Source organism: Primulina eburnea, chromosome 12, assembly GCF_022965805.1.
Source record: "Primulina eburnea isolate SZY01 chromosome 12, ASM2296580v1, whole genome shotgun sequence".
NCBI classification, from domain to species: domain Eukaryota; kingdom Viridiplantae; phylum Streptophyta; class Magnoliopsida; order Lamiales; family Gesneriaceae; genus Primulina; species Primulina eburnea.
Window position 1 is genome coordinate 36,539,235 of NC_133112.1, and position 72,089 is coordinate 36,611,323.

Below are 72,089 nucleotides of genomic sequence, written 5' to 3' on the forward strand. Positions count from 1 at the left end.
CTTGGACTTCAGGTGCTTCGGGATCATCGAGAAGTTTGCCTTTGAAAGCGATTAATTTAGATGATGTGGCTTTGGTAGATGAAGGCAAGGGATCAATGTCCAGGTGGTCATCCGCGATACTTTCAATAAATCTATCAATGTCGTCAGGTGCTATAATCGATGCTGACCCAGTGAGCTTGGATTCCTCTGGTTTGTTAGTTTGATCATCGGCAGAAGAAGATTTGGAGGAGATGTTTATCTCTGCTTTTGGAATCTCTGACGAAGACGCTGAAGGCTGCGTGTGAAGTTCCAGTGGAGCAACAACCGGAATAGGATCTAGTGAAGATACAATAGAGTCCTGATACGGTTGAGCAGCATCAAAGTCAGAGAGAAATTGTTCCGCCTCATCGACTGAAAGACCTGCTGCTGGGATGGATTCAACAGAGTGCTGAGGGTGAATGATGCCAGTATCAGATTGTGGTGACAAAGAAAGTGGGACATCAGATGTTGTAGGAACCGTGTCTTCATGAGTTGCTGGATTTGGTTGAACAATGGCCTGGGGTGATGCCATGATAACATGTGTATCAGGTAACACATCCTGACAAATAGGAGAGGCTGGGTGTTGTTCTGACTGTGTGGTGTTTGGAATAATACTTGGCTCCAGCTGAGCTGTTGTCGGAATGTCTGGTGCAGTAAATTGGGGAGTAGTGCAAGGTTGTGACGAAGAAGCCTTCTGAGATACATTTAGTGGAACTGGTTCTGTACTTAAGTCATCATGAACATCCATTAAAGAGTCAAACTGATTCTGATTTGTACTAGCTGGAAGATTGAGCGTAATACGCATGAAAGCGACTGATGCAGCAAGAGACCGAGCATCCATTTCAAGTTGAGATATGACTGCAGAGTCATCGTGAGCTGTAGGACTGTTTGGATCAAAATTTTTCCTTTTTAACTGGATTATGACTCTGAGAGTGCTCTCTTTCATCTGAAGTTCTATGAATTCACGTCTTTGAAGAGCGGTTGGAATGTCTGTTGTTTCTGCCCATTCCAAAATAGACCGTTCAAGCTTTGCTGCAGTCTTTATTTTCCCGGTTTCGATGAGTGAATCAAAAGAGACAGTAGTACGATATTTTACCCATTTATCAAACTTCTTGATTTTTGACTCAACAGCTTCACAAACACGCTGACTTGTGAGAACGATGGCTGTATGAACTACATGGTTTTGCGGAGGATTGATACTCATGACCTGTTTGCCTTTGTCTGATGACAGAATGATAGGAACTCCTGAGTAAGATGATTGGATATCCCGTTTTGTGATCTGAATACCTTTCAATTGTGAAATCGAGGCCGATGGGATAGGTGCAGGAATAAGTGGTGCAGAGATGTGCTTGATCAGCTTAATCTTCGTTGCTTTGACAGGAGCGGTTCGTTTCTTTTTGAACACCTGGGAAACCGGAATGTCATCCTTAGTTTCTTCATCAGAACTCGATTTCAGAACCAGCTTTCTTTTTGTTTCCTTGGGAGTGGAAGCAATTGCTTTCTTTTGTTTCACAAATTCAATCCCAGATTCTGTTTTGACTTGAACGAATTCTTCATCTGTCGGTTTGTTTTTCGAAATAAATTTGTCAACCGATACCCATGTGAACAGCTTGGTTTTACCAACTTCAATCATCTCAACTGGTTGAGCACCGGCAGAAATTAACATGTGGCAAATTGGAACCGCAAATCCTTGAGATTGATTATCTTTCTTGATCATGGCCACCAGAATGTTGAAGAGGATGTCAGACCAGTTGACTCCTAGTTGAGAAGAGATGGTTGCCATAACAAGAAATTTTTCCAGAGTAATTTTATCATAAGCACCAGCTTTAGCAAGAATTCCTTTAGCCACAATATCAGCCAACAGTCGATATTCAATCTTTAGGTCTCGCTTTTGGCAAGTTGGATGAGAGATAGGAGAGGCAGTAAGGGAGAAAGTTTGACGCCAAATGTCAATATTACCATCTAGTAGTGTAGAGAAGTCAGTGACACCAGCCGTAGGTAACTTAAACAAATCAGCAAACACCTTCTGGGTGAAAGTAAAATGTTTGTTCTGAACAGAGCATAGAATTTCTCCATTCTTCATGTGAGCAGTTTCAAAGAACTCTTTCAGCAGTATTTCAGAGTATGAGTATCGACAACCCAGAAAAGTTCGAAGCCCAGATTCTTCAATTGTACGGAACATGGCCTTCATTGGTTTGTTAGGCATAGAAGAAACAGATGGAAAGTTGATAGCCACTGTATTCTGAGAGATGGATGCAGCCATTTGAGGATACTTGAAAGGATTTTTGGAAATTGGTTCCTGTAATGTAGGCTGCAATGAAGTGGTAAGAGAAACGATAAAGTAAGTAAGAGTATGTATGTCCGGTTCAAGGATGTACGAACATGTCCATATGGAGGACTGTTGGTATAGTATTTTCAAAAATATTTTAAAAATTTTTTTGGACGGCGGCAAAATGAGTGTTTTTAAAATTTCAAGGAGATAACCGTCACATCATATAGGAGCAGTCGAAAACAGTCTAGAGTGTGATTTAATAGAATGACGTGGATTAACTCTGTCCACATAATATGAACCGGATCATTAATATTATTAGGTGGAACCGGTTACAGACAATGATTATCATTCTTAACCATGTTCTCCCTAAACACGTGCATGAATGGGAGAAAACCGTCGGTTGCGTATGATAAAAACTCTTCACATTTCCCACCAGAGTCATGATGACATAAGCCCTTAAAGCTTGATCTCCATCTATAAGTATCAGCAAAGATGTTAACATTATACTTCAAGTTTAAACAAAATGGATAGAGATAGCAGTCCCGATTTAGCAGAGGAGTTTATGAGGGATGTCTTGGCTTCCCGAAAGAAGACCATAATGGACAGAGTGCATGAAAAGCCTCTGGCCATTTGGGAGTGGGTTCACACAATACAGGCCATCCTTGAGAGCGAAGAGGCTCTCTCTCCCAGAAATAAAGCGGCATTGAAAAGATATCGACGACGGCTTCGTGTCGCGGATAACGCTGGAGTCTTTTCTGACGACGGTGTTTATCTTCTCATGCTGCTGAAGGAGAAGAGAGCTCTGAAGAAGGTGGCCATCTCAGAGGAGTTCTCACGTATTTCCTTAGGAGGGTTGGCTGGATGGTTAACCCTTTGGAGGTTGTACGTAGATAAAGAGATTGAGAGGGTTCGCCTCTGCCTCTGATGATGTACAAAACCCCCTTCCCCTTTTTTTAATGAAATATTATTTTGCTTTGCTTCCAGATGTTTGTTTTGTTCTTTCTGTTTTCTGCAAACTTAACTTGAACATACTCAATAAATAAACACATTATGACAAATCAGTTAAGCCAAGCATATTCCGAAAATGAGAGAACTTAGCCTCGGGTAATGGTTTTGTAAAAATATCAGCCGTTTGTTGATCAGTATGAACATATTCAAGCCGTATATCTTTCTTCATCACATGCTCTCGGATGAAGTGATGTCGAATATCAATATGTTTTGTCCGAGAGTGCATGAAAGGATTGTATGTTATAGCTATTGCACTTGTATTGTCGCAAAATATAGGAGATTCAGCCGCTTGAATTCCATAGTCTTTTAACTGTTGCTGAATCCATAACATTTGAGCACAACAGCTTCCAGCTGCTAAATATTCTGCTTCAGCGGTTGATGTAGCGATAGATGTTTGCTTTTTGCTGGCCCATGAAATAAGTCTTTCCCCTAAAAATTGGCATGAACCGCTTGTGCTTTTTCGATCAATTTTGCATCCTGCATAATATGCATCTGAATAACAGTAGAGATCCAATTAGTCCCCTATACATTTTTGTATCCACCGAAATTCCCCCTTCGTCTTTATCCAATTTGATTGATGAACTCATTGGAGTGCTAGCCGGAGAGCAATTTTCCATTCCGAATTTCTTTAACATTGTTAGGATCAGTTATTGGCTAATTAGTGTTTAGAAGGGGGGGTTGAATAAACACTAATAGGATTTTAAATGTTTTTCGAAAAGGATAGTTCAGTCTAGTTACAAACTGAACTAAGTATCCTGTCAGTCAATATCAACCAGTTTAACTGAATAATCAGTTGCGGAAAATAAACTGTTTGATAGATAGCATATCTAACTGAAATGAAAAGCTGAAGTAAAGATAACACGATATGTTTATGGATGTTCGGAGAATTGAATAACTCCTACGTCACCCCTTCTATCTCAAAGATAGGATATTTACTAAAAGACTTTGATCGAGTACAACGCTTGTACAGACCCACTTCAGTTAGGACTTATCTATTGCCTCAACTGAAACTCTTAGTATAATACAATGATCTCTGTAAGTAACTGAACTTAGCACTTAATCGAATTTTCAATATTTCACAGTGCTAATTTCCTCAATGTGTAGCCTTGATTGCTACGAATAGATCGGATATGAGTGAGCAGAGATTTTGACAGAGTAATGATAGGTTTAAGATTGATCAACAATAGCGTCACTTGTCAACTGCTCTTTAGTCATATTTATAGACTTTTCTTCCAACGGTAATTTTGAATTCTCGTATCCGTTGATTGCCACTTTAATATCTCTTGGACAATGTTCTTGATTGCCGCTTCATCATTTATTGTAGGACGGCGTATAAATCTTGATAGCCGAAACACATTGTTCTATGCAGTGTGGCTTTCCACATTCAGTTGCTGTCTGATGATCTTTCCCGAGGTCTCTTCAGTCGAGAATCTTTAATATATTCGGCTGAATGTTCAGTTCTCAACTGATCAATTTGTGTCAACTGATTTTAGTTGAATATTCAGCTACCGAATATGCTTTCATGTATTAGTTGGTTTAGTCGATTGGTTTATGTTTTGTCAAACTCCAGAATTCAGTTTCCAACAATTTCCCCCTTTATGGTGTTTGACAAAACCAAGAGATTTAACTCAGCTTTTTGTTGATAACAGAATTCCTTGTAGATAATATAAATTCTGAGAGAATAACATCAGTTGGAGAAAATAACATCAGTTGATAATAATCTGATTCATTCAGATAATACTTTAGCTGTTTTCCCCCTTTTTGTCAAATACCTCCATCTTCTCCGTTAGATTTTGAACGTGAAGAGAGAGAATTTTGACATCTGCTGTGATGCTTGAAGCAATAGTGTTGAAAGAAATCTGTTGCAACTCCATTTGCTTTGAAACAAAGGCTTCCAGTCGCTGAAATCTTTGACTGTTTATATTTTGATCTGTAGATAAGGAATCGAGTAACCCCTGCTTTGTTTGATCCATAGTTGTAACAAGAGAGTCCATTTTGACTCTAAGAGCATTCAATTTCTCTAAGTTGGACTCTTTCAGATGATCCAATTTGAGAGTTTGAGATAGTTGCGTGTTCTGTATTTTAGAGATGGCAGAGATCATTTGCTCCATATTATTGTGTAAATGCTGAACTTCTTCCAGAATAAGATCAATATCTGAAGCATTTTGAGGAGGAGATTGATAGGATGATCCCGTTTCTTTGGTGATGTGTTCAGAAACGACTAATGTGTGATCAGTTGAGACTGGATCAACATTTTGAATTGTAGCATCAGTTTCAATTATTTTTCCTTGAACTGTAAGTGGAGGAGATGAAGTCTGTTCAGCAGAATGACTGGTTTGAAGAATATCAAATGGTGGAGAATTTGACACCGGTTCTTGTAGCGGAGGATCTTGACAAGCATGAGGGTTTTCCGTTGAAGGATGCATGTCAGCAGATGAAACTTGCTGAATTTGTTCTTTTGCAGAGATAGGAACCTCTTCATCAGTTTGTTTATCTGGATGATCAATGTTGTCATTTGTAGATTTACTCAAGTGAATATCCTGAACGATTACTGAGATGATCTCATCGATGGGAGCAAAAGAAAGCTCAGCTTCGGTGTATAGTTGTTGTTCAGTTGGAGGTGACTGAGGCTTTTCTATAACTGGTACATCAGTTGTAACAAGGACCAGTTCAGATGATGGCTTTTGCTGTTCAGTGAGTGATTCGTTATCTTCATTTTCATTATCAGTGTCTGAGTTTCCTTGATGAAGAACTAATTCTTGATCCATTTCCCAAAATTTAATTTGAGATAGCAATCCAACCAGATCAGAGTCCAGTTGAGTGATCACTGCTTGATCAACATAGGCAGTTGGATTTGTGGGAATGTAGTTGTTCTTTAATTTGCTGATAATTTGAGCCAACTTCTTCGCTCGCACTTGATCAAACAAATAGTTTTTCCTTTCCATAGCCAGAGTGATTGAGGCTGCTTTCACTGTCTTCAGAACATAATCTTCTAGTTTAATAAATTTATTCAGTTGAGATTTGTTTTTCAGTTTCTTGGCAAGAATTTCAGTTCGGTAGGCCTTCCAATCATCATAGATTTGAATTTTTGAAGCCGCAAAATCATTAACATTTGCCCAAACAAGGTCAATGTGGGTCTGAATCGGATTTGTTGGTCGGGATTTCTCAATCATCTTCCCTTTTCCTTTGTCAGAACTCATGAGATGTGGAATTTCTAATCCAGTTCGAGTTGAATCTACCACTTCTACAAACTTGATGCCTTTCGGGCGTGCGGGTGCGACACCAACTGGTAGAGATATCTGAGTTAAGGGAGCTTTGGCCTTAACTGATGCCCTTTTTGTGCTAGCTGAATCATCAGGTGGAATTATGTTCAAGGGAACAGCTTCTATCGGTTGCTGACTCTCTGTAGTTATTGTCTGATCAGAAGCAATGGTGACTTCAGCAACTGACCTCACTCTTTGAGTTCTTGTTTTCTTGACAATCTGAGGTGATGGGGTTCTCTCTGAATCAGTTGTACTCAGAATCAATTTTCTTTTAGTAATCTTCCGTGGAGGTAGATTTTTGACTTTCTTTTCTGATTTTGTAGTTGCCTGATCATTTCCAATCTCCTTCTTAATCTTGACGAATTTGGCAGGAGAAATGTCCATGGTGATTTTCGGTGGCATGGTATTCTTGGCATTGAACACCTTGAATTTTGATAATCTTTCAGAATCAGCATCCACTAAACCTCTTGTTTTCAAAAGATAGCTGATTTGTACTGCAAAACCCTTGGATTGTTTTGATGACAAAAACATATTCTTCAGTACGTTGAAGATGATCCATTTCCAGTTGAATTGTTGATCAGTCATAATAGCAGTGATAGCTTGAAACTTTTCCAATGTAAGGGCAGCAAATGATCCTGCTTTTGCTAAGAGCCCTTTAGCAATTATATCAGCAAGTAACTGAATTTCATGTTTCAGTTCCTTTTTGGGATCGGAAACTTTAATTTTTCGTCCATCAGCAGATAAAAGAATTTGCATTTCATCAATATCGGATGCTTTTACATCCGAAAGTTGTGCTAATCCATCGCAAGGTAAAGAAAATAATTCCCCAAAAGAATCTTCAGATATAGTCAGCGACTGATTATTGACAGTAGAATTTATGATACCTTCTGAGTCAACCTTGCCAGAGAAATAGAAATCTTGAAGTTCTTTTGGATATATATCCTGCGATGATTGTCCCAGAAATTTTCTCAAACCAGTATTTTCGAGTTTTTGAAACACCTTTTTGACCTCTTCATCTCCGAAGGATAGAATGGATCCAAAATTGATTGCCATAGCATTAAGCATGTAAGCGGGAATCTGAGTCGTCATTTCGTACTGGGTAATTTGCTGAAAGAGAAATATAGAGAAGATATGTGTTCTTTCTTTCGGCAATTTGTGAATAATCAGAGAGTAGAACTGAAATGAGGCGGGAAATTGCGTATATGTTTGTGACTATTCAAATTTTTGGACACGTGTCAGTCCGAAGTAATTTGTGTTTTTCAAAATAGTGTACGCGTGCCATGTGTGTGCAATTTTGAGCGGTGAGAAACGGGTACACGTTGTTAACTGAAAATTCATCATGATTTTGCAGATAGTCACATCATATGATTTGGAATATAATATGTTTAATTTATTAACTTTGATGAGAAGATTAGTAGAATTGTCGACTGAATGATCAGTTAGGGAGAACTGAGTCCTTTCAGTTAAGAATTCACTAACAACTGTCTTCTCAGTTAATCTCTTAAACCATCATTCCCCCTTAATAAATGCATTAAATAAAAATGACGGCAATAGTCAGTAATGAGTATGTTTCTTGATATATCCGATGTCACAGAGATAAGTGTCCTTTCGTCTTCCTTGTCCTGGCCTATAAATAAGACTGAAAGGTTAGTCACAAGTATCAGCAGAAATTTTTAAGAAGAAATGGCAGGAGCAAGTAGTTCAAGGGTCATTCCAGTTTCTCTTGAGGCACAGAAAGCTGCAATAGAAGACGAGGTCTTCTATGCTAGTCTTCCCTACTGGGAAGAGTTACAGGAGCTGGAGCTCCTGTACAACTCAGGAAGGGTCACCTCCTTTAGGCGGATGGCCCAGTTAAGAGAAGTGCGAAAGCACTTAAAAATTTCTGCAGAGGTGGATGCTTTCAAGGAAGGCCACCTCTATGAATTGATGCTGCGTAAGGAGTTGGAGACTCTTAACAGCATCGCATCTTCTCATAGTTTCTGCAAGACTTCATCCTCAACACTAGCTGTTTGGATGAGAATGTGGATTGATAGTGTGCAGGAAACTTATGATCATGTAATCTTGTTCAATATTTATGGATAAATAAAATATTTATTTTGGTTAATGTATCATTTTATTTTGTTTTTGTGCGCAATGATTTGGTATGAGATATAAACACTTAAACGCTAACTGATATCAGTTGTGATAAACTGATAAAGAATTAATTTTAATAACAATGATAAAGTTCAAACTAATGCGAGTTATTAATTATTAACTAATAACTTAAATTCATTGGTAAATATGAAAGACATATTTAATGATTTAAAACGCTTTGGCTTCTTCATTTTCCTATAAATAGTGATCTCAATATGATATATTATCAGTACATCTTTCAATATGTCTGATTCTGATACGGGCAGTAGCACTCATGTTCATGTGACTGATCAGTCAGCCCATCGTTTAGCTGAGATTAAAATAAAAATGGAGAAATATGTTTTTCACAAGGTGTTGACAACTTGGGAGAAGATTCAAGATTTGAAGAATGTGAGTGACAGTGGTGTCATTCCTACTTATTCTCAAGAAAGGAGAGCACTAAAGTTTCTTGCACATTTTGAGGTTAGCCATGTTAGAGAGTTGGTAGAAGATAAGTGTCTTTTAGAGGCTCTGCTGTGGAAGGAGTGGCATGTTGTTGATAAGATTTCGAAGTCTAGGGCATTTGCCAGAGTTCGAATCTATGAGTTGAATGATTGGGTTAGAGAGTGGCTAGATACAGTTGGATCTATGATTTCTGCTGTAAATTGGGAACGTTGGTATTCTTAATAAAGTATTATCTTTAATTTGTTGTGTTCTTATTTTCTGTATTTAAGTCTGTTATAGAAGATATATCAATTAAACCAAGAATATTTCGAAAATAAGAAAACTTAGCCTCTGGTAGCGGTTTTGTGAAGATGTCTGCTGCTTGTTGTTACGTTGAAAAATACTCCAATTTGATGTTCTTCTTCAGTGCATGATCCCTGATGAAGTGATGTCTGACATCTATGTGTTTGGTTCTGAAATGAAGAACTGGGTTATATGTTATAGCAATTGTACTTGTGTTGTCACAAAATATCGGTGACTCCTTTGCATCGACACCATAATCTTTCAGTTGTTGCTGAATCCAAAGCAGTTGTGCGCAGCAGCTTCCAGCAGCAAGATATTCTGCTTCAGTTGTGGAAATTGCTATGGATGTTTGCTTCTTACTGAACCAAGAGATCAGTCTGTCTCCTAGAAACTGACATGATCCACTTGTGCTTTTCCGATCAAGCTTGCATCCTGCATAATCTGCATCTGAATAGCTAACTAAGTTGAAAGATGAGTCTTTTGAGTACCATAAACCAACATTTTCTGTGCCTTTAAGATATCTCAAAATACGTTTGGCCGCAGAAAAATGTGATTGTTTGGGGTTAGCTTGAAATCTTGCACATAAACATACAGCAAACATAATATCAGGGCGACTAGCTGTTAGGTACAATAAAGAACCTATTAATCCTCTGTATAGTGTCGTCTCAACTGATATTCCTCCTTGATCAGTGTCTAATTTAATTGATGAACTCATTGGGGTGCTTGCTGCTGAACAAGATTCCATGCCAAACTTTCTTAGCAATTCCTTAGTATATTTGGTTTGACTAATAAATGTTCCTGAATCCGGTTGCTTCACTTGCAAGCCAAGAAAGAATGTTAACTCACCCATCATGCTCATTTCGAACTTTTCTTGCATCAACTTTGCAAATTTCTTGCATAATTTGGGGTTTGTTGACCCAAATATAATATCATCAACATAAATTTGAACAAGTAAGATATGATCATTTTTCGAGAATTTAAACAAAGTCTTATCAACTGACCCAACAGTAAAATCATGATCAGTTAGAAATTTTGAGAGGGTGTCATACCAAGCCCGTGGAGCTTGTTTGAGACCGTATAATGCTTTGTTCAAATGATAAACGTGATTAGGAAAATTATGATTGATAAAACCTGGGGGTTGCTCAACATAAACTTCTTCTTGCAATTGGCCATTTAGGAATGCACTTTTCACATCCATTTGATAGACTTTAAAGTTTTGGAAAGATGCATAAGCAAGAAATATTCTTATTGCCTCCAGTCTTGCAACTGGTGCAAATGTCTCATCATAGTCGATCCCTTCTTCTTTTCTATAGCCTTGTGCTACGAGCCTGGCTTTGTTGCGCACAACTGAACCATCTTCGTTCAGTTTGTTCCTGTATACCCACTTTGTACCTATAACAGTTTTAGAAATTGGTCTTGGAACTAAGTTCCAGACATTGTTATGTACGAACTGATTTAGCTCTTCTTGCATTGCATTAATCCAATTAGGATCAGCAAGAGCTTCGTCAGTTTTCTTTGGTTCTAATTGAGATACAAAAGCTGAATGAATAAATAGGTTGAGCATCTGATTTCTGGTTCTTACTGGATCAGATGGGTTACCTATTACCAGTTCTGGAGGGTGTGATTTCTTCCATCTATATTCAGCATTTGTTGCTTCACAGCCAGCAATTTCTTCGTTGGATAACTGAATGTTCTCAGTTTCATTTGGAACTGATTCAGCTGATAATTGATTTCCATTAGTTTGCTCCATGAGCTGATTGTCAAGATTTGCTTCCAATTCAGCTGATTGATCCAATATCTCAGGTTCAGGTGTATTAAAGATATTCTGATTATTACGATTTTCGTCTGAGTCATCATCTTCCAGACTGATATCTATAAAACTATCAGCTAGCTCAACTTGATCAGTTGGCTTATCAATTAATGCAGTTTCATCAAAATTAACATGTGCAGATTCTTCAACATTCAAAGTTTTCTTATTGAATACTCTGTAAGCTATGCTAACTGATGAATATCCAAGGAATATTCCTTCTGCTGATTTGATATCGAATGCTTTTAGATAATTTTTACCATTGTTGTGAATAAAACATCTACAGCCAAATATTTTGAAATAGCTGATTATGCTTTTTCTTCCATGCCAGATCTCATATGGTGTTTTCATGTGATTTTTGTTAATCATCGATCTGTTCTGAGTGTAGCATGCAGTGTTTACTGCTTCTGCCCAAAATCTTTGAGAAATACCTGAATCAGCAAGCATTGTTCTAGCAGCTTCCTTAAGAGTACGATTTCTTCTCTCAGCTACACCGTTTTGCTGAGGTGTTCTTGCTGCTGAGAGCTCATGCTTGATTCCAGTATTTTCTAAAAAGTTTGAAAGTGTTTGATTGATGAATTCAGTTCCTCGATCAGATCTGATTCGATCAATCCCAACTGATTTTTCATTTAAAAGTCTTTTGAAAAGTTTAATCAGTTGTGCAGCAGTATGGTCTTTGGATTTGAGAAATATAACCCAAGTAAATCTTGAAAAATCATCTACGACTACTAAGGTGTATTTCATTCCCCCTAAGCTCATGACTGGTATTGGACCAAAGAGATCCATGTGCAATAGTTCTAAGCATCGGGATGAAGATTTACAGCCTTTGTTTTTGAAAGAGGATCGAACTTGTTTTCCATACTGACATGCTGAACAAAGTTTTTCTTTTGAAAAGTTCATTTTGGGCAAACCAGTTACAAGTTCATGCTTACTCAGATAGGCAAGAGATTTAAAATTTAAATGATTTAATCGTTTATGCCATAACCAGTTTTGAGATGATTTAGATGCAATAAAGCATACTGGTGTATAAGGTTGATCATTCCAACTGACTTTGTAAGTTTTTCCACACCTTTTGCCAGTTAGAATAATCTCTTCAGTTGAGTTTTTGACTGAACAAGAATGTTTGTCAAACTGAACTGAGAATCCATTATCGCATAACTGACTAATAATTATCAGATTATACTTAAGATTCTCGACTAATAAAATGTCATTAATGGTGAAATTACCATGGATAAGCTTACCCTTACCCACGGTTTTACCTTTGGAGTTATCCCCAAAACTGATGTTTGGACCATTGTATTTGACCAGTTGGGACAATAAGTTTGAATTTCCTGTCATGTGTCGAGAACATCCACTGTCCAGGTACCATATTGATCCAATGCTTGTTCCTATTGTCTGCAGTTAAACACAAAATAAGATTTTGGTACCCTTTTCTATTTGGGTCCATAGTTGATTAGTCCTTTTGGAATCCAGACTTGAATTAGTCTAACTGACTGTCCTGTTGCTGTATTCCATATGGTTTTTCCCTGTCTGTGTGTGCTTGGTGTATATTGGGTGGATGATATGACATGTATTTTGTTCTTTTTCAACTGGTTGTTCAGCCGATATCTTTTCTGAACAGGATTGCTGTTGTGGTAGTTTGAATAACCATATGAATATTTTCTGCTGAGATTTCTTGGTTGCTGATTCCATGAATCAGTCTTACCCTTTGGAGTATATCCAATTCCACATCTCATGCCTTTATTTATATTCTGAGATGGCTGTTCACTCGGTTTGCTTGACTCTTCTTGATTTTGTACCATAACTGATTTTACAAAGCGAATATATTTCCCTTTGTTCGTATTCAGTTTTGGTTGAGTATCTCGGGAAGACAAATCATCGTTACTACAGAATCCTAAACCTGTTTTATCATCAGCTGATTTCTGAGAATTCTGTATATTAATTATAGCTTTTGATGATTTGTTCCAAGCTTGAATGAGCTCATTGAGCTTTGTATTTTCAAGCGACAATTTTTGAATCATTGATTGATTCCTGCTTCTTTCATCAGTTAGTTCAGCAATCTCCCTACTCAGACTCAACATTTCAACTGATTCATCAGTTTTTGTGTTATCGTCTTTGAGATCATCTTGCTTTGCTTTGAGTTTTTCAAATAATGAAGCAAGCTTTTGATACTCATTTACCATGTCATGAAGAGTTAAAATAAGTTCTTCTCGTGTAAAATCATTAGAGCTAAAATCAAATACCTGCTCGCAACTTGATTGATATTCTATGTTATCTGCCATTAAGCATGTTACTTCTTCCTCATCACTTGAACTGCAAGAGCTTTCTGGATCTGATTCTTCACTGTCAGTTTCTGCCCATTTGGCTTTGCTGTCTTCAGCAAGGAGTACTTCATGTCTCTTTTTGTAAGGCTTCTTTTCGTCCTTAGATTTTCTTTTGTGCTCATATATCTTTTTCTTTCTTTCAGTTGAGATTTGATTGTCCATTTTAGGCTTTGGACAATTTGCAATAAAGTGACCGGATTTGCCACAGTTGAAACATACACTAGATTCTTCTCTGGAGTTGTTTCTCTGATAATTCTTCTGAAAATTCCCTTGATTTTTCCTCATGAATCTTCCAAATTTTTTAATGAATAGAGACATGGCATCATTGCTCAGTTGATCAGCAGTTTTCTCAACTGAACCAGTTGATTCATTTCTAACAGCAGTCAAGGCAGTAGTTGCTGCTGGAGTGGATGGTTCACCTTCTCGAGTTTGAAGTTCAAACTCATATGCTTTTAGATCTGCAAATAAATCATGAAGTTCAACTTTGTTAAGATCTTTGGATACCCTCATTGCCATAGTTTTGACATCCCATTCTTTGGGAAGTCCTCTGATTACTTTCAACGCTACTTCTTTATTTGTATACATTTTTCCAAGTGCATTTAGTTCGTTGATAATACAGCTTGTTCTTTCATCATACTCATCCATTGTTTCACCCATCTTCATTCTGATGTTGTCAAACTTCTGCACAGCAACTGAAAGTTTGTTTTCTTTAGTTTGATCATTTCCTTCGCAAAGTTGAATTAACTTTTCCCAAATTTCTTTGGCGGTTTTGCACATTTTGATCTTACTAAACGTTACTTTGTCCAGTGTCTTATACAGTATGTCTTTTGCAACGTTGTCTAGATTTGCCTTTCTCTTGTCCTCTGTAGTCCATTCATCTCGAGGCTTTTCAATTCGATGAGGTGCACCTTCAGTAATAGCAACAGCTGTGTTGGCTTTCAAAATTTTCATGGGTCCATCAGTTATGACGTACCACATGTCATCGTCTTGTGCAGATAGATGAGCCTGCATTCTGATTTTCCAGTCATCAAAATCCTCCCTGGAGAACATTGGAATCTTATTGAATGAAGACATAATGATTAGATTGAGAAAAGATAATCTCTGACAGGATATGCCTTGCTCTGATACCACTTGTTAGGATCGGTTATTGGCTAATTAGTGTTTAGAAGGGGGGGGGGGGGTTGAATAAACACTAATAGGATTTTAAATGTTTTTCGAAAAGGATAGTTCAGTCTAGTTACAAACTGAACTAAGTATCCTGTCAGTCAATATCAACCAGTTTAACTGAATAATCAGTTGCGGAAAATAAACTGTTTGATAGATAGAATATCTAACTGAAAATGAAAAGCTGAAGTAAAGATAACACGATATGTTTATGGATGTTCGGAGAATTGAATAACTCCTACGTCACCCCTTCTATCTCAAAGATAGGATATTTACTAAAAGACTTTGATCGAGTACAACGCTTGTACAGACCCACTTCAGTTAGGACTTATCTATTGCCTCAACTGAAACTCTTAGTATAATACAATGATCTCTGTAAGTAACTGAACTTAGCCCTTAATCGAATTTTCAATATTTCACAGTGCTAATTTGCTCAATGTGTAGCCTTGATTGCTACGAATAGATCTGATATGAGTGAGCAGAGATTTTGACAGAGTAATGATAGGTTTAAGATTGATCAACAATAGCGTCACTTGTCAACTGCTCTTTAGTCATATTTATAGACTTTTCTTCCAACGGTAATTTTGAATTCTCGTATCCGTTTATTGCCACTTTAATATCTCTTGGACAATGTTCTTGATTGCCGCTTCATCATTTATTGTAGGACGGCGTATAAATCTTGATAGCCGAAACACATTGTTCTATGCAGTGTGGCTTTCCACATTCAGTTGATGTCTGATGATCTTTCCCGAGGTCTCTTCAGTCGAGAATCTTTAATATATTCGGCTGAATGTTCAGTTCTCAACTGATCAGTTTGTGTCAACTGATTTTAGTTGAATATTCAGCTACCGAATATGCTTTCATGTATTAGTTGGTTTAGTCGATTGGTTTATGTTTTGTCAAACTCCAGAATTCAGTTTCCAACAAACATATCTCGAGTATATTTGGCTTGATTAATGAAGATGCCATTTTCAGACTGCTTGACTTGCAGTCCTAAGAAATAATTTAATTCGCCCATCATACTCATTTCAAATTGTTCCTGCATCATCTTTGAAAATCTTTCACACAGCTTGGTATTAGTTGACCCAAAAATAATATCATCTACATATATTTGAACAAACAATAAATGATCATTTTTGGAGAATGTAAATAAGGTCTTATCGATTGTACCAATAGAAAATCCATGATCAAGCAGAAATTTGGTTAGTGTATCATACCATGCTCTTGAGGCTTGTTTCAGTCCGTACAGCGCTTTATCCAATTTGTAAACATAATCAGGAAATATATGATTAACAAAACCGGGTGGTTGTTCTACATAAACTTCCTCATTTAACATACCATTTAGAAAGGCAGATTTAACATCCATTTGATATACTTTGAAGTTTTTAAATGCTGCAAATGCTAGAAATATTCTAATGGCTTCTAATCGAGCAACCGGGGCAAAAGATTCATCAAAGTCTATTCCTTCCTCCTGTCTATATCCTTGAGCCACTAGACGAGCCTTATTTCTTATGATTAAACCACTTTCATTCATTTTGTTTCTATAAACCCATCTAGTTCCAATTATATTAGCATCATTAGGTCGAGATACTAAGTGCCATACTCTGTTTCTTTCAAACTGATTAAGTTCTTCTTGCATGGCTTCTATCTAGTTTGTATCTAGAAGAGCATCATCAATTTTCTTGGGTTCAATTTGAGAAACGAAAGCAGCCTGCAAAAATTCACTTATCATTTGATTTCTAGTTCTAAGAGGAGCAGTAGGGTTACCAATGACCAGTTCGAGTGGATGATCCTTTTTCCACCGAAGACATGGTCCATATTGATCTTCCTCGGTTGGTGGAATGATGTCATTTTCTTGTTCTGTTGCCTCTTCTGCCAGTGGTGTAATCTGCGGTTGATGGTTGTTCTCTTGATCATTTGTTTGTTGACAATTTTCCTGACCGGTTGGATTTTCTTTGAAGATTGTTTCACCTGTTCTTCGTATGTCTATTTCATCCTCATCATTGCTAGCTTCAAGATTAGCAGCTTCAAAATTATTTATTAGATCATGCATGTTGCTATTGCTATTGTCATGACATATGGATGATTCATCGAATACAACATGTATGGATTCTTCGACAGTGAGAGATTTTTGATTATATACTCTATATGCTTTACTTACTGCTGAGTATCCCAGTAAGATGCCATTTTCAGCCTTTACATCAAATGCAGTGAGATGTATTTTGCCATTTATGTGAATAAAGCACTTACAGCCAAAGATGCGAAAATACCCCACTTCTGGCACTTTGTCGGTCCATATTTCATATGGAGTCTTTTCATGATTTTTATTAATCAATAATCGATTCTGAGTAAAACAAGCTGTGTTAATGGCTTCAGCCCAAAATCTTTGCGAGACACCGGATTCAGCCAGCATGGTTCTAGCTGCTTCTTTCAATGTGCGGTTTCTTCTTTCTGCTACTCCATTTTGTTGGGGCGATCTTGCAGCTGATAGCTCGTGTTTAATCCCATGATCTTCAAGATAGGATGATAGATATTTGTTCAGAAATTCAGTTCCTCTATCACTTCTGATTCTGTCGATGTTTTCCCTCTTTTCATTGTGAAGTCTCTTGAGCAGCTTGATTAGATGATCAGCAGTTTGATCTTTGGAGCCAAGAAATATTACCCATGTAAATCTAGAATAATCATCAATGACAACGAGAGTGTATTTCTTTCCCCCTAAGCTCATTACCAGGATTGGTCCAAATAGATCCATGTGAAGAAGATCTAGACATCTATTTGAAGAATGTCTACCTTTGCTTTTAAAGGTTGTTCGAACCTGTTTTCCAAGCTGACAAGCATTGCATACTTTATCTTTGGCAAAATCAACGTTAGGCAGTCCAGATACTAGCTTAAGCTTACTAATGGTAGCGATGGATTTGAAATTTAGATGATTTAGTCTTTTATGCCATAGCCAATTTTTATTTCCATTTAAAGCAACGAAACAGGTAGACGCATTTAAATTTTGATCATTCCATTCTACCCTATAAGTATTTTGACTTCGATAACCAGTCAACACTGTGTAACCTGCATTGGTTTTAACCATGCATTTTTCTTTATGAAATTCAACCGTGTACCCATTGTCACAAAGTTGACTTATACTGATCAGATTGTAGCATAAGTTTTCTACTAACAGAACATCTTTGATGATAATTTTGCCATGAGTAATCTTACCCTTACCCATAGCTTTACCTTTAGAGTTGTCTCCGAAAGTGATTGTTGGTCCTTTGAGATCTACAATTTCTGATAAGAGATCTTTATTTCCAGTCATATGTCTTGAGCATCCACTGTCTAGAAACCATGATGACTTTTCTATGTTCTTCTTCTTTAGTTCCTGACAATGAAAGATTGGTACCCCTTTTATTTGGGTCCAGGGTTAATTAGACCCTTAGGAATCCACACTTGAATTATCCTTGCGGATTTTTTGTGATATGTTCCAGGGTAATCATGATCAAAAGCGGACTCTGGTGAATGTAGTACATGTTGTTTGGGCCTTTGATTATCATCATTCAATCTATACCTCTTTTGAACTGGTCGGCAATTGTAGTAATTGTAAGGTCTGATTTTTGAGTGATATCTGGTTGACCCTTCGTATCCAGTTGGATTTGGCCTGGGTTTGCGCCAAAATTGTTTGGATTTATCACTCTGAACATAACCCAAACCACATCGCCTTCCATTGTTCTTAAGATTTATGTTTTGAATGCCTTGAACCATAAGCTCATCATGTTCATATACCGAGCTAGATCTGACAAATTTAATTGATCTTAAACTGTCTTTTTCTAGCAACGGTTGAGTTGAAGCTTCTGAGGTATTACAATCATTTATGCCGTAACCGAGCCCAGTTCTATCTCCGGCTGGTTTCTGCATTTCATGTATCTTATCAAGAGAAGCAGAGGACTTGTTCCACATGTTGATGGTGCTTAATAAACGTTTGTTTTCTTTTAAAGTATCATGGAACAATTTTCGTAAATCATCATTCTCAGCTGCTATCAGACTTAGCTTGACTTTTAAACTTTCAACCTCTTTGTGCTGCGAACAGCTGGAGAGAGTTAGTTTATTTTTCAAGTCTTTCTTTTCTGCATCAGCTTCATTGAATTTCATATATAGTCCTTTGAACTCATTTACCATGTCGTTAAGTGCTGTAACAAGATCTTCACGTGTAAATTCTTCAGAATTAAAATCAAATACCATTTCATCAGTAGCTTCTTGATCTTCCTTGGCCATAAGACATTCGACTCTTTCGTCTTCACTTTCACTCGAAGATTCTTCAGAAGAAGACTTTTCTGATTCTGTTTCAGCCCATTTGCCTTTGTCTTCTTCTGCAACCAAAACTTTCTGATTCCTTTTCTTGATGAATTTCTTGTCGTTTTTGAATCGTCTTCTATTTTCCGGCTTCTTTTCATCCTTCTTTGGCTTATTGCATTCTGCAATAAAATGTTCCTTCTTTCCACAGTTAAAACACCCTTGACCATCCTCAGTATGGTCCTTTTTAAAAAAGGTTTATTCATTTGAGATTGATTTTTGCGCATAAATTTACCAAATTTTTTAACAAATAAAGACATGGCTTCATTGCTTAGTTGCTCAGCCGATTTCTTACTTGTGGACTCTTCGACCGGAAGAGTCACTGTAGCTGCTGCCAAGGCTTTTGTTTGTTAGGTTGTGGACGGCTCTTCTTCAGTTCGTATCCCTAGCTCAAATTCATATACCTTGAGATCAGCAAATCAATCATGTAGTTCCAGTTTGTTTAGATCTTTGGATTCTAGCATAGCTATTGTTTTCACATCCCACTCTCTGGGAAGAGCTCTCATGACCTTTAAAGCAATTTCTCTGTTGGAGTACTCTTTTCCAAGAGAGGTGAGTTCGATGATAATGCTGCTGAATCGCTCATCAAATTCTGCAAGAGTTTCTCCTGGCTTCATCTTTGCATTGTCGAATTTTTGAATAGCCACTGTCAGTTTGTTTTCTTTGGTCTGATCATTTCCTTCGCACAGTTGAGTGAGTTTTTCCCATATTTCTTTTGCAGTGGTGCAAGTCTTGATTTTGGCGAACATGTTCTTATCCAGGGTCTTATAGAGAATGTCTTTTGCTACGTTGTCTAAGTTTGCTTTCTTTTTATCTTCAGCGGTCCATTCAGATCTGTGCTTCTCTATCATTTGAGGAGCACCTTCAGTTACACCAACAGCTGTGTTTGCTTTCATTATCTTCATTGGTCCATCAGTAATTACAAACCACATATCGTCATCCTGTGCTGCTAGATGTGCCTGCATGCGAATTTTCCAATCATCATAGTCTTCTTTGGAGAACATAGGAATTTTATTAAAAGATGCCATATTGCTCAAGAAATATCAATGTTTGAGAAGAACCCGCTCTGATACCAATTGTTAGGATCGAGAAAGAGTTAAGAGGGGGGGGGGGATGAATGAACTCTTTCACATTTTCTTCTGTAAAATATATTTTCAACCGTTTTTAGGCGGTTCGAAATATTTCTTTCTCAAACGGTCGAAAGAGGTGAACCATAGAAATGTGCGGAAGATGGTTCACTTCCTTTTGATAGATATTTCTCAAATATTTAATAATCTAAACAACAAGGATATCAATAACAGATTGCATAAGATAAAAGACACAGTATTTTATGGATGTTCGGAGATTGAATACTCCTACGTCACCCCTTCTTCCTTGGTAGGAAGGAATCCACTAAAAGACTTTGACTTTACAAAACGTTTGTAACAGCCCAATCCAATCAGGACTTATCCTATTGCCTGTTTTGGAACTCCTAGTGATCACTTTACACTACTGGATATTTAAGAACCCTTAGTTCACCAGACTTCCAAACTTCAATCAAGTAACCATAGGTTATTGATAAAACAGTAGTTTGTTTTGGTAGCACGAAAAGATCCTTGAAAGATCAAATATGTGACTGTAGAGCTGCGTGCAAAAGAGCGATAAAGAAAATGTAAGCTGTGAATGCGCTCAAAGATCTCTGTGAAGGCAAGCCAAAAGATTTCTTTCAATCAGAGTTAGAGTTGTGTAGCTTGCCCACCCATAACTTGCATTCCTCTCAGATAATATAGCTAGAAGATCCAACGGTCAGAAAGTACTTGTAAACGTAAACCTGAGATCCTGAAGCAGATAAGTCGTTTTCATATTTATGAGTAATAAATGTCTGCATTTAAATCTTCCTTTTGCTTATCATAAATTTGAGGCTCTTTACTTGAGGTTTACTACTTTAGGCAACTGCACATATGCGAAGACTGTCTCTGAGCGTCCTTTCAAGGAAAGAGATATTAATGCACATCTTCCTTGGAACTGATGTGAGATCGTTGATTTCGAGAATTTGAATGCTTTCAACCGGTTAGGGAATGTTGGAAAACAATAAGTAGATCTCTTAAATGAAACGGCTGAACCATAAAGAATAGGCGGTTGAAAACTTAGAGGTTGAGAATTTCTAACCGCGGTTGATTTCTAATTTATCATACACCAAAATTCCTGAGATTTCATTTCTTAACAATAACTATTAGAGAAAATATATTCTTGTTCTTCTATAAGAACATCCATGGGAGTTGGTCTATTGTAATAATATTTATTTAAGGTAGGTCTATCTGTCAATTTAATTTTATTAATTTCTTCATCAGAATAATTTTTAATATTATATAACTCTTTATTAAGAGTATGTATGTTAAGATTTTTAAATTTTTCTTCTAATAATTTTTCTATATCAGAAACAGAAGACTTAAATTTAAAATCTTTAATATCTGGAGGGGATTGAATGGAAGAACTAGCAATAGAAACAATATTTAGTTTCTGGTTCTTGTATAAGAACATCTGGTTTAATTTGATTATAAGCTATAACTATCTTATTTATCCTATCTTTAAGTTCTTCTCCTATTATAGTTAAATATAAATTTGTATAATTTTGTTTTTCCAAAATTTGATTAATATGTTTGACAATAATTTGTAACATATCATTTTCAAACAATTTTGAAAAAACATTAAAATTTAAAACTTTATTATTCTTTTCTATAAGAAAAGGTTGCTGAGAAGGATAAACTGATTTTTGAATCATTCCAGAAGAACTTTTATAATTTCTTTCAAGAACAGAAATATAATCAATAATAAAAGTTTTAAAAAACAAAGAAACAAAATGTATTAATTTATTTTGTTGTTCACAGTATTTATAAAATTCTGTTACAATATAATCAAATTTTTGTTCAGAGAAACTTTTAAAATATCATTCTCTGAAATATTCTCATTTGGGTTGATAAAATTCAGCATTGATTCTTGCTCTAGCAATAGATCCTTTAGTAAAATCAATTTTTGATTTACTATCCATTAAATACTAAAATTCATTTCTGAAACTGTATCAGTTTCTTTAATTTTTTGAAAGTTACCTTGATGAACAATATTATTTTGATTTATGATTAAATCTTCTATTGTAGAATCTACTTCTTCTCGTATTTGAGAAGTAGAGGCTCTAGAAGTTTGAGGAATATCCACCATATAATCTAAAGGTGAAATAAAAGAATGACTAGATCTTGATCTAGTATAAACAGAAGAGGGTAATAATCTTCTTTGTTCATTATTGAACTGTATTTGAACAGATCCTTCATTGTTTTGTATAACTTGTTGTAAATCCCTATTTATTATAGGATTTCTAAGAACAACTTGTTCAATTATCCAGTTTTCTGGAAATTCTATTTCTTCCCATTTTATAGATCTACGAGTTGTAATATTAGATTTATTAAAATTAGTTTCTATCAGAATAGTTTCATTTAATTTTTTATCTATTCTTTTACACATAGGATTTAGTGTAAATAATGGTTTATAATAAATACGATAACAGATACATATAACTTCTGTACCAGGTCTATAATTATAACCATGTGTTTTAACATTTAATGTTAAAGAATCTAATATATTAATATCAGACAGAGATAAAGATAAATTTGGATAAACATCAAAATATACTGGACCATGTGCCAGACTAGATTGAATAATTCTCATAAGTGATTGTTTCCAATTTAAATTTCTACCATCTCTTAAAGCTGCTATGAAGCTTTCTGGTAGTCCTTCTAAAGTTAAAAGTCTAAAAGAGATTTAAATTAAACCTATATGAATAAATCTATAATTTTTCTTATAAGGTTCAATATCTTTATTATTTAATAATATATGTATATATATATATATATATATATATATATATATATATATAAATAGGTTTTCGATTTTTTTTTTCGATCGTGCGACTTATCGGTTTATCCAATCGACGAACCGACTTCAGTTCTTGGATCGTTGACACGAGTCTTCGATTTGAGGTATAAATTTTATATTTTTTGTGATGTTTTAAATTCGTCGATTTTTGGAATAAATCCGATAAATTATTAAATCATACAGAAATCGAAGATTGTTGAATAGTGTAAGATTTTAACGAAGAAGAGATAATTATGGTGATGTTGTTTTGAATTATTCCCAATTTATTATAAATAGGGAATTTTAATCGTTGGATTGAGATTGAAGAATTATTTTTTAGTTATTATTAATTCTGATAAATATATGCGGTAGAATAACCGAAAAGAAATTAAGTTTTGAAGTCGGAATTGAATTATGCTATGATTTGAATTTGATATGAATTTTTGAAGTTTCAAAATATATTTGAAACTTATATTGTTGATATTGAATGATGTTATTGATTGAAATGAATGTTTTATTGATGTAGATAAAATTTTATACTGATATCTTCAAGCTACATCGATTGGAACGAAGAATTGAGGTATGTTGCGATCGGATAACATACTACATGTATCTGTATTATATGATATATGTTTGATTGATACATGTCTATATGCTTTATTTATTGAGTTGATGTGGTATAAATGACATGCACGTTGAGCTATGATCCTTGGATATCCTGATATGATTGGATTTGACTCTGGGGTTTGTGAACACGAATGTTATGTTTGGCATTATGTGGCCCTTAAAACATAGACATTAGTGGCCCCGATGATTGATTGAGATTTGGGATTTGATGGCGTTTTGTCGACGCTATCATACGAGTATCCCTGATTGAGACCGGTGTGTCCGCTCGAGCATTGATTTGATAGTGATTCGATTGATTCTGACATGTGCTCAGTGGATGGGCATTTGACCTGATACCTCCACGACATACAATCATTGCATATCATATATCATTGTTTAGATATATGTGGTATATATTGTGGTTGCTTCAGACTGAGCTTTGCTCACCCCAGAGGGGGCTGTTGTTGTCTTTGTATGTTGTCAATGACAGGTACTCCATGATATCAGGAGACCAGAAAAGGTACTTCTGGAGGGATTCATATATGAGTTGAGGTTTAGTGGTCTATCCCAGTATATATGTATATGTCTTTATATACCAGGACATGTCACGAGGAGTATGAGTTTGTTTGTATGTAGTTGTTTTGGATTACGTGCGGGCTTGTTTTATATTGTGATTGAGATAGACGAGACTATATTATATACTATTTTCAGTATTATAATTACAGTTGACACGTTTTGGGCTCATCGTAAAGAAAATTTAAACTCGTTTTTCGCTGTAATTAATTAACCCTAATCAGATTGTATTGTAAGAACGATTAGGAGTTAAGGACCCCACACAATATGGTATCAGAGCATAGCTGAGAATGCTCGATTGAGTCTTGTGTACACTTGAATAGGCACAAATGAATTGTGCGTATGTGTTTGATTTATTTGTATTACTTGCTCTTACTTGATTTAGTTTGAGTAAGTTATTGATGAGATCGATGATATGGATGATGATGATGTGGAATTGATATTGATTTGTGATATTCATCCTCTGATTTGTAGATGGATCCCACGAATGAAACTGGGAGTAGTAGTACTGAGAGGATTGTTGGACAATTCGAAGGAATGTCCATGGATCTGGTGATGGCTCGATTCCAGGATTTGAAACCACCGAGGTTCTTTGGCACTGAGAGTGCTGAAAGAGCAGAGGCCTGGTTGAAGGATATTGAACACTTGTTTAATAGCGTTGAATATTCTAAGGCTCGGCGAATGAAACTTGCTCTCTATCAATTGAAAGACCGAGCAAAATCTTGGTGGGAAGCCGCTGAGATTGGATTGAAAGAGGCTGGGATTGAAGTCACATGGGATGTCTTCAAGGCCCAGTTTTTGGAGCAGTATTCTCTTCTTTCTTATTATACTGCCCAAGGGAATGAATTTAATAGTCTGCAGCAGGGAACGATGACTGTTGCAGAATATGCTTCGAAGTTTTCGACTTTGTTGAAGTATGCACCTCACGTAACTGCTAATGCAAAATAAAATATAACAGGTTTGTGAATGGATTACATCCTGCTATATATACTTTTGTTATTTCTGGTTTACCTACGAGCTACGTAGAGGAAGTTGAACGAGCAAAGGCAGCTGAAGCTGGACTAAAGCGAGGATGTCCTCAGTATACTCCTCCACCTCCGGTATCAGCTCAGCGGCCTATTTTGCGTTCGAGAGGTAGGAAGTTTAAGAAACCTGGTTCTACTGTTTCTTCATCTTCTTCTAGTTCCAGTGGATCTCAGAGATGGAGTCCCGTGATTTTTCCTTATTGTAGTCTTTGTGGAGGCAAACATACTATGGAGCAGTGTCGAGGTATGTTTGGTACTTGTTATCAGTGTGGATAGGAAGGCCATTTCTCTCGAGTATGTCCGAACAGGGGTACGACTTCTTCTCAACCTCAGCCAGGATTTAGAGGTGGCCCTAGTATGATGAGACATGTTGTTCATATTCCCTCTTTCCAGTAATCGAATGTTCCAAGATATCGAGGACCTGGTGGTCAGACTGCCCAAGTTCTTCCTCAAGTTCAAGTGTATGCTTTGACTGAAGATCAGGCAAAGGAAGCTCCTGGTGGTGTGATTGCAGGTATTTGCATGCTTTGCGATTATCCTGCACGTGTTTTATTTGATACAGGAGCATCCCAATCATTCATATCTCATGCATTTGTTGCATCGCATGATATTATGTGTACTCCTTGTATAATACATTGTCGATAGCCATGCCAGCAGGAAAGATTATTCTGTCTGAGCAGATTGTGCATAATTGTGTATTGATATACGAGTACAATGTGATATTCTTGAATTTGATTGTCTTCCCAATGCACGATTTTGATTGTATTGTTGGCATGGATATCTTAACAACAAATCGAGATACTGTCGATTGTTTTCATGGAGTGGTTCGATTTCGACCTGTTGATGGACCCAAGTGGAATTTTTATGGCAAGGGTTCTCAAGCCAAATTTTCATTGGTATCCTCTTTGGAAATGTCTCGACTTTTGTTTAGCGGAGATGAGGGTTATCTTATCTACGCTTTTGATGTATCTAAGAAGGATCCTTCTTTATCTGATATTCCTGTTGCGAAAAAATTCCCGGATGTATTTCCCGATGAGATTCCTGACTTTCCTCCTCATCGAGAAGTTGAATTTAGTATTGATCTTATGCCGGAAACTGCGCCTATATCGAAAGTTCCTTATCGCATGGCACCTCTGGAATTGAAAGAATTGAAAGAACAATTACATGATCTTCTCGATAAGAGATATATTCGACCGAGTGTATCACCTTGGGGAGCTCCAGTTTTATTTGTTCGAAAGAAAGATGGTACTATGCGAATGTGTATCGATTATAGGCAACTGAATCGGGCTACTGTGAAAAACAAGTATCCACTTCCTCGTATTGATGACTTATTTGATCAGCTTCAGGGTACATCTGTATACTAGAAGATTGATCTTCGTTCTGGGTATCATCAAGTACGAGTTAGAGAAGAAGATGTGCCTAAAACTGCTTTTCGTACCAGGTATGGCCACTATGAATTCTTGGTTATGTCTTTTGGTCTCACAAATGCTCCTGCTGTATTTATGGATCTAATGAATCGTGTCTTTCGAAATTTTATTTACCGATTCATTATTGTATTTATTGATGATATTCTTGTCTATTCGAAATAGAAAAAGGACCATACTGAACATCTGAGACTGATACTTCAAACTCTTCGCAATGGCAATTTATATGCTAAATTGTCCAAATGTGAATTCTGGATTGATAGATTGGTATTTTTAAGCCACGTCATTTCGAGACATGACATATTTGTTGATCCTGCTAAGGTTGAAGCTGTATTGAATTGGCAGAGACCTAATGTTCCGGAGATCCTTAGCTTCATGGGTTTAGCTGGCTATTATCGTCGTTTTATTGAAGGGTTTTCGAAAATAGCTAAACATATTACTCAACTGACACAGAAGAATCAGAGATCCATTTGGTCAGATGAATGTGAAGCTAGTTTTCTTGAATTGACGACGAGATTGACCACAGCACCCGTGCTTACTATTTTCTCAGGTACCGGAGCATTTGTAGTGTGTACAGATGCGTCTGGTAAAGGTTTGGGCTGTGTTCTGATACAACATGGCAAAGTAGTTGCTTATGCATCTCGTCAATTGAAATATCATAAAACTAGTTATCCTGTTCATGATCTTGAATTGGCCGCCATTGTGTTTGCTTTGAATATTTGGTGCCATTACTTGTATGGAGAAAAGTTTGTTATCTATTCAGACCATAAGAGTCTGAAATATCTCTTTTCTCAATCTGATCTGAATATGAGGCAACGCAGGTGGATGGATCTCCTGAAAGACTTTGATTGTGAGATTCAGTATCACCCTAGATCGGTGAATGTTATTGCGGATGCCCTGAGCCGTAAAGTGCATGATTCTTTTTTAGCTTCTTTCAGTGTTGCCAAAGTACACGAAGATATATGTACTTCTTGCTGGACTTTTCACTCGAATTGGAATTCTGTCACTGTCTCAGCATTGCAAATTGAGCCGAACTTGATATCTAAAATACGAAAGGCCCAACGAAATGATGCTCAGATCCAAAAGTCGAAAGAATTTGTATCTGCAGAACATCAGTCTGGATTTCAGATTTCTTCTGATGGTTCTTTACGACTTAATGGTCGGCTGGTAGTTCCTGATAATGTTGATTTGAAATCTGCCCTTCTTCGAGAAGCACATTGTAGCAAATACAGTATTCACCCTGGAGGTCGAAAGATGTTGTCACACCCTTACTCTATACTTAGCATGATTACCATAATCAAAATAAGATTTGAATGATATAACTATATTATGAAACAACTCAAACAAGATGCATCACTTTGACGGTTTATAAATTTTTTGGCATGATGTCCCTACATTTTGTTTAAACCAAACCTCAAGCAATAATAACAAAATGTAATACACTAACCCTCAAGCAACATAAACAATATATACTTATGATCATATCCTTGCACATAAACATATTCTGTATCATTATGCCACAGACATACATCTTGTCAAACTTGTTTCAAACCCTGACGTTACACTCATTATAATACATATGCGGAAGCTATACAATAAGAAGTCCCGGTTCTTGTCGAGGTGAGGCACGTCCCAAACATCCATTGGCGAACCGGCATCCTATGTCTCTTCACTACCTGATCCTGTAATACATGAGCTACGTGAGTTTATAAAACTCAATAAGTTGGCACTTATACGTATCAATATGCATCGAAGTAACATACATATCAAGTCGTGATCAACAATGAATCTTAAAACATGTCATAACGTAGCATATATTCAATGTTCATTTTTGTACTTGAGCCTCATTAGTTGACCTGTACTACCGTGCTTGCTTTATTATATAGCTACTACTGTGTTGGACGTCAGGGAGCAACCTTTGGCAACCCCACGCCCCATGAACATATATTGGCCAATAGCTTTGGTGGACTTAAAACCACCCATGATGTCAACAAGCTCTATATCATGTGAAAATCAGTCATTTTCTTTCAATGTTCATGTTCATGTTCATGACATAGCACCCATCATCAATATTCATGAGTTCCTTACATATTTAATACATAACAATGGAATATGGTGCTATGTTTTCATCAATAAACATACTAACAATGTACATATATCAATAGACAATGAGATGCATTTGAAATTCATAATATTACTCATGTATTACTTCAAGAACATGCCAACTTACAGTCCAAGCGTACGAATACTTGTTTGAGACGATGTATCTCGCTCCTATACTGTCAAATATATCAAAAATCCATTCACTATATCTATATGGTCTTATACATGTATAACAACCATTAAAAAGATGAAAACTTACAACTCTAAGATGCCCTTGGGATGGAGAACCAAATTATAACTTCAATTGATGAAGGAAATGAAGAAAAGAGCTTTGGAGGATGTTTTCTAGACTTTTCTCTCGAGTTTGGCTGAAGAAGAGGTGAAAGAAACTGATGGAAATGATCAGAACTTCGAAACTTATCTTCATATATATTAGGCGGCGCTCGGGGGGTAGTTTTCTACAGCTCGAGCGCGGAATGTTCTGTCCAAAAGGTAAAATTTTGGTGCACTGGCGCTCGGGCGGTCATTTATTACCGCTCGGGCGCCACACTCTCGGGAAAAATACTGAACTTGCAATGTACCGGCGCTCGGGCGGTAAAATCTTACCGCTCGGGCGCCACCTGTTCTGCCTCTGCGCACTACTTCGTCAAAGATTTCTCCGGAAACGTCTCTTTCGTTCATAATTTGGAAAAATGGTAAACTACAAAGTTGTAGCCCTATGTCTTGGCGTGAATCTCCCACTGGTTTCAGGTCATTTGGAGGTCTAGTAAAAAGTTATGCCCATTCTCCTAACATGTGTCAGTGAGGGAATGACGGTATACACGACACACTTCGGGGCACTTTTGGCTTGTCTTCCACAATGAATTGGACAAAACCCAAAACGTGAAAGTTTGGCATTACATCTTAGCTTTCTAATGGTTAAGGCCTCACACAATTTGGATCAATATTCAAATCATTATGCTAAAACCCGTACGAACTACCATATTTGCATCTCATTTCCTACCAACTTCATAACACTACTTCTACCTACACATCTTACTATCACTATTTTAACACATATTCATTCTCAATACACCATGGACAATATAAAAATCATGTTCAATCTCAATATTTATACCTCAATCATCATGTGAAATCTAATGAGCTAAATAACTACATAATAAACGACATAAACGCATTATTATCATTTGTACGAGTAACCGGGCATTACAATTCTCCCCTCCTTCAAAGAATTTCGTCCTCAAAATTTGACGTACCATATAGTTCGGGATATCTCTGTTGAATCTCGTCTTCTCGCTCCCAAGTTGCTTCTTCGATTGCATGATTTCGCCATAACAGTTTCACCAAGGGTATTTCCTTGCCTCGTAACACTTTTGATTTCTTATCAAGGATTTGGACCGGTCGTTCTTCATATGAGAGATTCGATGCAAGCTCCAACGGTTCGTAATGAAGAATGTGAGAAGGATTGGCTAAATACTTTCGTAGCAAGGAAACATGAAAAACGTTATGAACATTTGACAAGTTCGGTGGTAAAGCAACTCGGTAAGCCCTGTCTCCTACTCTTTCCAAGATTTCAAATGGACCGATATACCTTGGACTTAATTTTCCCTTCTTGCCAAAACGCAAAAAGCCCTTCAATGGTGATATCTTTACAAATACATGGTCACCAACCTGAAATTCCAATCGACGACGTCGCACATCAGCATAGCTTTTCTGTCGGCTCTGGGTAGTCTGCATTCTTTCTCTGATCTTAGTTACCAATTCAGCTGTCTGTTGTACCAATTCAGGGCCTAATAACTTCCTTTCTCCTATTTCATCCCAATGTACTGGAGATCGACATTTTCTACCATATAATGCAGCATATGGTGCCATTCCAATGCTTGACTGATAGCTATTGTTATACGTAAACTCAGCCAACAGTAGTTTACTGTCCCAACTACCTGGGAAGTCAATAGTACAGGTCCTCAACATATCTTCTAAGATCTGATTCACTCGTTCTGATTGTCCATCAGTTTGAGGGTGGAACGCTGTGCTGAATTACAATCGAGTTCCCATAGCATGATGCAAGATTTTCCAAAATGCAGATGTAAATTTGGGATCTCTATCTGATACAATGGACACTGGGATGCCATGAAGCCTCACTATCTCTTTGATGTATTATTCAGCATATTGATTCATTGTGTAGGTGGTCTTCACCGGAAGAAAGTGAGCTGATTTTGTAAGTCGATCCACAATAACCCATATAGCATTGAATCCTCTTTGTGTTCTTGGCAAACCAAGGATGAAATCCTTTGTGATATGTTCCCATTTCCACTCAGGAATGGGTAGCGGTTTCAGGAGCCCTGCTGGTCTTTGATGTTCAATCTTGACCTGTTGACAAGTTAGACATTGTGCAACAAATTGAGCAATGTCCTTTTTCATACCTGGCCACCAAAATAATGGTTTCAAATCCTTGTACATTTTCGTGCCTCCTGGATGGATCGAATAGGGAGTAGCATGAGCATCCATAAGAATGTCGGTTCTGATCGTTCCTTGTTTTGGTACACACAGTCTCCCTCGATATGTCCATATTCCTTCCCCATTCAATTCAAAGTTTGAATGTCCTTTATCTTCATCTCGCTGTCTCAATTGCTGTAATTCATTATCTGTATTTTGTTCGACTTTGATCCTGTCTGCAAGTGTTGGTCGAACTATGAGAGATGATAATTTGATTGCAGATCCCTTTGGAATAACATCAAGCTTCAAGTTCTGCAAATCCCATAAAATTTGTTCTTGTACTTGCATTGCAGCAATAGAACTGGACTTTCGACTTAACGCATCTGCAACAACATTGGCTTTTCCTGGATGATAATTAATAACACAATCGTAATCCTTCACCAATTCCAACCAACGTCGTTGTCTCATATACAGTTCTTTTTGCGTGAATAAATATTTCAGACTCTTGTGGTCCGTGTATATTTCACACCGTTCACCATACAGATAATGGCGCCATATTTTCAACGCAAATACCACTTCTGCCAGTTCTAAATCATGTGTAGGATAGTTCTTTTCATATTCCTTTAATTGTCTTGAGGCATAAGCAATCACCTTCCCGTGCTGCATTAAAACTGCTCCTAAACCTTGTTTCGAAGCATCACTGTATACCACAAAATCTCCTGGTCCTTCTGGTATAGCAAGGACTGGTGCTGATGTCAATTTTGACTTTAATTCTTGGAAACTGCGATCACATGCTTCGTCCCATACAAATTTCACATTATTTCGGGTTAAAGCAGTCAAAGGCAATGCTATCTTAGAAAATCCGGCTATAAACCGACGATAATAACCAGCTAGCCCAAGGAAACTACGTACCTCGATAACAGTGGTAGGTCGTAGCCAGTTATTAACAGCTTCAATCTTGCTTGGATCCACTGATATGCCTTCTTTTGAGATAATATGGCCTAAGAATGCGACTTGTTCAAGCCAAATTTCACATTTCTTCCATTTGGCATACAAATGTTTATCTTTCAGAGTTTGCAAAACTAATTGCAAATGTTCCCGATGCTCCTCTACAGTTCGTGAGTAGATGAGAATATCATCTATAAACACAATCACGAACTTATCTAGAAATGGCTTGAAAATTCTATTCATTAAATCCATGAAAGCAGCTGGTGCATTCGTTAATCCAAATGGCATTACAAGAAACTCATAATGTCCGTACCTGGTTCGGAAGGCAGTCTTAGAAATATCATCTGACTTCACTTTTACTTGATGATAGCCTGATCGTAAATCAATCTTCGAAAAGATGGCAGCTCCTTGTAATTAATCAAACAAATCATCAATTCTGGGGAGTGGATACTTATTTTTTATTGTCACTTTGTTCAACTCCCGATAATCAATACATAAACGAAGAGTACCGTCTTTCTTCTTCACAAATAAAACAGGTGCACCCCACGGTGAAAAACTCGGTCTAATAAACTCTTTATCAAGCAAATCCTGTAATTGTTCTTTCAATTTTTTCATTTCTGTAGGAGCTAATCGATAAGGAGCTTTTGAGATCGGATGAGTTCCTGTCACAACATCAATTACAAATTCGATCCCTCTATCTGGGGGTAAGCCTGTTACATCATCAGGAAATACTTCTGGAAACCCACAAACAACATCTGTATCTTTTAATTCACAAATTGGTGGGTCAATAACTAAAACAGATGCTAAATATCCTTGACACCCCTTCTGTAATAATTTACAAGCCTTCATACAAGAGATTATCCGTAGAGGTAAGGATATACCTGCACTTGCTACTGTGAATGGTTCAGCTCCTACTGGCGCAAACTTGATCATCTTTAAGCCACAGTCAATAGTAACTCTGTACTTCGAGAGCCAATCCATTCTCAATATCACATCAAAATCATTCATTCTTAAAACTATCAAGTCAGCATACAATTGATGGCCTTGGACATATATTGGACACCCTCGCACAATCTGATCTGTCTGTAATTCTTGCCCGGAAGGTAAGGCTATGGCGAGTTGTGTCTCTGTTGTACTTGGTGTAATGCCCAGTCTCTTTACAAACGATTTCGAAATAAAAGAATGCGTAGCTCCTGAATCTAGCAAAACAATAGCAGTAATACCAGAAATCAAGAACATACCGGTGATCATCGGCATATCCGCATCCACTTCTTCCTTGGTCATGGAGAAAAGGAGTCCTTGTACTTTCTCAGAACTTCCTGGACAATTCTTGGCGATATGCCCTGACTTTTTGCAACGATAACAGACATTAGAACCTTGCATACATTCCCCGCCATGGAGTTTTCCACATTTAGGACAAGGTGGTCTGTCCTGTTCTTTACATGGAGGGGGACCCTTGCCACGGGGTTCCTCTGGTCTAGTACCACTGCTATCAGTCTTTTTGCCTTGTCCTGTTCCTTGGCTCTTCTGAAAGTACTGTTGCCTTCGTTGTTGCCTGTCCCTGTCAATGTCATGTTCATCTTGTTCTGCCATAAGTGCTCTTTCTACTATCTCCCCATACGTAGCAACTTTCGACATTCGTACATCTCTTTTAATTTCCGAGCGAAGTCCTCGCATGAAATGTTCGCCCTTACTGGTGTCATCTTTTGCAATATATGGTACATATTGGACTCCGGTCTTAAATTGTTGTATGTATTCCGTCATGGACATGGTCCCTTGCTTCAGATTAAGGAAATCGCTGACTTTCTTAGCTCGTACGTCTTTACTGAAATACTTGTTGTAAAACACGGTTTTGAAAGTTTCCCATGTCAATGGTCCAACCGGTATGCAACCCTTGCACTCTCCCACCAAATTCTTGCATGTTTTGTTAATAAAAAGACGGCACAAGTCACTTTGTCAACAGCTTCCATATGAAGGTAGGAGAAGATGGACTCCAATGACTTAATCCACTCTTCTGCTACTGCTGGATCAGTGCTTCCCATGAACTCCGGAGGATTTAGACGTCGAAAACGATCATACACGTCGGTTTGAACAGGCCCATGTCGGTGTACTATGGCTTGTGCTTGTGCCTGTTCTTGAGTAGTCCGTTGCATTTCCAGTAGCTGCTGTATTTGTTCACCATGGACCTTTTCTTGTTGTTGGAGTAATTGGGCGAAGTCATCTACAGGTCGTGGCGCACTACCATCACCTTCGACTGCTGGGGCCTTGCCCTTAGATGACTCTCCCTCATGTACTTTACGTTTCGGTGGCATCTTGCTTATCTTAACCTACAAGTAGGATACATAGACACATAACTTAGAATAAACTATGAGATACAAAGATACTTACTTGCCAAGTTCTCCATGTGGATGAAGTGCAGTGTCTTCCCTGTCGAAGAACCGTGGGCTCTGATACCATATAAAATGTCACACCCTTACTCTATACTTAGCATGATTACCATAATAAAAATAGGATTTGAATGATATAACTATATTATGAAACAACTCAAACAAGATGCATCACTTTGACGGTTTATAAAATTTTTGGCATGATGTCCCTACATTTTGTTTAAACCAAACCTCAAGCAATAATAACAAAATGTAATACACTAACCCTCAAGAAACATAAACAATATATACTTATGATCATATCCTTGCACATAAACATATTCTGTATCATTATGCCACAGACATACATCTTGTCAAACTTGTTTCAAACCCTGACGTTACACTCATTATAATACATATGCGGAAGCTATACAATAAGAAGTCCTGGTTCTTGTCGAGGTGATGCACGTCCCAAACATCCATTGGCGAACCGGCATCCTATGTCTCTTCACTACCTGATCCTGTAATACATGAGCTACGTGAGTTTATAAAACTCAATAAGTTGGCACTTATACGTATCAATATGCATCGAAGGAACATACATATCAAGTCGTGATCAACAATGAATCTTAAAACATGTCATAACGTAGCATATATTCAATGTTCATTTTTGTACTTGAGCCTCATTAGTTGACCTGTACTACCGTGCTTGCTTTATTATATAGCTACTACTGTGTTGGACGTCAGGGAGCAACCTTTGGCAACCCCACGCCCCATGAACATATATTGGCCAATAGCTTTGGTGGACTTAAAACCACCCATGATGTCAACAAGCTCTATATCATGTGAAAATCAGTCATTTTCTTTCAATGTTCATGTTCATGTTCATGACATAGCACCCATCATCAATATTCATGAGTTCCTTACATATTTAATACATAACAATGGAATATGGTGCTATGTTTTCATCAATAAACATACTAACAATGTACATATATCAATAGACAATGAGATGCATTTGAAATTCATAATATTACTCATGTATTACTTCAAGAACATGCCAACTTACAGTCCAAGCGTACGAATACTTGTTTGAGACGATGTATCTCGCTCCTATACTGTCAAATATATCAAAAATCCATTCACTATATCTATATGGTCTTATACATGTATAACAACCATTAAAAAGATGAAAACTTACAACTCTAAGATGCCCTTGGGATGGAGAACCAAATTATAACTTCAATTGATGAAGGAAATGAAGAAAAGAGCTTTGGAGGATGTTTTCTAGACTTTTCTCTCGAGTTTGGCTGAAGAAGAGGTGAAAGAAACTGATGGAAATGATCAGAACTTCGAAACTTATCTTCATATATATTATGCGGCGCTCGGGCGGTAGTTTTCTACCGCTCGAGCGCGGAATGTTCTGTCCAAAAGGTAAAATTTTGGTGCACTGGCGCTCGGGCGGTAATTTATTACCGCTCGAGCGCCACACTCTCGGGAAAAATACTGAACTTGCAATGTACCGGCGCTCGGGCGGTAAAATCTTACCGCTCGGGCGCCACCTGTTCTGCCTCTGCGCACTACTTCGTCAAAGATTGCTCTAGAAAATGTCTCTTTCTTTCATAATTTGGAAAAATGGTAAACTACAAAGTTGTAGCCCTATGTCTTGGCGTGAATCTCCCACTCGTTTCAGGTCATTTGGAGGTCTGAGTAAAAAGTTATGCCCATTCTCCTAACATGTGTCAGTGAGGGAATGACGGTATACACGACACACTTCGGGGCACTTTTGGCTTGTCTTCCACAATGAATTGGACAAAACCCAAAACGTGAAAGTTTTGGCATTATATCTTAGCTTTCTAATGGTTAAGGCCTCACACAATTTGGATCAATATTCAAATCATTATGCTAAAACCCGTACGAACTACCATATTTGCATCTCATTTCCTACCAACTTCATAACACTACTTCTACCTACACATCTTACTATCACTATTTTAACACATATTCATTCTCAATACACCATGGACAATATAAAAATCATGTTCAATCTCAATATTTATACCTCAATCATCATGTGAAATCTAATGAGCTAAATAACTACATAATAAACGACATAAACGCATTATTATCATTTGTACGAGTAACCAGACATTACAATTCTCCCCTCCTTCAAAGAATTTCGTCCTCGAAATTTGACGTACCATATAGTTCGGGATATCTCTGTTGAATCTCGTCTTCTCGCTCCCAAGTTGCTTCTTCGATTGCATGATTTCGCCATAACAGTTTCACCAAGGGTATTTCCTTGCCTCGTAACACTTTTGATTTCTTATCAAGGATTTGGACCGGTCGTTCTTCATATGAAAGATTCGATGCAAGCTCCAACGGTCCGTAATGAAGAATGTGAGAAAGATTGGCTAAATACTTTCGTAGCAAGGAAACATGAAAAACGTTATGAACATTTGACAAGTTCGGTGGTAAAGCAACTCGGTAAGCCCTGTCTCCTACTCTTTCCAAGATTTCAAATGGACCGATATACCTGGACTTAATTTTCCCTTCTTGCCAAAACGCAAAATGCCCTTCAATGGCGATATCTTTACAAATACATGGTCACCAACCTGAAATTCCAATCGACGACGTCGCACATCAGCATAGCTTTTCTGTCGGCTCTAGGCAGTCTGCATTCTTTCTCTGATCTTAGTTACCAATTCAGCTGTCTGTTGTACCAATTCAGGGCCTAATAACTTCCTTTCTCCTATTTCATCCCAATGTACTGGAGATCGACATTTTCTACCATATAATGCAGCATATGGTGCCATTCCAATGCTTGACTAATAGCTATTGTTATACGTAAACTCAGCCAACGGTAGTTTACTGTCCCAACTACCTGGGAAGTCAATAGTACAGGTCCCTCAACATATCTTCTAAGATCTGATTCACTCGTTCTGATTGTCCATCAGTTTGAGGGTGGAACGCTATGCTGAATGACAATCGAGTTCCCATAGCATGATGCAAGATTTTCCAAAATGCAGATGTAAATTTGGGATATCTATCTAATACAATGGACACTGGGATGCCATGAAGCCTCACTATCTCTTTGATGTAATCTTCAGCATATTGATTCATTGTGTAGGTGGTCTTCACCGAAAGAAAGTGAGCTGATTTCGTAAGTCGATCCACAATAACCCATATAGCATTGAATTCTCTTTGTGTTCTTGGCAAACCAAGGATGAAATCCATTGTGATATGTTCCCATTTCCACTCAGGAATGGGTAGCGGTTTCAGGAGCCCTGCTGGTCTTTGATGTTCAATCTTGACCTGTTGACAAGTTAGACATCGTGCAACAAATTGAGCAATGTCCTTTTTCATACCTGGCCACCAAAATAATGGTTTCAAATCCTTGTACATTTTCGTGCCTCCTGGATGGATCGAATAGGGAGTAGCATGAGCATCCATAAGAATGTCGGTTCTGATCGTTCCTTGTTTTGGTACACACAGTCTCCCTCGATATGTCCATATTCCTTCCCCATTCAATTCAAAGTTTGAATGTCCTTTATCTTCATCTTGCTGTCTCAATTGCTGTAATTCATTATCTGTATTTTGTTCGACTTTGATCCTGTCTGCAAGTGTTGGTCGAACTATGAGAGATGATAATTTGATTGCAGATCCCTTTGGAATAACATCAAGCTTCAAGTTCTGCAAATCCCATAAAATTTGTTCTTGTACTTGCATTGCAGCAATAGAACTGGACTTTCGACTTAACGCATCTGCAACAACATTGGCTTTTCCTGGATGATAATTAATAACACAATCGTAATCCTTCACCAATTCCAACCAACGTCGTTGTCTCATATTCAGTTCTTTTTGCGTGAATAAATATTTCAGACTCTTGTGGTCCGTGTATATTTCACACCGTTCACCATACAGATAATGGCGCCATATTTTCAACGTAAATACCACAGCTGCCAGTTCTAAATCATGTGTAGGATAGTTCTTTTCATATTCCTTTAATTGTCTTGAGGCATAAGCAATCACCTTCCCGTGCTGCATTAAAACTGCTCCTAAACCTTGTTTCGAAGCATCACTGTATACCACAAAATCTCCTGGTCCTTCTGGTATAGCAAGGACTGGTGCTGATGTCAATTTTGCCTTTAACTCTTGGAAACTGCGATCACATGCTTCGTCCCATACAAATTTCACATTCTTTCGGGTTAAAGCAGTCAAAGGCAATGCTATCTTAGAAAATCCCGCTATAAACCGAAGATAATAACCAGCTAGCCCAAGGAAACTACGTACCTCGATAACAGTGGTAGGTCGTAGCCAGTTATTAACAGCTTCAATCTTGCTTGGATCCACTGATATGCCTTCTTTTGAGATAATATGGCCTAAGAATGCGACTTGTTCAAGCCAAAATTCACATTTCTTCCATTTGGCATACAAATGTTTATCTTTCAGAGTTTGCAAAACTAATTGCAAATGTTCCCGATGCTCCTCTACAGTTCGTGAGTAGATGAGAATATCATCTATAAACACAATCACGAACTTGTCTAGAAATGGCTTGAAAATTCTATTCATTAAATCCATGAAAGCAGCTGGTGCATTCGTTAATCCAAATGGCATTACAAGAAACTCATAATGCCCGTACCTGGTTCGGAAGGCAGTCTTAGAAATATCATCTGACTTCACTTTTACTTGATGATAGCCTGATCGTAAATCAATCTTCGAAAGATGGCAGCTCCTTGTAATTGATCAAACAAATCATCAATTCTGGGGAGTGGATACTTATTTTTGATTGTCACTTTGTTCAACTCCCGATAATCAATACATAAACGAAGAGTACTGTCTTTCTTCTTCACAAATAAAACAGGTGCACCCCACGGTGAAAAACTCGGTCTAATAAACCCTTTATCAAGCAACTCCTGTAATTGTTCTTTCATTTCTGTAGGAGCTAATCGATAAGGAGCTTTTGAGATCGGATGAGTTCCTGTCACAACATCAATTACAAATTCGATCTCTCTATCGGGGGTAAGCCTGTTACATCATCAGGAAATACTTCTGGAAACCCACAAACAACATCTGTATCTTTTAATTCACAAATTGGTGGGTCAATAACTAAAACAGATGCTAAATATCCTTGACACCCCTTCTGTAATAATTTACAAGCCTTCATACAAGAGATTATCCGTAGAGGTAAGGATATACCTGCACTTGCTACTGTGAATGGTTCGGCTCCTACTGGCACAAACTTGATCATCTTTAAGCCACAGTCAATAGTAACTCTGTACTTCGAGAGCCAATCCATTCCCAATATCACATCAAAATCAGTCATTCTTAAAACTATCAAGTCAGCATACAATTGATGGCCTTGGACATATATTGGACACCCTTGCACAATCTGATCTGTCTGTAATTCTTGCCCGGAAGGTAAGGCTATGGCGAGTTGTGTCTCTGTTGTACTTGGTGTAATGCCCAGTCTCTTTACAAACGATTTCGAAATAAAAGAATGCGTAGCTCCTGAATCTAGCAAAACAATAGCAGTAATACCAGAAATCAAGAACATACCGGTGATCATCGGCGTATCCGCATCCACTTCTTCCTTGGTCATGGAGAAAAGGCGTCCCTGTACTTTCTCAGAACTTCCTGGACAATTCTTGGCGATATGCCCTGACTTTTTGCAACGATAACAGACATTAGAACCTTGCATACATTCCCCGCCATAGAGTTTTCCACATTTAGGACAAGGTGGTCTGTCCTGTTCTTTACGTGGAGGGGGACCCTTGCCACGGGGTTCCTCTGGTCTAGTACCACTGCTATCAGTCTTTTTGCCTTGTCCTGTTCCTTGGCTCTTCTGAAAGTACTGCTGCCTTCGTTGTTGCCTGTCCCTGTCAATTTCATGTTCATCTTGTTCTGCCATAAGTGCTCTTTCTACTATCTCCCCATACGTAGCAACTTTCGACATTCGTACATTTCTTTTAATTTCCGAGCGAAGTCCTCGCATGAAATGTTCGCCCTTACTGGTGTCATCTTGTGCAATATATGGTACATATTGGACTCCGGCCTCAAATTGTTGTATGTATTCCGTCATGGACATGGTCCCTTGCTTCAGATTAAGGAAGTCGCTGGCTTTCTTAGCTCGTACGTCTTTACTGAAATACTTGTTGTAAAACACGGTTTTGAAAGTTTCCCATGTCAATGGTCCAACCGGTAATGCAACCCTTGCACTCTCCCACCAACTTCTTGCATGTTTTGTTAATAAAAAGACGGCACAAGTCACTTTGTCAACATCTTCCATATGAAGGTAGGAGAAGATGGACTCCAATGACTTAATCCACTCTTCTGCTATTGCTGGATCAGTGCTTCCCATGAACTCTGGAGGATTTAGACGTCGAAAACGATCATACACGTCGGTTTGAACAGGCCCATGTCGGTGTACTATGGCTTGTGCTTGTGCCTGTTCTTGAGTAGTCCGTTGCATTTCCAGTAGCTGCTGTATTTGTTCACCATGGACCTTTGCTTGTTGTTGGAGTAATTGGGCGAAGTCATCTACAGGTCGTGGCGCACTACCATCACCTTCGACTGCTGGGGCCTTGCCCTTAGATGACTCTCCCTTATGTACTTTACGTTTCGGCGGCATCTTTGCTTATCTTAACCTACATGTAGGATACATAGACACATAACTTAGAATAAACTATGAGATACAAAGATACTTACTTGCCAAGTTCTCCATGTGGATGAAGTGCAGTGTCTTCCCTGTCGAAGAACCGTGGGCTCTGATACCATATAAAATGTCACACCCTTACTCTATACTTAGCATGATTACCATAATAAAAATAGGATTTGAATGATATAACTATATTATGAAACAACTCAAACAAGATGCATCACTTTGACGGTTTATAAAATTTTTGTCATGATGTCCCTACATTTTGTTTAAACCAAACCTCAAGCAATAATAACAAAATGTAATATACTAACCCTCAAGCAACATAAACAATATATACTTATGATCATATCCTTGCACATAAACATATTCTGTATCATTATGCCACAGACATACATCTTGTCAAACTTGTTTCAAACCCTGATGTTACACTCATTATAATACATATGCGGAAGCTATACAATAAGAAGTCCCGGTTCTTGTCGAGGTGAGGCACGTCCCAAACATCCATTGGCGAACCGGCATCCTATGTCTCTTCACTACCTGATCCTGTAATACATGAGCTACGTGAGTTTATAAAACTCAATAAGTTGGCACTTATACGTATCAATATTGTGAGACTGCACAGTGTGACAGTATCGATTGTATCAGATCGTGAACCCAGATTTTTTGCTTCTAAATTCTGGGGTAGTTTCCAAGAAGCGATGGGTACGCACTTGGCTATGAGTACTGCTTATCATCCTCAAACTGATGGCCAAACTGAGCGTACAATTCAAACGTTAGAAGATATGTTACGTGCTATTGTGATGGATTTCAGAATGGGATGGCAAGATGCCTTACCATTGGTAGAATTTTCTTATAATAATAGCTTTCAAACAAGTATTGGTATGACACCGTTTGAAGCCTTGTATTGGAGATGATGTAGATCACCGTTATTTTGTGATGAAATTGGTGAAAGACAATTGACTGGACCTGAAATGATACAGAAAATGAATGATAAGGTTCAGTTAATTCGACAACGGATGAAAGCTGCTCAGGATCGTCAAACGAGTTATGCGAACAAACGAAGACGACCCTTATAATTCCAGAAAGGTGATAAAGTGTTTTTGAAAATATCTCCCTTTAGAGGAACTGTTCGATTTGGCATGCGAGAGAAATTATCACCTCGATATGTTGGTCCATACGAGATCCTTGATCGAGTTGGGGATCTTGCTTATCGGTTGGCATTGCCACCAGCTCTATCTGCCATTCATGATGTGTTTCATGTTTCTATGTTGAGAAAGTATGAACCAGATCCATCACATGTACTTGCATCTGATGAGGTTGAACTTGATCCTTCTCTTTCCTATGTTGAACAACCTGTTTGCATTATGGATCGGAAGGAGAAAGTATTGCGTAATAAATCGATTACGCTAGTTCAAGTGCAATGGACACGACATGGTGTGGAGGAGTCAACGTGGGAATTGGAAAGCAAGATGCGAGAATCATATCCGCTCTTGTTTGATTCTATTCCACATGTTCCATTGTATTCAATGTATAGTGATCCATTTACTGATTTTAGTTTTGATGTGTACTATAACTGGTGACATATTATATGTTTGCCAATGTTATGTATATAGAGATGTTTGATATTTCGAGGACGAAATCTTTTAAGTCGAGGAGAAATGTGAGACCCCGAAAATAAAATAGCTTTGATGGCATTTTGGTAAATAAGTTGAAAAATATTCAATTTATTTTGATGGCATTCTTATAAATAAGTTGAAAAATAATGAATTAATTCTAAGGACAAAATGGTAATTATGTTATAATTTTAACATGATTGTCTGAGTATTGGCCCAAATGATTTGAGATTTTGATATGACGTAGAAAACTCAGAGATATAGAAGTTTCTTGTTTTGAGTTTTGAAAAATTTGATCGTTTGACTGGTCCAAAGAGATATACCGATATTAAAATATTAAATATTATATATTATATTATAACTTACGTTGAAATCAAACGAAAGATTAGAAAATTAAAGAAGAGAAGAGAAGAAATAGAAATAGGTTTTCGATTTTTTTTCGATCGTGCGACTTATCGGTTTATCCAATCGACGATTCGACTTCTGTTCTGGGATCGTTGACACGAGGTCTTCGATTTGAGGAATAAATTTTATATTTTTGGTGATATTTTAAATTCGTCGATTTTTGGAATAAATCCGATAAATTGTTAAATCATACAGAAACTGAAGATTGTTGAATATTGTATGATTTTAACGAAGAAGAGATGATGATGTTGTTTTGAATTATTATCAATTTATTATAATTAGGGAATTTTAATCGTTGGATTGAGATTGAAGATTTATTTGTCAGTTATTATTAATTCTGATAAATATATTCGGTAGAATAACCGACAAGAAATTAAGTTTTGAAATCGGAATTGAATTATGCTATTATTTGAATTTGATATGAATATTTGAAGTTTCAAAATATATTTGAAACTTATATTGTTGATATTGAATGATGTTATTGATTGAAATAAATGTGTTATTTATGTAGATAGAATTTTATACTGATATCTTCAAGCTACATCGATTGGAACGAAGAATTGAGGTATGTTGCGACCGTGTAACATACGACATGTATCTGTATTATATAATATATGTTTGATTGATTGGATTGAGATTACATGTCTATATGCCTTATTTATTGAGTTGATGTGGTATACATGACATGTACATTGAGTTATGATCCTTGGATACCCTGATATGATTGGATTTGATTCTGGGGTTTGTGAACATGAATGTTATGTTTGGCATTATGTGGCCCTTAAAACATAAACATTAGTGGCCCCGATGATTGATTGAAATTTTGGATTTGATGGAGCTTTGTCGACGCTATCATACGAGTATCCCTGATTGAGGCCGGTGTGCCAGCTCGAGCATTGATTTGATAGCGATTCGATTGATTCTGACATGTGCTCAGTGGATGGGCATTTGACCTGATACCTCCACGACATACATGCATTGCATATCATATATCATTGTTTAGATATCTGTGGTATATATTGTGGTTACTTCAGACTGAGCTTTGCTCACCCCAGAGGGGGCTGTTGTTGTCTTTGTATGTTGACAATGACATGTACTCCAGGATATCAGGAGATCAGAAAGGGTACTTTTGGTGGGATTCATATATGAGTTGAGGTTTAGTGGTCTATCCCAATATATATGTATATGTCTTTATATACCGGGGCATGTCCCGAGGAGTATAAGTTTGTTTTTATGTAGTTGTTTTGGATTACGTGCGGGCTTGTTTTATATTGTGATTGATATAGACGAGACTATATTATATACTATTTTCAGTATTATAATTACAGGTGACACGTTTTGGGCTCATTGTAAAGAAAATTTAAACTCATTTTCTGTTGTAATTAATTAACTCTAATCAGATTGTATTGTAATAACGATTAGGAGTTAAGGGGCCCCACACATATGACGTCACATGTTGTATGATTACGTGGCGAGGTTTAGGGCCCACATTTGGTGGTATCAGAGCATATGTTAGATGTCTGGGATGGTTAGGAGTTGAGTTTGTGATGATGGAGTTGGATGGAGATATTATTTGCGTGTCTATGCATTTGAGTTGGTCTTGATGATTTCTTGATATGATTGATTGTTCTTTAGTTACGTATGCTTTCGTGCGAAAAGTGTGATGATTATTACTGGATTGTAATTGTTAAATGTTATGATGAAAAATTTGATTTCCAGTGATGGCAACTAGAGAACAGGTACATCCACGTGAGGAAACAAACGAGGTTGACAGTGGGTTTGGTCAGATGAATCCATTGCCACCTCCTCCTATGGGATAGGCACTTGCAGATCAGCCTTTATTGCCTGGTGAGTTGACTTTGGCACAGTTTAGCAGTTATCTTCGGCCGAGATTTGATAGTTCTGAGACTGGTGAGCGAGCAAAGGAGTGGATTGAGAGGATAGAGCAGATATTTGTGACTGCTCTGTGTGCTAGGTCTGCTTGGTTACAATTGGCTACATTTCAGCTTTCGAGGAATGTACTATTGTGGTGGCAGACGACTGAGGCCGGATAGAGAGCTCAGGGCCGTACTGTTGATTGGGATGTGTTTAGGTCTCGTTTTCTTGATAAATATTTTTCTATAGCAGCCAGACAAAAGAAAGAGAAAGAATTCGAGGATTTGAGACAAGGCAGTATGTCTGTTGCTGAGTATGAGACTCGATATTCTGCATTGTTGAAATATGTGTCACATGTTGCTACGAATGTTCATGCTAAGATGAGGCATTTCTTGAGAGGGTTGAAGTTAGAGTTATTTGATCGTGTGCAATCAAATAACCCGGTATCTTTTGAGGATGCAGTGACGAGGGCTGAGATGGCTGAGTTGGTCATGCAGGAGTATGGGACCCAGGGACGATTATCAGAGCTGACTATGGACTCATTGCGACCACAGAGACAGTCTTTTAAATATCAGAAGGGTTCATCTTCTTCTTCATCATCATCTGGGAAGCGTCGATTTGATTCACGACGTGTTGAGAGTCGTGGGGGAAGTTCTCAATCTGTTCAGGGGCAGAGAGGGGAGTCCAGAGCAGTGAGATGTTTTCGTTATGAGGGACCTCATATGATCAGACAGTGTACACAGACCGCGATCACCTGTTTTGAGTGTGGCGGTGTTGGCCATATAGCTAGACAGTGTCCTAGTCGTGAGGGACAGCGAGAGCCCAGAGGTGATAGAGGTAGATCCTCAGAGAGAGGAGGACGACAGCCTCAACAGTTTACACCACGACCTTCTGGAGGACAGCCATGTATGCAGAGAACTGGTCCGCCTCAGGCACAGGTTTATGCTTTGACACGAGAGCATGCAGAGGAGGCACGAGAGGAGATGATAGCGGGTAAGTGTTATTTGTATTCTTATCATGCTTATATTCTTGTTGATACAGGTGCCTCGCAAACATTTATATCGAAGAGGTTTGTGGTTGAGCATCATATACGCTCGTCTCCATTGTCTGTGTCTCTTTCTGTTTCGACACCCTCTGGAGTTGATATATCAGTTGTATCTATGATATCAGATGGTATTATTTCTTATGAGGGCTATGAGCTGATATCTGATATGATTATTCTAGAGATGACTGATTTTGATTGTATTGTGAGAATTAATGTGCTGAGGAGATATTGTGCGATTGTTGATTGTTATCAGCGGGTAGTATATTTGTATACAGATGAGAAGGAGCGTTGAAATTTTTATGGAAAGGTTCTCGTCCCCGTCTTCCGTTGGTATCTGCTATCCGGATGTCTCGGTTATTGGAGCATGGTCATGAGAGTTATCTTATTTATGTTGTAGATGTGACATAAAAGAAGAAGGAGGTGGGAATAGAGGAGATACCTGTAGTTGCTGAGTTTGCTGATGTATTTCCTGATGAGATTCCAGGCTTCCCACCAGTCCGTGAGGTGGAGTTTGGGATTGAGTTGATACCAGGTACTTCTCCTATTTCTCGTACTCCTTACAGAATGTCACCAGCAGAGTTGAGAGAGTTGAAAGCCCAGTTGCAGGACTTGCTGGACAAGGGATACATTCGCCCTAGTGTATCGTCTTGGGGTGCACCAGTCTTATTTGTGAGAAAGAAATATGGAACGATGTGGCTTTGTATTGACTATTGACAGCTGAATAAGGTAACGATTAAGAATAAATATCCCCTCCCTCGTATTGATGATTTGTTTGATCAGTTACAGGAAATCTCAGTATATTCCAAGATTGATTTGAGGTCAGGATATCATCAGATACGAGTTAGAGAGGAGGATATCCAGAAGACAACATTCAGGACCAGATATGGGCATTATGAGTTTTTAGTTATGCCGTTTGGGTTGACGAATGCTCCAGCTGTGTTAATGAGTTTGATGAATAGAGTGTTTCAGCCTTATCTTGATCGGTTTGTTATTGTGTTTATTGATGATATATTGATATATTCCAGGAGTGAGGCTGAACATGTTGGGCATTTGCGTTCCGTGTTACAGGTGTTGCGAGATAGACAGTTGTATGTTAAACTCAGTAAGTGTAGGTTTTGGTTGGATCGAGTGGTCTTCTTGGGTCATGTTATATCGAGAGATGGGATTTCTGTTGATCCAACGAAGGTCGAAGCCGTGTTACAGTGGTCTGCACCTATATCTGTACCAGAGATCCGTAGTTTCTTGGGCTTAGCAACTGATCATAAACGTCGCGTTGTGGCCTAGGTGGCTGCTCTAGATGCTGCTTCTGCATCTGCTGTAACTGCACTTGTAATTGCTGCATCTGCTGTAACTGCTGCTGCTGTAATTGTTGCTCGAAGAGACGAGCCATACCCTCTAATGCACGAGTAGCAGGATCCCCTGGAGGAGGTGGTGGTGGTGCATTTCCTAGACTATTCCCTCGAAGATTAACGCTGTTCTCGGCTTGGTTTTCATTAGCGGGTGCACGTCTAGGAGGCATTATATCTGAACGTTTTTTTTCCAAATTCTAACGTAAACAACATGCATTTAAATCTAAGTTCTCTAATCATGTGACATATCCTAACTTAATTAGCAATTTAAGTATAGAAAGCAAAAATACTCGAAAAGCTAGTAAACATGTAGCATAAACATAATATTCATAACGTCGTGCAGGTAACATCATACTGAATCACATAAAGCATGTAAAACTTACAACTTTGAGGTTTGATGACTGATCTTCCCGGCGCTGATGGTGGCACAACCCTTTACAGGAACTTTTGCTCTGATACAAACTGAAACGTCTGCCCTTTTTATTGCTTTAAAAGTACTAGAATTTTTTTTTATACTAAATTTTCGGCCCCTTTTTAAAAATTTCATGAAAATATTTTATCAAAATATTTTACCCCTTATAATAAAACATCAACCAACTAGCATTTAAAAATCAAGCGAAGTAGTCATAAAATGTAATCGTCTATTGTTTTACCAAATCTAAAAAGCAATAATTTGAAAAGTATAGCTCATACTAAACCTCTCAAAAATCTCTCAAAAGCATAAATAAATAGTCTTAAAATCTTTAATTGAAATCATGAATAATAAAACGTAATGCAAAAAAATAGTAGCGCTGGTCCTCGGGTTGTGTGCACCTTCAGTCCAGTCAGGTCAACCATCAAGATCTCCATCAAACTCTCCTGCATCCATCACACCTAGTGAGTCTAAAGACTCAACACACCATAATCTTTATAACAAATAATACGTATAAAACTCGCATGCAACAGTGAAAATACTTTTACATAAAAATAACGTTTCATGACATGAAAACATAAACCTTAACCTTTTCCTTTTTCCTTAACATGATATAAAACATTTTAACATGATCATAAACATTTTCTTTTTCCTTTGTTGAATTCAGATCGTTAATTGTGACTTTCCTCAACATGACATGAACATGAAAAATCGATGGATCCATCTACATGAAACCGCAGTACTGGGCGGCGGGAGACACCAGCAACACTCTCACCGGTCAACTGGGCCCTGGCCTATCCTTTTTCGAATAGAAATACGATCGTCGTGGTTCCATCTGGGGCCTTATCCCATAAATGGGCTCCCTCTGGGGTCTTTTTCCCTCACGATATTTCATTCTTACCGTTACCACAAAACTGTTACCACATATTCGTAATGATGGAAACACGATCATTGAGCTCCCACTGAGACCATAACCCTCACGATATCCCCAACATTAACGAATTAGTCACAATTACTTCACTTCCTTCAACGTTTAACATTCTCATCACTTTAATAAATCATGCTTAACATTACGTTTTTCTTTTTGAAACCAAGCATGCAACATGTATTTTAAAATATCTTCCTTAAATCATAAAAATCCCTTAGACATTTAAAAATCATTATTTAATCATGAATATTTCATAAACATTTAAAAATAATCATAATATCATAAAAACAGCATTTCGGGCACTGCCATGATCTTTACTAATTTCTCAGTGTAAAAAGACCGTTTTACCCCTGGACTCGACATTTTTGTTTTCGACTTTTTTCTTGATTTCATGACTCTAACATGTCCTAAATAATTATTTAAGCTTACATGAATTTTTCCATAATTTTATTCAGCTTAAATATTAGACTTTTGTATTTATCTTTAATTAATTATTTTGACGGTGTTTTAATCCCAAAAAAATCCCAAACTTTAATATAAAATTCCTAAACTCATAATTTAGTCTTTTTATATTATTTTAGCCCTTATGGATCATGACTCGACCCCCGTGAGCCGTTTTCCAATTTTCATTAGTTTAAAACCCTAGTTTGGCACCTAAACTTCGACCACGAGCGAACTTCCAATTTTCACTAGTTACCCCCGAACCATGTCGATCCAAAACTTGACCAACATCCTAAATTAACCTACTGGACCCTTAGACCCCCAAGAACCCAGCCCAAACAACAAAAACGAGCCAACGAGCCCAGCCCTTGCACCACCCCCCGTGCACCCTCCTAGGACCCTAGTGCATCGCCTTGACCCGGCCCTTGAACCCCATACTGAGCCCCAGACTCCTGGAAGCAGCGCAAACCTTGCACCAAACTGTGCAGGGTTCTCGGGTGGAGTCCTAGCATGGCTAGGACTCTTTCCCTAGCCCCAACTCGAGTCCTAGCTTGACTAGGACCCTCTCCCTGACCCATGACAGCCCCTGGTCGAGCCCTAGCCCTAGCCCAAGCCAAGACCAAACCAATCCCTTGAACCCTGAAACCGATCGTCCCCAACCCTTGACAGCAGGATCACGGTTGTTACTTGTTCTTGTTTTTTTTGTTTTTTCTTTGTTTCAGCCGAGGGTTGGGTGGTGTGTGGGACTCTAAAACATGTATAAACTTTACTTTATTTTACCCTAATCATGGCAGCCCCTTAACCGAACAACATACAAGTTTTTGGATTTAAAAATCGAGTTTCCTCATGTACACATGCAACATACCGAAATTTTCTGAAATAATTCTATTCTATGAACTTCATGCATACAATAATTCAAACAATACTATGATATGATGGATGAGAAAAAGAGATGTATGGCGTGCCTTTGCGTTAAATACGCTCGAATAAACGTTGACGACGAAGAACGGAGGGACACCTTGGCTAGCTTTCTACTTGAACCTTTCGAATTTCCCCTTCAAAGTGATATGATGAGTGTCGTGTGTATAGGGTGGGGTGGGGAGTGTTTTCAGATTTTAAAAAGTGGTGGGTGGCGTGAATTGTGATGCTAGGGGTAGGTTTTTATCATATTATTTACATAAGATATGCTAATTAGTTTACTAACTAGGCCTTAGGCCTATTATGCCATTAAATTAGCCCCATTAGTCTAATTAGGACATAAATAAAATATTAACAAAGTTTTTGTTTAATTAAATATGTGAATTTAATAGCCGGGTTGCCAAAAAGTTCGCATTTTAGTTGAAAAACTAACACCGATAAAATTTACGTCCCGGCGTATAAAATCACCTCAAAAAGCCCTTATTTTCAAAAATACCAAAAAGCATAATTCATATTCTAAATAATTAAAAATAATTATTTAATAAAAACATTTTACATTTTTCAGCCCTCGGTCCCCGTTCCTCGATCGTCACTTGAATATTCTTTGAAATACAATTTATGCATGATGACAATAAAAATATCATTTAACATATAAACATGTATGTCACCTAATCAATTAGCAATTAAAATCAATTAATTACTCATTTTCTATTATTTTCTAGATTCGCATGCAGTTGGATTACGTCGTCTTAATTTTGGACCTTACAATGTGCATGACATGTTGGCAGCCATTATCTTTGCCTTGAAGATATGGCGACACTATTTATATGGTACCTCGTTTACTATTTATACGTATCATAAGAGTTTGAGATTTTTGTTTATACAGACATAGTTGAATATGAGACAGAGTCGGTGGTTAGATTTGTTGAAGGATTATGACTGTGAAATTGAATATCATCCTGGTCGAGCTAATCTTACAGCTGATGCATTGAGTCGTAAAGTTAGTTGTACTGCAGAGGATGTGAGTCGTTTATCAGCTATGATGATGCCTTGTTGTTCCTTGGGATATGATTTTGATATCTCGACGAATCCTATCCAGGTATCTACCTTATTACCTGAACCTGATATATATGGTTATATTCGTGATGCACAGATGACAGATGAGAGAGTTCAACGATGGAAGGAGTTAGTTTCTCAGAAACAAGATACTCGTTTTAGAGTGGCTGATGATGGTAGTTTGAGGATGAATGATAGATGGGTAGTTCCTGATACTTCTGAGTTGCTCCAGGGCCTGTTGCGGCGTGCACATTGTAGTCGATATTCTATCCACCGTGGTGGCAAGAAGATGTATAAGGATCTACGCTCTCAGTTTTGGTGGAAAGGAATGAAACGTGATGTGATTTATTTTGTACGTTGATGTCTCAATTGTCAACAGATCAAAGCCGAGAGAAGAAGGCCAGGAGGTGAATTGAGGAGTTTAGAAGTACCGACTTGGAAATGGGAGCACATATCGATGGATTTTGTGACTCATTTGCCAAGAAGCACTGGAACTATTGATGCTATTTGGGTGATTGTTGATCGATTGACGAAAGTTGCACATTTTATACCATATAGCATTAGTAGTACATACTTGACGATGGCACAGTTATATATATGAGATATTGTATGGTTGCATGAGATTTCAGTGTCTATTATTTCTGATAGAGATCCTCGGTTTACTTCTCATTTTTTAGAAGGATTGCAGACTGCGATGGGGACAGAGTTGAGATTGAGTACAACTTATCATCCTCAGACAGATGGTCAGACTGAGCGTACTATTCAGACGCTGGAGGATATGTTGCGTGCTTATGTTATGGATTTTAAATCTGTTTGACAGTCATCTTTCACCCTGGTGGAGTTTACGTATAACAATAGTTATCATAGTATTATTCAGATGGCTCCATTTGAGGCATTGTATGGGAGACGTTGTAGTTCTCCGTTATACTGGGATGATGTTGATCGAGCTGCAGTTACAGGTCCTGATATGATTCATGAGAAGGAACAGAAAGTAAAGTTGATACAGCAGCGATTGAAAGCAGCTCAAGATAGACAGGCCGCCTATGCAAATAAAAGAAGAAAACCATTATAGTTTCAGCAGGGCGATCGAGTATTTTTGAAAGTTTATCCTTTTCATGGCACAATGCGATTTGGTATGAAATGAAAGTTGGCACCGAGATATGTTGGCCCGTATGAGATATTACAGCGGATAGGCACTTTGGCTTATCGATTGGATCTACCTCCATCTTTATCTGGTATTCATGATGTGTTACATGTGTCGATGTTGTGAAAGTATGAGCCTGACCCTTTACATGTGTTGGATATTTCTGAGTTTCAGTTAGATCCTGATGTGTCTTATGTTGAGAGACCAGTTTGTATTTTGGATCGATCTGAACGGAAGCTTCGTAGTAAGCTTATACCGATGGTGAAGGTTTTGTGGGAGCATAGAGGTGTCGAAGAGGCCACTTGGAAGACAGAGCGACATATGAGGGAGCTCTACCCCTACTTATTCTGATGGTATGACGTATCTTTATTTATGCATGTTATTACTGTTGTTGATTAATTTCGAGGTCGAAATTCATTTAAGGGGGGTAGAAATGTAATGCCTGAAGTAAATATTACAAGTTGTTGATTTAGTAATGTGAGATTACTAAATAATTAATGATTTTTAAAAAATGAAATATGACATATTTTGGTCATATGAAGTCCAAATGATTTGAAATTTGGATATGATGTAGAAAACTCAAAGATATATGAGTTTCATGTTTTGAGTTTTGATAAATTTGATCGTTTGACTGATCCAAAGGGATATACCGGTGTTAAAATGTAAATATTATATATTATATTATTTCATTAATATAATATAATATTAAAAAAATTGAAAATTTGAGGCGGTGGAATTGATTACATTAAAGAAAACGAAAGGCAACAGAGAGCGAGGCAGAGTGGAGAAGGAAAATAATATACAGTTTTAAATTTTCTTTTCGATCTTGCGACTTATCGGTTTATCCAATCGACGAACCGACTTCAGTTCTGGAATCGTTGACACGAGGTCTTCGATTTGAGGTATAAATTTTATATTTTTAGTGATGAAATTTGTCGTTTTCTGGAATAAATCCGATAAATTGTTAAATCATACAGAAATTGAAGATTGTTGAATAGTATATTATTTTAACGAAGTAGAGAAGATTATAGTGGTGTTATTTTGAATTAATCCCAAATTATTATAATTAGGGATTTTAATCGTTAAATTGAAATTGATGAGTTGTTTGTGAGTTGTTATTAATTCTGATTATATATTCGGAGTCTACGAAGTATAGGCTACACGTTGATATAAAGTTTTCGTAATTTGATGGATGTTGTAAAATAGCCTATTATTTGAAGTTATTAATTAGGGTGTATTTGATGGTAGTATTGTGAATTAAATATACCAGAATATTAAATTGTTGAACGATAAGAATTTATAATCGAGTTTTATATTTTGTTGAATTAATTGTTGTTGGGCTATTTGATGTTATATATTGAGGCTGTTATGATTGTGTTGATACGGTGACAATTGATAAGTGCAATTTATTGTACTTTTATTACTTGTTTTTAACTTGGAATTTTGTGATTCTTGAGCAGGTTTTATGAGATTTGTTGTTATTTTTGTTATTGTAGTTTGGAAGCTTAGAATGAGAATTTGGAGTAGTATAGTGATTAATTAAAAAGTGAAAAGAAAAAATTTTGTCGAAGCAAGACCGCACCCGCGGTCTTGTTAGCACCACACCCGCGGTCCCTTGACTTGGAAGTTGAAGAATTCTGCCAAAGCAGCACCGCACCCGCGGTGTTACCTGTACCGCACCCGCGATCATGCACAGACCAAGTCCGGAAATTCTGAAACTTTGGTGTGCTGCGCATGGGAGTTGCTGACTTTGGTGTTTTGCGTATAAGACTTGTCTAGGACTATAAACAAACCTCTATTATTCATCATCTAGGTCATTGGGGAGCAAAGGAAAGGATTGGAGGCTACAAAGAAAGATTGAAGATCAAGTTCATCAAGTTCTTGAGAATTCTCTTGCACACTTTTGGAAAGGAATTTCATTGCACTCCAAGCTCTTGTTCTAAGTTCTTCTTTCTTTATTTTTATTTTTATTTACTATGTATTGTTTAAGATTCATGTTTTGTTGTGTTATTTTTATTATGAACTAATTTTTATTTCTAGAGGAATGATGGAACAAAACTAGAAACCATGTGTTGGGATTTATGATTTATGCTATATAAGTTTTCCTTATTGTTCATTTGTGTTTTTCCAATCTTAATGCTTTCATTTTATTGGCCATATCTTGAATGATTCTTATGTTTATAATTTATCACTTGGAAAAAGAAATTTATAAACAAGAAAGGAAAAAAATACATCGATGGTATTTATATAGTTCGGGAGGACATATATTGCTATTGAAGTCATTAAAAGAAGTTAGTGCTATTGTGTTATTTAATTATAGATTGTTGATGGGGACGTTACAATCTTTTGTTAGATAATTAGTATCTACTTAGCACTCGGGAGAGGGAGTAGATAATTATGAAATTCTTGGCTAATGAATAAGAAGGACATTTATAATATAGCTACACAAAATAACACATGGTGGATAGTTGCGTGAAATCAGACCTCTAGATCTTTTATTCCATAGTTATTTATTATAAAAAGTTTGGTGCTATAATATAATTAAATTTAGTTATTGGTGAAAACAAATCTGTTAATTGATTATTCTAAATAAAGTCGAGACTATTTCAATTGCAAGCATTAATATAAATTTAGAAATACATTCCTCGTGGGATCGACACTTGTACTCAAAAATACATTTTATTACAAACTTGACGTTGTGCACTTGCAAGCAATTAAGAAAACACGCAATAAGTTTTTGGCGTCGTTGCCGGGGAGTGTTTATTCTAAATTTATATTAGTATTGTTACCAATTAGTCTCTATTTTAATTTAGAGCTGTTTTTATTGTAATCCATTAAACATTGATTTGTGTCTTATCTTTGTTTGACAATGCATGTGAAGATCGCAAAATCTTGACTTGCTTATTTTTTATCCTGAAATCGAAAGAACCGCAAGAAGATTAAGAAAGGCAAGAAGAGATAATGAAAATACACCCCCTGCAATACCCATCAGAGATCATTTTAGACCGGTATTGAATGCTCATTATTCGGGCATAGCATGAGGAACTATTAATGCAAACAACTTTGAGCTCAAGCCCGCATTGATAAACATGGTTCAACAGAATTAGTTTGGGGGAGCCGCTACTGCAGATCCTCATCTACATCTCAGAACATTCCTTGAAATCACTGACACGGTAAAAATAAATGGTGTTTCTGAGGATATAATTCGATTGCGCTTGTTTCCTTTTTCTCTTAGGGACCAAGCAAGAGGATGGCTCCAATCGCTTCCTTTGGGGAGTATCACTACATGACAGGAGTTAGCAACCAAGTTCCTTGCTAAATATTTTCCACCTGCGAAGTCGGCACAGTTGAAGATAGAGATAAGTACTTTTAGGCAGACTAACTTTGAGCAATTATATGAGGCATGGGAACGTTATAAGGAGTTGTTGAAGAGGTGTCCAAACCATGGTTTTGAAGATTGGGTACAGATTGAATTGTTTTATAATGGTTTGAATGGACAAACAAGAGGCACTGTGGATGCAGCAGCTGGTGGCACGATATTTGCAAAATCACCTGATCAAGCATATGATTTGCTTGAACAGATGACCATTAACAGTTATCAGTGGCCGTCTGAGAGATCAGGAGTAAAGAAGCAAGCTGGAATTTATGCCATAGATCCTATTACATCACTCACCGCTCAAGTTTCAGCTTTAACAACTCAAATTGCAGCAATGAATAAGGCTAGTACATCAAAGGTTGAAAATGCATCGGTTGTTACTGAAGAACCACATATTCCTGATGAGGCTCATTATATCAACAATAGGAATTTTGGTGGCTACGGAGGATATCGAGGTAACCCTCCCCCTAACACTTATCATCCTGGTTTGAGAAATCATGAAAAATTTTCATATGCTAATAATAAGAATGTGTTGAATCCTCCACTGGGGCTCAATACATCAAAGGGGGAAGGAAAACCTTCACTTGAGGATCTAGTTGGGACATTTGTTATTGAATCTAATAAAAAGATGGCTAGGACTGAATCTCGTCTTGATGGCATGGAAACGCACATGGGAAATATGGGTGCCACAATGAAATCATTGGAGACACAGATTGGTCAATTAGCTAATGCATTGAGAGATCAAAATAAAGGTCAATTCCCAAGTAATACTGAAGTGAATCCAAAGGAGCAATGCAAAGCTGTAACGTTGAGAAGTGGAAGAGAACTTGAGGTTAAAAATTCCAAAGAGAAGGATGAAAATGAGATGACAGTTGAAGAAGTTGAAACTGAGGGATCTAAAACTGAAGTTGAAGTTGAACAACCTCCGGTATTTAAGCCAATTCTTCCATATCCACAGAGGTTCAAAAAGAAAAAATTGGATGATCAATTTGCAAAATTTTTGGAGATTTTCAAGAAAATTTACGTCAACATTCCATTTGCTGATGCTTTAGAGCAAATGCCAAACTATGCAAAGTTCATCAAAGATGTGATGTCAAAGAAGATGAAGTTGCATGAGTTCGAGACAGTTAAGTTGACCGAAGAGTGTAGCGCCATACTCCAAAGGAAACTACCACAAAAACTCAAAGATCCAGGGAGTTTTACTATTCCTTGTGTTATTGGTGGTTCTAGAATAAATAAAGTTTTATGTGATTTATGTGCCAGTATTAATTTAATGCCTTTTTCTATTTACAGGACTTTGGAGCTTGGCGAGGTGAAGCCTAGCACTATTACCCTGCAGCTGGCGGACAGATCACTTACATATCCACGAGGGATAGTGGAGGATGTTCTGGTAAAGGTAGACAAATTTATATTTCCTGCTGATTTTGTCATTCTAGATATGGAAGAAGATCAGGAGACTCCGCTTATCTTTGGAAGGCCGTTCTTGGCCACCGGAAAAGCTTTGATTGATGTGCACAAGGGCGAGCTTACATTGAGAGTTGGTGGAGAAGAAGTCATGTTCAACATCTACAACACAATCAAAGAACCAAATGAGGTAAGTATTTGTAATAGTATTGATGTAATTGATTCATGTGTATCTCATGTTGGTGCAGGTAGGATGACGAAATATTCCTTAGAGAGATGTTTGTTGGAATCGGTATCTGCACTGGATGAAAGTGATTGGGATGTTCAAGAAGAGTTACTTGCTCTCAATACATTGCCTAAGAAAAGAGTGATGTGTATCATGTAGAATTACTTGAAGATGCAAGTAAAGAGGTACCAAAGGCAACTCCTGAATTGAAGGAACTGCCAAGCCACCTTTGTTATGTATTTTTAGGTGAAAATTCGACATATCCGGTAATCATCTATTCATTTCTTACTTGTACTGAAAAAGAAAAATTGTTGAGAGTGTTGAGGGAATTTAAATCTGCTTTGGGATGGACAATTTCTGATATAAAGGGGATTAGCTCTACTATTTGTATGCATAAAATCTTGATGCAGGAGTCATATTCACCCTATGTTGACCATCAGAGAAGGCTTAATCCAGCAATGAAAGAAGTTGTGAGGGCTGAGGTATTAAAATTGTTAAATGCTGGTGTTATTTATGCTATATCTGATAGCTCGTGAGTTTCACCAGTACAAGTAGTGCCTAAGAAGGGGGGAATAACTGTAGTGAGAAATGATAATAATGAATTGATTTCAACTCGTCCAGTGACTGGTTGGCGAGTGTGCATAGACTACAGGAAATTGAATGATGCGACTAGGAAAGATCACTTCTCTCTTCCCTTTATTGACCAGATGCTTGATAGAGTAGATGGTTATCATTATTATTGCTTTCTAGATGGTTATTCAGGTTACAATCAGATTGTCATAGCACCGGAGGATCAGGAGAAGACTACCTTCACTTGCCCTTACGGTACATTTGCTTTCAGGAGAATGCCATTTGGACTGTGCAATGCACCTGCTACGTTTCAGAGGTGTATGATGGTCATATTTTCTGACATGGTCGAGTAAATTATGGAAGTTTTTATGGATGATATCTCTGTGTTTGGTTCATCTTTTGATCACTGTTTGCAAAATATAATGCTTGTTTTGCAGATATGTCAGGCGAAGAATTTAGTTTTGAATTGGGAAAAATGTCACTTCATGGTTCCAGAAGGTATTGTGCTTGGGCATAAAATTTCGGCTAAAGGAATAGAAGTTGACAGAGCTAAAGTTGTGGCAATTGAAAACCTACCACCGCCAAAGAATGTGAAAGGGATCAGAAGTTTCTTGGGACATGCCGGGTTCTATCGTCGTTATATCAAAGATTTCTCTAAAATTACTAGACCTTTATGTAATTTGTTAGAGAAAGATTTGACATTTATTTTTGACGATGATTGTTTGCAGGCATTTAACAGGATCAAGAAAGCACTGATTTCTGCTCCCATTATGATAGTGCCTGATTGGAATGAGCCTTTTGAGCTCATGTGCGATGCTAGCGATTATGCTGTGGGAGCAGCATTGGGACAGAGGCGAGACAAGATGTTCAAGGCTATCTATTATGCAAGTCGTACACTTAATCCAGCCCAACAGAACTATACAACTACTGAGAAAGATATGATAGCAGTGGTGTTTGCATTTGACAAATTCAGAACATATCTCATTGGCACTAAGGCAACTGTTTTCACAGACCATGCAGCTCTTCTTTACTTGTTTGCCAAAAAGGATGCAAAGCATAGGTTGATACGATGGATACTCCTACTTCAAGAATTTGATTTTGAAGTAAAAGACAAGAAAGGTTGTGAAAACCAGGTGGCAGATCACTTGTCACGACTAGAGCTGGAAGAAAGAACGGAAGGTGGAGTTATCAATGAGTTGTTCCCAGACGAACAACTGTTTGAAGTAAATTCTAAACTCCCTTGGTTTGCTGATATAGCTAATTTTTTGTCTTGTGGTACTTTTCCTCCAGATTTGAACCACAATCAGAAAAAGAAGTTCTTCCATGATATCAAATTTTTCTTTTGGGATGATCCTTGTGTGTATAAGAGATGTGCTGACCAAGTGATTAGGAGATGTGTTGATGGCGAAGATGCAAATACAATTCTGGAACAATGTCATTCATCACCTTATGGTGGACATTTTGGAGCAACACGAACAGCAGCTAAGGTATTGCAATCAGGTTTTTTCTGGCCTACTTTGTTTAAGGATAGCTATACCTTAGTGAAATCATGTGATAGGTGCCAAAGGTTAGGAAACATCTCTAGGCGTCACGAATTGCCACTGACAAATATTTTGGAAGTGGAACTTTTTGATGTCTGGGGCATAGATTTCATGGGACCTTTTCCCCCTTCTTTTGGTCAATCTTATATATTATTAGCTGTAGATTATGTTTCGAAATGGGTGGAAGCAATCGCCACCAGTACTAACGATGCTCGTGTTGTAGTTAAGTTTGTGCACAAGAACATTTTCACCAGGTTTGGAACACCGAGAGCCATCATAAGTGACGAAGGTACGCACTTTTGCAATAAAATTTTCAACTCACTGATGGCTAAATACAATGTGAAGCACAGAGTGGCATTAGCATATCGTCCTCAGTCGAACGGACAAGCTGAAATATCCAATCGGGAAATCAAACAAATATTAGAAAAGACTGTCAATACAAACCAAAAGGATTGGGCTATAAAGTTGGATGATGCACTGTGGGCTTATAGGACCGCATTCAAGTCTCCCTATATGTTGGTTTTTGGTAAAGCCTGTCACTTGCCGCTGGAATTGGAGCATCGAGCATTTAGGGCAATTAAGAAGTTGAACTTTGACTTTAAAGCATCTGGCGATGGCAGAAAAATACAGTTAAATGAAATGGAGGAGTTCTGCAATGATGCATACGAAAATGCCAAGATTTATAAAGAACAGACCAAAAAGTGGCACGATAAACTCATTGTACGAAAGGAGCTCAAACCAGGACAACAAGTACTATTGTTCAACTCCCGTTTGAATTTGTTCCCTGGTAAGTTGAAATCGCGTTGGTCAGGTCCATTTTTGGTGGAGACAGTGTACCCTCATGGGGCGATTGAGCTAAAATGCAGTGATGGGAGAACTTTCAAGGTGAACGGGCAGCGAGTTAAGCCATATTATGGAACTGAAGTAAGGCACCTTGACAACATTCCTTTGGGTGGATCAACTTGATATAGACTGATGGTAGTCGGGCTGAAGACGTTAAACCAAGCGCTGATTGGGAGGCAACCCAAATTTTTGTTTCTCTTTTGCATTTTTATTTCGGTTTTGATTTTATTTTTGTATCATGATTATTTTTGGTTGTGTATTTTTAATATAGTGTGTGCTTATATCTTCCCAAATTTAATGAATCCCAATTGTTTTCTTTTCAGGACTGAAAATTTGAGAAGAAAATAATTTTGACGAAACAGGAGTGCACCCGCGGTCTCATGTGCACCGCACCCGCGCTTGTGGTGCATTAAAAATACAAGAAAATTCGAAGCAGGAGCGCACCCGCAGCCTCATTGACACCGCACCCGCGCTACGTGTGCCGAAGCAATACCGCACCTGCGGTGTTACCTATACCGCACCCGCGGTCGCTTAATATCGAACAATGCAAGGAATGCCGTAGTCACACCGCACCCGCGGTCGCGCGTTTTAAAAACAGAATCGGGCAGAAACTTTCACAATCGAAGAACATCTCTCAAACTTCCTCCTCCATTTCAAAATCCTCATTCCAACAAACACTTTTCACACTCAATTTTTGTAATTCCTTCAACAAATTTATCACTCCCAACCAAAATATCTTAACCCATTCCATCAAATATCACTTTTCTTCCCACAAAATTCAACATAAAAACTAGGGTTTCAAAGGGGCTCGAAAATTTCTTCAAGATTTGAGTGGAGCTTTGATTTTGTTCTTCAAGAAACATTTCAACACACTCAAGGTGAGCAAATCCATTTCATATTTGTTGAAAATTCGAAAATATTGGTGCTAGTGGCTATGGAAGGAAATTATTGGTGTTGTGGATATTGTTGATTGATTGTTGGTTATATTGTTGAGGTTTGAATATTGTGAGTATTACGTTTGGGGGAGTGCAAGAATCATTGAATTGTGAGAATTGGATTGAAGAAAGGTTGGTGTTTGAAAGGTGTTTGACACAATGCCTCCAAGAAGAAAACAATCTAAGGGTGCATCATCTTCTTCATCTGTAAATTACGATGCGAGTAGGTTCTGGGACGAGAAGGCGGAGGAGCATTATGGAAAGATTTTGAATAGGAGCATTATAAAAGAAAGGGGATTTGATCTTAGTGCCCCTCATACTGAAATTGGAGAAATGCTTAGGACTCGGCAGTGGGAGGAGTTTGGCAGGCAGCCACAGGATGCTGTCATTTCGTTGGTGAGAGAGTTTATGCTAACCTCAAGGTTAGGTATGATTAATTTACGGTGTTTGTGCGAGAAAAAACGGTTGCCTTAGATGCACATACGATCAAATCTTTATATGGTATCCCTCATGTAATGCACGATAAATATGAAGAATACAGGAATGAGCATGTTGATTACAACGATATTCTTCAAACAATTTGCAAACAGGGAGCAGAGTGGAGAATGAGGGACGATGTGCATGTCAGCCTGGCGAAATCTGATCTGAAAAATGTTGCCAAAGATTGGTATTCTTTTATTTCTGCTAGGATTAAGCCTACCGAGCATACCACCACAGTCATCAAGGAAAGAGCCATCCTTACTTTTTGCATTATGACAGGGAAGACAATTGATTTAGGTCAATTGCTTCAGCATTCGATACTTGAATATGCAAGAGGTAACTCTCCTAGTGGACTCCTCCACCCTTCTCTTATCACTGCATTATGCCACAATGCGGGAGTGAATTGGGCTACGAATGAAGAAGCTCTGAAGCCAAAAAATCCCATTATGGTAGTTCAGCCATTTGCGGGAATCAGAGGTGATCAAGCGGTGGCACGTCGAGCTGCAAGGGAATTTAACAGAAGAGCTGCCGAGAGACGTGCACAGGCTCAAGCTCAAGAACCACAACCGCAACAGAGGAATAGGAGAAATAGGTTGACCCAATTGGAAGAAGATATGCGAAATCAGCAACAAGAAATGCGCCAACAACGTCAAGACATGGATGCGTTTCGGTTTAGGACCGATAGATTTATGGATTACATGATGGATTTTACATCGGTCTTGTGATCGAGCAAAACTTGCACTGTGAATTCCCCAATAAAATGTGATTTTGTATGCTCAAAACGTAATCGCAAGTGCACGATGTCAAGTAATAATATAGTGTATGTGAATACGAGTATCGTTCCACTGAGGACTGTATTTAACAATTATTATATTAGTTATTAAAACTTTAGCGACGAAAGGTGATTGATTGTGTTATAACTACTAAAATGCAAGAAAATTAAATAAACAAGTTCAAAGATTAAATGATAAAATATGACCGCTAAATCAATTGAGTAAATTTCAAATGATGAAAGAATTTGTTGGGAATTATGGTTCACCTACCCCTTATTAATTAATTAATTCGTCGATTGTGTTCTACGCTTCCGACAGGATTTCCTATTTAATTGAACACACTCTCTCGAGCTATGTCAAACTAATTCACTCAATGAAGTAATTAAATGTCTTTAATTATTTATCAAGAATGAATCGCATTTCGATTAATGAAACCCCCTAGTTTTCGACCCTAAGGACTATGACTATCGGCACGTATCCAATTTCATATATCTATGCAAATTGTAGATCCGCGAATTACACCACTCGATCCTATCACTAGTTATTCTCTCGAACTCACTCGTGATATAAAATAGTCGTTAAAGTTAGCTACGCTCAACGACACAATGAAAATCGTAGAATAATCAAGAATAAATCACAAACCGACATATAAATTAATCAACTAAAAGTTTCGGGGTAGGATCCCCTTTAATCCCAACAAATAATGAAAGTTAGCTACTAGAATTCATAATTAAAATACGCAAAACAATGTTTAAACAAAGGAAATTAAACTAGAAATACTAGGCGTGACGAAATCTGCGAAGAACGATGCCCGGAAACCGTTGAATCTTCAATCCAAGTGCAAAAGCTCTCCCAAAATCCTTTTCTCTCTGAAAAATATGTCTGAATGACTCCAAAATCGGCCAAGAGCAGCTTTCCATATCATTCTCCTCTCAAAATAAGGTAAGGAATCGCGCACCACATCTTGCCAAAAATAGATGGCGCTCGGGCGGTAGAAAACTACCGCTCGAGCGCCACACTCTCTGTAATTAACCTCGTAACATGCAGCATTCGCGCTCGGGCGGTAGAAAACTACCGCTCGAGCGCCGACTCTTCTGTATTTTTACTTTTGGTGATCACTGCTCGCGCTCGGGCGGTAGAAAACTACCGCCCGAGCGCCAAACTCCCTGTAAATTTCCTCGGATTCTCACCTCCCGCGCTCGGGCGGTAAAAACCTACCGCTCGAGCGTCGACCTTGCTGCACTTCAGTTTCTTGAGTTGGCACTTTGGTTCCAATTTTTGGTTTTCCGGCTCCTTTTCCTGCAAATTCATCATGCCCAAGTGAGATGTAATCGAAAGCAATTAATTACTAAAAAATGAACAAAAAGTAAATGAAATGCATGCATGCACAATGTAAACACAATTAAAACTAATGCAATAAACACGTAAAAACACCCCCTATCATCTTGGCTCAGCAATTTCCATCCGCTTCTACCTCTGGCAATCCGTTTCCACCTCCTCCACAGTGGCCACCTATATACCACCCGCCTGAGTTCCAACAACCACCCAACGATGAAGAAGATGATGAGGATGGCGATGACCACTGACGGTCGTCGCCCGAGATAAGTGTATTCTCCTAATTTTCATGCTTATTTACATCGAGGACGATGCACATGTTTAGTTTGGGGGAGATTTTATTTTATTTTATTTTATTTTGTGTGTTTATTTTATTTTGTGTATTTATTTATTTTTGTAGTTGGTTGCTTGTGTGTTTTAGTCATGAAAAATCTTTATTTGAAATGGCCAGTGATGAGAAATGAAAAATGTTGCATTAAGAAGAAAAGTCATGCATTACATTCATGATTAATCGATCAATTTGAAAAATTTAGATAACAATCATGAGATTAGGTAAGTTTGAGACTTATAATTTCTATACAACTCTGTGATTTTCATTTGACATCGAAATAATTTTTTTGCAAACACATATATGATTGAGGCAATCTTTGATTTTATTTGGGCCATTTATATTGTTCATAAATAATCATTTGAAGCCCTCTTGAGCCTATTCGAGAAAAAGAATTGTGTTTTTGAAATTTCTTGGAAGCCGCTTCTGAGTTAAGCACTTTTCTTTTGAATATATATGTATTTGGTTGATGCATTGAGACACCATATTTTTTTCACGATGATTAGATTCTACTTTGTGTTGGTGAATTGAGATTTTGTCTAGAACTATCCAAACATCACTCGAGACGAAATATGGACAACTTATGATTTAGGAATGATTTAGGTGATTTTTGGATCGATTGAGCCTTTGAAGCTACCAAATAACAATAATTTATCATTTATCACCTCTTTGAGATTATATGAATTTGAATGGCACACGTAAATATGTGTAAAAGACCCCCATTCAAATATTCTTTCAATTATCCCACATTTGCTACCATGTTGAATATCTTAAACACTAATTTCCTACCTTCTCAAGGGAGTAAGAATTCAAAGGATCAAAGAAATGGAAATTCTCCTACAAAAAGAAAAGAAAAATGAATGATGTTACATTGATAAAGTTGGAGAAAAAGGAGAGAAAAAGAGATGAAATGAAAGGAAAAAAAAAAGAAAAAGAAAAATAAAGGTGTTTAAAAAAAGAGAGAAAAAAGTCAATTTACTCCCTTATTTGAATTCCTAATCTTTATTTGTAGCCATGAACCGAGGCCTAACATTACAACCATTGAAAATCCTATTAACCTAGTCATAGTTGTCCAATATACTAGTGGAGAGTGATTGGGAGGATCTAGCTTATGGACAATCGATAAACACTTGCATTGAGTAAGAATCTTGATAAATTTTACACACACCTCATTGCATCAAATATTTATTGGGTATCCATTTCTTGAATGAATATTGCTTTGAACCCAATTTTTACCGGAAAATACCTCTTGATTTGTGTTTGTAAAAATTGAAATTGATTGAGAATGTTTTGAAACATGAGTTGAAGAGATTAGAAGTTAAGAAAATTAACCGATTGCATGATTTTATCCGGATGAACAAATGGTTAGATTGATTTGAATTGTGAATGCATGAAGAGTTAGTTAAAATATCTTGAGGCCAAGTTCTTTAAAGTATTTCATGACTTGTTTGTTTGTTTGTGTTGTTTTGTTTTGCTCAGGACTAGCAAAATCTTAAGTTTGGGGGAGTTTGATAAGTGCAATTTATTGTACTTTTATTACTTGTTTTTAACTTGGAATTTTGTGATTCTTGAGCAGGTTTTATGAGATTTGTTGTTATTTTTGTTATTGTAGTTTGGAAGCTTAGAATGAGAATTTGGAGTAGTATAGTGATTAATTAAAAAGTGAAAAGGAAAAATTTTGTCGAAGCAAGACCGCACCCGCGGTTTTTTTAGCACCGCACCCGCGATCCCTTGACTTGGAAGTTGAAGAATTCTGCCGAAGCAGAACCGCACCTGCGGTGTTACCTGTACCGCACCCGCGATCATGCACAGACCAAGTCCGGAAATTCTGAAACTTTGGTGTGCTGCGCATGGGAGTTGCTGACTTTGGTGTTTTGCGTATAAGACTTGTCTAGGACTATAAAAAGCTTGTATTATTCATCGTCTAGGTCATTGGGGAACAAAGGAAAGGATTGGAGGCTACAAAGAAAGATTGAAGATCAAGTTTATCAAGTTCTTGAGAATTCTCTTGCACACTTTTGGAAAGGAATTTCATTGCACTCCAAGCTCTTGTTCTAAGTTCTTCTTTCTTTATTTTCATTTTTATTTACTATGTATTGTTTAATATTCATGTTTTGTTGTGTTATTTTTATTATGAACTAATTTTTATTTCTAGAGGAATGATGGAACAAAACTAGAAACCATGTGTTGGGATTTATGATTTATGCTATATAAGTTTTCCTTATTGTTCATTTGTGTTTTCCAATCTTAATGCTTTAATTTTATTGGCCATATCTTGAATGATTCTTATGTTTATAATTTATCACTTGGAAAAGGAAATTTATAAACAAGAAAGGGAAAAATACATCGATGGTATTTATATAGTTCGGGAGGACATATATTGCTATTGAAGTCATTAAAAGAAGTTAGTGCTATTGTGTTATTTAATTATAGATTGTTGATGGGTACGTTACAATCTTTTTTTAGATAATTAGTATCTACATAGCACTCGGGAGAGGGAGTAGATAATTATGTAATTCTTGGCTAATGAATAAGAAGGACATTTATAATATAGCTACACAAAATAACACATGGTGGATAGTTGCGTGAAATCAGACCTCTAGATCTTTTATTCCATAGTTATTTGTTATAAAAAGTTTGGTGTTATAATATAATTAAATTTAGTTATTGGTGAAAACAAATCTGTTAATTGATTATTCTAAATAAAATCGAGACTATTTCAATTGCAAGCATTAATATAAATTTAGAAATACATTCCTCGTGGGATCGACACTTGTACTCAAAAATACATTTTATTACAAACTTGACGTTGTGCACTTGCAAGCAATTTTATCCCCGGATGAATGGAGTACGACGACATATGGGCCTCAGATAAAATATCCTCTCGAATAGAATCGTCGCTTGGAACCCACATTCTGTCTCGATATCTGACAATACCGTCTCTAACTGTGTACAATATACTGCCCTTGGCCTCATCACTCTGTCTCCACTTAGCCAACTACTCGTCTGCTAACTGCCCACTGCGAACACGGTCTAGAAGAGAAGATTGAATCGTCAAAGTAGATAACTGAGGAACTCTATCTCGAGGATATGTCTCTAGATCAAACCTCTGCATCTCAAACTGAAGAGGTCTCGAAATTCTCAAATGAGCCATCATTGCAACTTTCCTGCTCAACGCATCCGCAACTACATTAGCTTTGCCAGGATGATAGCTAATGTCACAGTCATAGTCCTTCACTAACTCCAACCAACGCCTCTGCCACATATTCAAATTTTTTTGTGTAAAGAAGTATTTGAGACTTTTGTGGTCGGTGAATATCTGACACTTCTCTCCGTACAAATAGTGCCTCCAAATCTTCAATGCAAATACTACGGCTGCCAACTCTAAATCATGGGCGGGATAATTCTTTTCATGAATCTTCAACTGACGAGAATCATATGCTATCACCTTCCCATGCTGCATCAATATTGCGCCTAAACCGAGTTTCGAAGCATCGGTATACAGGACAATTTCCGGGTCCTGAAGGCATGGCCAATACTGGCGCTGAAATAAGAGCTTGCTTCAAAGTATCGAAGCTCTTCTGAAATTCCTCGCTCCACACATACTTAACATTCTTCTTCGTCAATGATCTGAGTGGAACTGCGATGGATGAGAATCCCTGAATAAACTTCCGATTATATCCTGCTAGCCCAAGGAAACTACGGATCTCTGATGCATTTTGCGGTACAACCCCATCTCTGACTGCTGCAACTTTTGCTGGGTCTACCTCAATCCCACTGCTAGAAACGACGTGGCCTAAGAACGCCACCTTCTCTAACCAGAACTCGCACTTGCTGAACTTCGCGAAAAACTTGTGCTTTTGTAGGGTCTGCAATACTGTGGTCAGATGTCTGCTGTGATCCTCTTCATTCTTTGAGTATACGAGAATATCGTCTATGAATACTATCACAAACTGATCAAGATACGGCTGAAATACGCGATTCATGAGATCCATAAAGATCGATGGCGCATTCGTCAAACCGAATGGCATCACAAGGAACTCGAAGTGGCCGTAACGAGTCCTAAAAGCAGTCTTGAGAACATCGGCATCTCTCACCCGCAACTGATGATAGCCCGAACGCAGATCTATCTTGGAGAATACTGAGACTCTGTTCAACTCCCGATAATCAATGCAAAGCCTCATCGAACAATCCTTCTTCTTCACAAATAAGACTGGTGCGCCCTATGGAGAAAAACTCGGGCGAATGAACTCCTTGTCAAGAAGTTCCTGAATCTGCTTCTTGAGTTCTGCCATCCCCGTCGGTGCTAATCGGTAGGGTGCTTTGGAGATCGGCGCAGTACCGGGAATCAGCTCAATAGAAAATCCCACCTCTCTCATAGGTGGTAAACCAGTGTAGAAAGTCCTTGACAATAGGAACATCGGATGCTGACTGTTTGGGCGTCTCGGGAACGGATACAAGAGTAGCTAAAAATGCTTGGCACCCTTTATGAATGAGCTTCCTAGCCTGGATACAAGATATCATACGAGGTAAATTAAAATACCTGTCTGGTTCAAATAAGAATTGTTCCATCCTAGACGGTCGGACTAGAACAGATCTCCGCTGGAAGTCAATCAAAACTATGTTCCTCATTAGCCAATTCATACCCAAAATGATATCAAACTCCGGCATCGGTAACACTATGAGGTCCGCATAAACAAGATTACCATGAAGTTTGAGGTCTATGTCTAGGATCACATTAGTCGCCGTCATATCCTCTCCAGAAGGCAGAACTACGGAATATGTTATATCTAGTCCGATGGTCTTGATATTGAGGAAATTTGCAAACACTTCAGAAATGAACGAATGAGTAGCCCCCGAATCTATCAAGGCATTCGTAGCGGAACCAGCTATAAAAATTCTCCGTGAAAGTTTGGGATATCATGCTAAACCCAATAGTTTACTAGAACTAAGCTTATAGACATGCAAAAGTCAACGTTCTTCTAATCTAAATTCCCGTAATTAACACTGATTAGAACATGCAATCCTATCACAAGTTCTAAGCTCAAAATCTTAACCCAAAACACTAAATTTCAAATACAATTTAAAGATTTAAGGTACCGGTCAAGAGCATCGTCTCCGGGTTAGTCTCCGCGGCATGAAGAGCAAAAACTCTGCCTTGGGTAGGCAGATCCTTTTGAGGGCAATACTTCAATATGTGGTCAGTACTACCAAACTTGTAGCACTTTCCCGAACCATACATACAATTCCCCGCATGACGGCGTGAGCACCTGGCACAGAATGGATACTCCACTGCCCTCGGGATTTCCCATCCCCACTGGCGGAGCCAGTACAGGCCCAGTGTGGGCTGTTGCCTACACTGGGTCAATTTTTTTATATATATATATATATATATATATATATATATTTATAATGTCTAAATTTATATATATTTTATGTCTAAATTTTTAATTTGTGTATGTTATTATTATATGCTTATATGTCTATACTGATCCAATTTTTTTTAATAATTTGTAGACCCAAATTTTAGACTCAGTTTTTTACATGTTATTAGTATCCAAGTATACACTCTATAGCTTTCTGTATGTGTTTTCTCTTCTCGAGTCACGAACGTCATATATTTAATTAACAATCATTTCAATTCATTTTAATTATTGCTTCATCTTTCATAATCTCTAAAAAATCCAAAATGTTATCAATTTTTAGGTTCGTTTTTCGTTCAATCTTGTCGATCATTCAATTGTTTTATAATATTATGCTTTTTCCAATCGATAATGAATTCGTGTTTATTTTTCGAACGTATATTTTATATTTTATATAATATTTTTTTTTGAATTCGGATTTTGTACACGTTGTTGTTCGTCATTTTTCTGACGTTTTCCAATCAATTATCAATGTTACTGGCTGTGCGTAATTTGTGTTCAAACTTTATGACACATTATTTTTAGCTATCGATTAATCATTGTTCTTTTTTTCGTTTTGCCTACACTGAATTAAGATCCTGGCTCCGCCCCTGCCCGTCCCTGCTGCTGCTGATGTTGTCCTCTGTTCCTGGGTGGACCATGGAATTGCCTCTTATTTTGGTGCTGCTGCGGTGGAGGGCGGTGTGGTGCCTGAAATGGTCGCTTACCATTGCGATCCCTCTCAATATCCTGTTGGTCCTGCTCTGCAGCTAGAGCTCTGGAAACTGCAACATCATAGGTAGTAGGGCCAGCCACCCTAATATCACGGCGTAAGATCGGCCGTAGACCATTCATAAACTGCCTCATCTTGGCTCCCGCATCATTTGCAATCAGGGGTACAAAATGACAACCCCTCTCGAACTTACGGACGAACTCCGTAACAGTCATGTCTCCCTGCCTCAGGGTCATGAACTCCGTGGTCAACCTGGAACGCACCTCATCTTTAAAATATTTGGAGTAAAATACCTCCGTGAAGCGGGCCCAGCTCAAAGTAGCCAAATCCAAAGCTACAGATGCTCATTCCCACCACAGGCGAGCGTCTCCCCCAAACAGATAAGTCGCACAACGAACTCTATCTCCTTCTTCTAGCCCCATGAACTCGAAGATAACCTCAAGGGACTTAATCCAGCCCTCGGCCACCATAGGATCTGACGTCCCTACGAACTCCTTCGGCCTCATCTTCATGAACCGCTCATAGACAGCCTCGGGCCCTACTTGTCTGGCTGCCACAACATTGTTCGACCACGAGCCAACTTCCAATTTTCACGAGTTACCCCCGAACCATGTTGATCCAAAACTTGACCAACATCCTAAATTAACCTTCTGGACCCTTAGACCCCCAAGAACCCAGCCAAACAACAAAAACGAGCCAACGAGCCCAGCCCTTGCACCATCCTTGTGCACCCTCCTAGGACCCTAGTGCATCGCCTTGACCCGGCCCTTGAACCCCATACTGAGCCCCCGACTCTTGGAAGCAGCGCAAACCCTACACCAATCTGTGCAGGGTTCTCGGGTGGAGTCCTAGCATGGCTAGGACTCTTTCCCTAGCCCCAACTCAAGTCCTAGCTTGGCTAGGACCCTTTCCCTGACCCATGACAGCCCCTGGTCGAGGCCTAGCCCAAGCCAAGACCAAACCAATCCCCTGAACACTAAAACCTATCGTCCCCAACCCTTGACAGCAGGATCACGGTTGTTACTTGTTCTTGTTTCTTTTGTTTTTTCTTTGTTTCAGCCGAGGGTTGGGTGGTGTGTGGGACTCTAAAACATTTATAAACCTTACTTGATCTTACCCTAATCATGGCAGCCCCTAACCGAACAACATACAAGTTTTTGGATTCAAAAATCGAGTTTCCTCATGTACACATGCAACATACCGAAATTTTCTGAAATAATTCTATGAACTTCATGCATACAATAATTCAAACAATACAATGATATGATGGATGAGAAAAGGAGATGTATGGCGTGCCTTTGCGTTAAATACGCTCGAATAAACGTTGACGACGAAGAACAGAGGGACACCTTGGCTAGCTTTCTACTTGAACCTTTCGAATTTCCCCTTCAAAGTGATATGATGAGTGCCGTGTGTGTGTAGGGTGGGGTGGGGAGTGTTTTCAGATTTTAAAAAGTGGTGGGTGGCGTGAATTGTGATGCTAGGGGTAGGTTTTTATCATATTATATACATAAGATATGCTAATTAGTTTACTAACTAGGCCTTAGGCCTATTAGCCATTAAATTAGGCCCATTAGTATAATTAAGACATAAATAAAATATTAACAAAGTTTTTGTTTAATTAAATATGTGAATTTATTAGTCGGGTTGCCAAAAAGTTCGCATTTTAGTTGAAAAACCAACACCGATAAAATTTACGTCCTGGCATATAAAATCACCTCAAAAACCCCTTATTTTCAAAAATACTAAAAAGCATCTTTCATATTCTAAATAATTAAAAATAATTATTTAATAAAAACATTTTACATTTTTCAGCCCTCGGTCCCCGTTCCTCGATCGTCACTTGAATATTCTTTGAAATACAATTTTATGCA

At 37.8% G+C, this 72,089-nt stretch overlaps 2 protein-coding genes across 2 annotated transcripts; one reads left to right on the forward strand and one right to left on the reverse strand.

The window, feature by feature from the left end:
- Positions 1–16,363: 16,363 nt before the first annotated feature.
- Positions 16,364–40,375, reverse strand: LOC140806867 (uncharacterized). Its single transcript, XM_073163388.1, has 5 exons — positions 40,222–40,375; positions 19,533–20,041; positions 18,154–19,164; positions 17,174–18,085; positions 16,364–17,059 (listed from the first exon to the last, which is right to left on the reverse strand). Exons 1-5 carry the CDS (start codon positions 40,373–40,375, stop codon positions 16,364–16,366), a joined length of 3,282 nt encoding a protein of 1,093 aa, XP_073019489.1.
- A 10,592-nt stretch (positions 40,376–50,967) lies between these two features.
- Positions 50,968–60,352, forward strand: LOC140806868 (uncharacterized). Its single transcript, XM_073163389.1, has 6 exons — positions 50,968–51,465; positions 51,946–52,116; positions 52,399–52,555; positions 57,298–57,416; positions 57,686–57,757; positions 59,837–60,352. Exons 1-6 carry the CDS (start codon positions 50,968–50,970, stop codon positions 60,350–60,352), a joined length of 1,533 nt encoding a protein of 510 aa, XP_073019490.1.
- Positions 60,353–72,089: the final 11,737 nt, after the last annotated feature.

Excerpts from the sequence above, each read along its gene's own strand:
- LOC140806868 (XM_073163389.1), top strand. The coding sequence starts at position 50,968 with ATGAGACAGAGTCGGTGGTTAGATTTGTTGAAGGATTATGACTGTGAA. Across the intron at positions 52,117-52,398 it reads TTCATGAGAAGGAACAGAAA|TATGAGCCTGACCCTTTACA; the intron begins GTAAAGTTGATA and ends ATGTTGTGAAAG. Across the intron at positions 57,417-57,685 it reads ATACATTGCCTAAGAAAAGA|GAGTCATATTCACCCTATGT; the intron begins GTGATGTGTATC and ends ATCTTGATGCAG.
- LOC140806867 (XM_073163388.1), bottom strand. The coding sequence starts at position 40,375 with ATGTCGAAAGTTGCTACGTATGGGGAGATAGTAGAAAGAGCACTTATG. Across the intron at positions 20,042-40,221 it reads CAAAAAGACTGATAGCAGTG|ACTATGATGATTGGAAAATT; the intron begins GTACTAGACCAG and ends TCTCCAAAGAAG. Across the intron at positions 19,165-19,532 it reads CTCTTCCCAGAGAGTGGGAT|CCAAAGAAGGATGAAAAGAA; the intron begins GTGAAAACAATA and ends GAATGCAATAAG.